Below are 72,089 nucleotides of genomic sequence, written 5' to 3'. Positions count from 1 at the left end.
CCAATTTGATTTTCAAGTTTGCTGATGACACCACCATAGGGGGATAGATCTCAAACAGCGACAAAATAGAGTACAGAAATGAGATAAAGAATCTGATGAACAGGTGCAGAAACAATAACCCCTCCCTCAATGTTAACGAAACGAAGGAGATTGTCATCAACTTCACGAAGCATAAAGGAGAACATGCCCCTGTCTACATCAATGGAGATGTAGTAGAAAGGGACGAGAGCTTCAAGCTCTGAGGTGTCCAGATCACCAACAACCTGTCCTGGTAACCCCCAAGCCGACACTATTGTTAAGAAAGCCCACCAATGCCTCTACTTTCTCAGAAGACAAAGGAAATTTGGCATGTCAGCTATGACTGTCACCAACTTTTCACATGCATCATAGGAAGCATTCTTTCTGGTTGTATCACAGCTTGGTATGGCTCCTGCTCTGCCCAAGACCGCAAGAAGCTACAAAAGGTCATGAATGTAGCCCAATCCATCACGCAAACCAGCCTCCCATCCATTGATTCTGTCTGCACTTCCTGTTGCCTCGGCAAAGCAGCCAACATAACTAAGGACCCCACACACTCTGGACATTCTCTCTTTCACCTTCTTCCTTCGGAAAAAAGATACAAAAATCTGAGGTCACGTACCAATCGACTCTTCTTCCCTGCTGCTGTCAGACTTTTGAATGGGCTTATCTTGCAATAAGTTGATCTTTCTCTCCACCCTAGCTATAACATAAGAACATAAGAACATAAGAAATAGGAGCAGGAGTAGGCCATCTAGCCCTTCGAGCCTGCCCCGCCATTCAATAAGATCATGGCTGATCTGTCGTGGCTCAGTTCCACTTTCCCGCCCTCTCCCCATAACCCTTAATCCCCTCTCTTATCAAGAACCCATCAACCCGCGTCTTAAAAATATTTAGCGAGGCAGCCTCCACCACTTCAACGGGCAGAGAATTCCAGAGATTCACCACCCTTTGAGTGAAGAAGTTCCTCCTCAACTCCGTTCTAAACCGCCCCCACTTTATCTTGAGGCTGTGCCCCCTAGTCCTACTGTCTTTTTTGAGCGGGAAGAGTCTCTCCACCTCTATCCTATCCATCCCATTCATCATCTTATACGTCTCAATGAGATCTCCCCTCATTCTTCTAAACTCTAACGAGTACAAGCCTAGTTTATTCAGCCTCTCCTCATAGCTCAACCCCCTCAACTCCGGTATCAGCCTAGTAAACCTCCTCTGCACTCCCTCCAAGGTCAAAATATCCTTGCGCAGGTGCGGCGCCCAAAACTGCACACAGTACTCCAGCTGCGGCCTCACCAATGCCCTATACAGCTGCAGCAAGACCTCCCTACTTTTATATTCAATCCCCCTCGCTATGAAGGCCAGCATCCCATTCGCCTTCCTGACCACCTGCTGCACCTGCAAGCTGGGTTTTTGCGACTCATGCACAAGGACCCCGAGGTCCCTCTGCAGATTGGTCGACCCATGTTGGATGAGGTGGGCTCGAGGAGGGGTTCTTGGAATGCTGCCGGGATAATTTCCTTGAACAGTGTGTGTTGGAGCCGACGAGGGAGCGAGCTATCTTGGATCTGGTGCTATGTAATGAGGCGGGTAGAATTAGGGACCTTGCGGTGAAGGATCCTCTTGGAGAGAGTGATCATTGTATGGTGGAGTTTCTGTTGCAGATGGAGGAGGAGAAAGTGGGTTCCCGGACACGCGTCCTTTGTTTGAATAGAGGGGAGTATGGTAGGATGAGAGAAGAATTGGCGAAAGTGGACTGGGGGAGCGCGTTGGAAGGTAGGTCTGCTGAGGAGCAGTGGAGGATCTTTAAGGAGATCTTTCTTGGTGCTCAGCAGAAATTTATTCCGATGGTCAAAAAGGACCGTAGGAGGAGAGGTAATAAGTCGTGGATAACGAAGGAGGTGAAGGAAAGTGTTAAATTAAAAGCGGAGGAATTTAGAGTAGCTAAGAGCAGTGGGCGAGAAGAGGATTGGGAAAGGTTTAAATGTCAACAAAGATTGACAAAGAAGTTGATAAAGGAGGGTAGGAGAAGCTATGAAGCTGGGCTAGCACTTAATATAAAAAAGGATAGCAAGAGTTTTTATAAATATATAAAAAGGAAGAGGCTGGCTAGGGTGAACGTTGGTCCTTTAGAGGATGAGAAAGGGGACCTAGTGGTAGGGGATGGGGATATGACTAAGGTCTTGAATAACTTTTTTGTTTCTGTCTTCATGGAGGAGGACGTGAATAATTTGCCGGGTGTTAGAGATGGAAAGGTGGTAGGACTGGAGGGTCTTAATGACATTACTGTTACTAGAGAGGTGGTGCTCGACAGACTGGAGGGGCTGATTGTGGACAAGACCCCAGGACCGGATGGAATGCATCCGAGGGTTCTGAAAGAAATGGTGGAGGTGATAGTGGATGCCTTGGTGGTTATTTTCCAGACGTCGCTGGATTCCGGGGAAGTGCCGGAAGATTGGAAAACGGCTAATGTTACGCCGTTGTTTAAGAAGGGTGCCAGGCAAAAGGCGGGGAATTATAGGCCGGTTAGTTTACCGTCTGTGGTAGGTAAAATGTTAGAATCCGTCATTAAGGAGGAAATTGCGAGGCATCTTGAAGGGAATTGCTTGATAGGGCAGACGCAACACGGTTTCATTAAAGGGAAGTCGTGTCTGACAAATTTACTGGAGTTCTATGAGGATGTGTCTAGGGCAGTGGATAGAGGAGAGCCGGTGGATGTGGTCTTTCTGGATTTTCAGAAGGCGTTTGACAAGGTACCTCACAAGAGGTTATTGCAGAAGGTCAGGGGACATGGAGTTGGGGGTAGGGTGTTAGCGTGGATAGAGGATTGGTTGTCAAATAGGAGACAGAGAGTGGGGGTCAATGGGTGCTATTCGGATTGGCGGTTGGTGACTAGTGGGGTGCCCCAGGGGTCGGTGCTGGGGCCTCAGCTATTTACCATTTATATAGATGATCTGGAGGAGGGAACCGAGTGTAGGGTGTCGAAATTTGCTGGTGACACCAAGATTGGGGGAAAGGCAAATTGTGCGGAGGGTGTGGAGAGTCTGCAGAAGGATCTAGATAGGCTGGGTGAATGGGCCAGGAAATGGCAAATGGAATTTAATGTTGGCAAGTGTGAGGTGGTCCACTTTGGTAGGAACAATGGTAGGAAGGATTATTACTTACGTGGCGAAAAACTGCAGCAGGCGACTGCAACACTACATTCTGTACTCTCTTGTTTCCTTCATTATGAATGGTATGTTTTGTCTGTATAGCACATAAGAAACAATACTTTTCATGTATGTTAATACATGTGACAATAATAAATCAAGTTTTAAAAAAAATCAAATCAAATCAATATCTTTTCGCTCCTTACGGATGCTGCCAAACCTGTTGAGATTTTCCAGCACTTTCTCTTTTGGTTTCAGATTCCAACATCCATAGTAATTTGCTTTTATCCAAAGAATGCTAACCTGAGTTAGCAATGCCTAAGACACGAGAGACACTTCTGTTGAATGGTGTGTCCACAGCCATTGGATGGTTGAAAGGACAAACTTGATGGAAGTAAGCATAAGGCGCAAGAAATCTCAGCCCAGATACAAATCTTCAAAACAGTACGCAGTTCAAGCAATTGATTATCCAAATTTTTGGTAAGTCGCTGACTTAATGGCATTTTGTGTGTAAATCTAATAGGTGTCGTCAAGTTAAAATGTTCAATTTAGAGCGTAAGCAATTGTATTCATTATCTTTATTGTAACTGACTTTAAGATAGAGCGTTGTGTTAAGATTTAAAATCGTATTAAAATCCTTTGATTTTGGTGTAGGAAAATTATTTACATTTAAATCATGAATATCCTGATTTCATTCATTTGGTAAATTCCAGGGATTTCAATTTCTAAAAATAAATTTACTGGCCTGTTTTGAAATCATAACAGATATCACATTCCCTTCTCCTTTCGATTTAGTTTTTTATCCATCCTCATATTTAAGGTTGATGCCCTGACACTTTAAGCTAACATAAAATATGTTGTTCAGACATGGTCAAAATTTTCGATCTGCAACCTAGAGACAGCACAGGGTCAGCTTCCTGATGTGACCGCCTCAAAAATACTAAACAGCTGGCTTACCAAGGATCTTTTTGAAATTATAGTGGCTACTATTCCCTCAGCTATTGACGTGGCAGCAATGATCAAATTTACTTTTAAAAAACAAAGTTACACCTTAGTTTATTTTGATGTGGGATTGATTTGTCTGCTGTTCCTTGGCCTATTTTGTCACAAAATATGGGCAATCAACCAACATGCTTCCTCCAAACCACAATCACCTATCTTCTCCATAATAGTGACCATAAATTTTGTTTGTTGCTTGTTCCCATATAAGAACATAAGAAATAGGAGCAGGAGTAGGCCATCTAGCCCTTCGAGCCTGCCCCGCCATTCAATAAGATCATGGCTGATCTGACGTGGCTCAGTTCCACTTTCCCGCCCTCTCCCCATAACCCTTAATCCCCTCGCTTATCAAAAACCCATCAACCCGCGTCTTAAAAATATTTAGCGAGGCAGCCTCCACCACTTCAACGGGCAGAGAATTCCAGAGATTCACCACCCTTTGAGTGAAGAAGTTCCTCCTCAACTCCGTTCTAAACCGCCCCCCCTTTATCTTGAGGCTGTGACCCCTAGTCCTACTGTCCTTTCTGAGCGGGAAGAGTCTCTCCACCTCTATCCTATCCATCCCATTCATCATCTTACATGTCTCAATGAGATCTCCCCTCATTCTTCTAAACTCTAACGAATACAAGCCTGGTTTATTCAGCCTCTCCTCATAGCTCAACCCCCTCAACTCTGGCATCAGCCTAGTAAACCTCCTCTGCACTCCCTTCAAGGCCAAAATATCCTTGCGTAAGTGCGGCGACCAAAACTACACACAGTACTCCAGCTGCGGCCTCACCAGTGCCCTATACAGCTGCAGCAAGACCTCCCTACTTTTATATTCAATCCCCCTCGCTATGAAGGCCAGCATCCCATTAGCCTTCCTGACCACCTGCTGCACCTGCAAGCTGGGTTTTTGCAACTCATGCACAAGGACCCCGAGGTCCCTCTGCACCGTCGCCTGCTGCAGTTTTTCGCCCCGTAAGTAATAGTCCTTCCTACCATTGTTCCTACCAAAGTGGACCACCTCGCACTTGCCAACATTAAATTCCATTTGCCAGTTCCTGGCCCATTCGCCCAGCCTGTCTAGATCCTTCTGCAGACTCTCCACACCCTCTGCGCAATTTGCCGTTCCACCAATCTTGGTGTCATCAGCAAATTTTGACATCATACACTCGGTTCCCTCCTCCAGATCATCTATATAAATGGTAAATAGCTGAGGCCCCAGCACCGACCCCTGGGGCACTCCACTAGTCACCAACCGCCAATCCGAATAGCACCCACTGACCCCCACTCTCTGCCTCCTATTTGACAGCCAATCCTCTATCCACGCTAATACCCTACCCCCAACTCCATGTCCCTCGACCTTCTGCAATAACCTCTTGTGAGGTACCTTGTCAAACGCCTTCTGAAAATCAAGAAAGACCACATCCACCGGCTCTCCTCTATCCACCGCCCTAGACACATCCTCATAGTACTCCAATAAATTTGTCAGACATGACTTCCTCTTAATGAAACCGTGCTGCGTCTGCTCTATCAAGCAATTCCCCTCAAGGTGCCTCGCTATTTCCTCCTTGATGACGGATTCTAACATTTCACCTGCAACAGACGTTAAACTAACCGGCCTATAACTCCCTGCCTTTTGCCTGCCACCCTTCTTAAACAACGGCGTAACATTAGCCGTTTTCCAATCTTCCGGCACTTCCCCGGAATCCATATCCTAGAATCCATCTGAATGGTTATAGAAGTCAGTGTATAATTAAGTTTTAAAGATTATTGTCGAAGTTTACACTGCAACAGGACAACATGCACCAAGATGGAAGGAGCAAGCAAATGGGACTTATTAGATAGCTCGACTATTTTAAATATATCTCACATGAAGGATGATCAGTAAAATACCATACTGTTGCCGTCGTACTTCAGCACTGAAGTACTGATAGACTGCTCAATTAATGAATGGGAACAGTGTTGAAAATCACATCGACTGAGCTTTCTAAGCCTACTTCATTCTAAAACAGGGCTTTATTTAGTTCCCTGAGTAGCTTACTTACTTTTAATCTGAAGCTTTTCACCAATTGACTTATCCTTCACTGCAAAAGTGTACTTAAATTGGAGTTAAAAACATGTATTATTCATAAACTCAAAGTACTTTTGAAATGACTTGACAAATTTAAAGCTGATTTGCCCACCTTCCCATTAACTCAAAGGTCACTAATCATAAATCATATCCCACTATCAAACATTTTATTGCTCACAAAATTGTTTGGCTGTGTCAGATACAAAGAGAAATAAGTGATATTTCGTAGAGTGAACAAGAGCAATACTTGAAAAAAGGAATTTAAACATACAAAACAATGAAAACAGAGCTCTTAAACCAAAAGGAGAATATAGCAACATGGAAGTATGTCATTCAGCAAATGCAATGCTGGCCCCAATATTTATGTGGAGGCAGGAAGGAACACATGTTTATGCTGAAGAGCGCCAAGAGGTCGTAATTCATCTTAATTCCATCTCCAGCCCAGCAGCTTGTCAGATTGGGAGGGTTCAGATTTCACACATTTGCTGATTGAGAACCCTCTCCTCCCCATCCTTGGTGGCTATTTTTAAAATTAACCCATTTAATGAACCAGTGCCCCTGAAAACAACGATATTGAGAAAATGAACTGAATGTAGCTGTTTGAGGTATTCTTATTGTACCAGAATGTTGCGTAGTTGCTGTCTTAAATCTGTTTAAAAATACTTCAGTGATATGATTTGAATAGGTTGACTTATCTTTCATATGGAATGAAAAAAGAATAGGTTCCTAACTGGCTCAAGATACTTAGTAAAAAGTCTGACAACACCAGGTTTTAGTCCAACCTATTTATTTGATAATATACTCACAAGCTTTCGAGGGACACCCTCTTCGTCAGGTGAATGGAGAGTTCTGGCCTCAGACAGAGCATATAAAGCACAGACAGTTTAGAGATTACTGATTAGAATGCGAATCTTTACACCTAACCTGCTGTTCAAGATCTGAAGTGTAAAGATTCGCATTCTAATCAGTAATCTCTAAACTGTCTGTGCTTTATATGCTCTGTCTGAGGCCAGAACTCTCCATTCACCTGACGAAGAGGGTGTCCCTCGAAAGCTTGTGAGTATATTATCAAATAAATAGGTTGGACTAAAACCTGGTGTTGTCAGACTTTTTACTGTGTTTACGCCAGTCCAACGCCGGCATACCCACATCAAGATACTTATGCAGTGACCAGGCATATCCCAGATTGGATTCCCATCCTGAGATGAATTAATCAATTCCAAAGTCAATGGGATATTTTTGTTTTAACATCCTTGGATTAAGAAGGGGCAATCTCATTTACCCACTGAATTGGGCATTAGGGCTAAAACTGAGACTCCCTCCCAGACGTGAGAGCTATTGGGGTTCACCTTAATGGACGGTCTACATCATCAGTAATACGATTACATGAGAGCAGCATATGCTGGGAGACAGTTCTATGTGAAGCCTTCTGCTGGCCCTGTAGTGTAGATAGTTAGCAGAATGTTTAATATAAGCTAAAGTTTGCCTCTATCAGCCTCAATCAATCCTGACCAAGGACGAAGGGATTGGCTAGATAGGTACTTGTTGGCTTTCGTCTCTACGTTAAAACTTTATGGGTGGAAATTTCCCATCCCGCCCATCGCAGGAATCATCGTGGGGCAGACCATACAAAGGTCTATTAACCTTGGATGGGATTTTCCAGTCTTGGGATGAGCGCGGCTGGAAAATCCCACCCAATGACTACGACAACTTCATCAAGGACATCCTGCAATGGTAATAACAGAGAAGTTTTCATAATGAAAGAGAAAAATTAAAGGTGTTTGAGAGAAAAAAGAGAACACAAAGAAAAATAATCATTCAGAAAAAAAATGAGAGAATTCATGTTTTTCTCTTATAAATTGATGTTACTTAGGTGTTTCTATTTTTTAACACTATTTTAGTTTATTTACCATGTCCCTTCATTAAAATGGAGTCTTTTAAAAACCTTTGGATATATTAAATTCTGGCTTCAATGTGGAATTTCAGTTGTTTAAGTCACACAATAAGGAAGAGATTCCTGAGCTGGCATTCATCTTAGGCACATGTTGCCCAACTATAGGTAATTGTTAAAGGTAAAATGCAAGATCGTTCCAGGGTTTTTGATCTGTTTTATGCTGAGGTTAAAATGAAAATGTGCTTCAGTTCTAATGTGAACAGCAGAAATAAATAAGGAAACCTATCTACATAATATCACTCAATAAATTGTTCCTGTCCAGAATGAGAGTGGTCTCAATGAATGTGTTTCTAAATCCTACAATTATTAGCAGTCCATAACTTAATGTTGCCCTTCATTTTCACTGAGGCTGTTCTGTTCTTTGAATGGCTTATTGTCCTTTACAATAAAGTGTTAATTCTTTATTATTCCCTTTCAGAGTAACAATTTTCATGGCATAAATGAATTATTACAACAGCGATCGTGGACCCAGAAATACATGTGTCATCTCTTGGAACATGGCAACAGGAGTCAGCCACTTTGTCCCTCAAGCCATCTGTGCCTTTCAGTTAGATGCTGGACGATCTGTCCATTAACTCACTTTGCCCAACTTTACTCCATATTCCTTAATACCTGAACCCAACAAAAATCCATTAGCTCAGTCATGAACAACAACAACTAGTATTATTTGGTACAGTGTCCCACCCAGAAGACAGGAAGGGAAATATCTATTAGTTAGGATACTTTCAGATTCAATACTGGATGTTAATAATGTTTGGGTCAGATTCTGTGACCTTGTCTGTGGCAGGGCTTCTCCTGTCCCGCCGCTGTGAATGAAGAGTTGGCTGAACGTCAAATTCTCCATTCTTACCGGCGACAGCAGGTTGTGAATGGTCGGAGAATTCTGGCCTTTATCTTTCTATTCCGCAAGACTGGTTTCATAATAAACTGATAAGTTTGCTGTTTATTGAAAGGAGCCTGGTTAAATTTTCTTTTAAAATGTATCTATTAGTCACAAGTAGGTTTAAATTCACACTACAATGAAGTTATTGCAAAAATCCCCTAGTCGCCACACTCTGGCACCTGTTCAGGTACACTGAGGGAGAACTTAACATGGCCAGTTCACCTAACCTGCACATCTGTGGGAGGAAACTGGAGCACCCAGAAGAAACACACACAGACACAGGGAGAAAGTGCCGGCTCTACATAGACAGTGACCTCAGCTGGAAATCGAACCCGGGTCCCTGGCACTATAAGGCAGCAGTGCTAACCATTGTGCCACTGTGCCATCCCTACTTTACCTTGAATTATATCTAATTTTATGTAGAAACTCATTACAGTTCATATAACTTGCAGATAATTAAAATAAAACTTTCCTAATGATTATAATTCAATGACTGTACAGTTTTGTCTTCCTGATTTTCTCTATTTCTCCTCTTGTGAAGGTGATGATTAGTTGTGGAATATAGCTTTATAGGCACCTGAACTTCACAGTATCTTTCCAAAAAGTCTATCCTTTACCTGTGAGCTTCGACTGTGGAATTTCATGGGGCTATTGGCAATGTGATCTGTGGTGGGCAGAGTAACTTACTGAGATGGGAGAAGATATATTGCCTTCCTGACTGCCAGTTGAGTTTAAAATCATAGAGTTCCTACAGTGCAGAAGGAGTTTATTCAGCTCACCAAGTCTGCACCAATCACAATCCCACCCAGGCCTTATTCCCACAACCCTGCTAATCCCCTTGACTCTAGGGTTAATTTAGCATGGCCAATCAACCTAACCCACACATCTTTGGACTTTGGGAGGAAACCGGAGCACCCAGAGGAAACCCACACAGACACAGGGAGATTGTTGCAAACACTGATTAAATCAGTGGCACTTCAGCTGGGGATCAGGATTCACTGCATCCAGGAGCAGGAATCTCTTTTCCCTACATTTGCATGTCATGAAAACTCATTAAAAGATAACTTCTCCAATTTAAGTCACATCTTCAGAGCTAAATCAGTGATGAATGGGAAACTTGTGCCACTTGATTTATGACTGGTTAAAGGTGGCGTACACCAAATAATGCAGCCCATTAGGTTGATAACTGAGCATTTGTCTTTGTTAAACACAGGAAAAGGGGAGGGGAACAGGGTACGTTTAGGAAGCTGGATTGTCGAGAACAGTAAGGACAAAGCGGGAGGGCTGGGGATAATGATGGGTGGGGGAGAGATGGACTGGAGCATCCCAGGAAATGATGTAGAATTATGAGGAGGTGAATGATGGGGATAAGCAATTTATTAAAGTTTTAAGTTTATTTATTAGTGTCACAGTAAGGCTTACATTAACACTGCAATGAAGTTACTGTGAAATTCCCCAAGCCACCACATGCCAGTGCCTGTTCAAGTCAATACACCTAACCAGCACGTCTTTCAGAATGTGGGAGGAAACAGGATGAAATCCATGTAGGCATGGGGAGAACGTGTAAACGTCACACAGACAGTGAACCAAGCCGGGAATCGAACCCAGGTCCCTGATGCTGTGAAGCAGCAGTGCTAACCATTGTGTTGCCAACTTAAAGCTGCAGCTACAGTTGAAGCTCTATCCTCCAGATTGTATCCTTCCAAATCTGCAAATCCTCTCCCCCAGCCGACCTGTTCCCTGCCTGTGGAGACTGTTTACTCGTCCTGGGGCTAGTTCACTGGGAGTTGCATTGCAATCACCTGATGGTGGGTTTGACCCAATGTTCCCATGTGATTGTTCACATCCCACAAGGCTGCACTGAGGCCTTTAAGATTAACAGTAAATTTAATGCATGCCAGCATCCACAAGCAGAAATGGCTCACACCTTAGTTCTACTGTCGGGATCCGCATGTCACAGATTAACTTCTGTATGTGTGCCTGCAGGCTATTCACCTATTACAACATGGTCAAAGCCTGCCCTCACCAAATGATGACAATTCCAAACAGATTGTGTAGATAATGACTATAAGAGAAACATATAAATCATCCCAGTTGTTTTCCAGCTTAAAAGGTACCCCACTGCAGTTTTGTTGGTTCATTCTGCTCCCTTGCTGATCCGGTTGATGGTCATCATCTTTGAGTGGATGGTGAGGGCAGCACTCAAGAAGGTGTTTCTTTGGATGAGTAGGTGCTAGATTTTATTTTATCCCTGAAGGAAGCTGCAGCTCGGGAGTCAGAAATCAGAGATTGGGGGAGGGTGGTTGAGGGATTGGAGATTGTAGGTGAGACAGTCAGACGGAGATGATGGGGAGGTCAGGTTGGGTCTCAGTGGTTAGGAGTGAGGGAGGGTCAGGTGTGGACCTGGGAGTTGAGTGAGGTGGGGTGTCAGAGTTTGGGGGTAGGGAGGTTGGAGGTTGGGGTTGGAGCAGTTGGAGGTCAGGTGGAATAGGGAGTCAGAGGGACAATATGGGTTGTCTGGTTGGGTCTGTGATTCAGGGGCTGGGTGTTAGGTCGGGGGACCCATGGGGCAAGGGAAAACTTGTGGGGTGAAGATAGTGGAAAATACCACCAGTGAGGAGTAGTTGGTTATGTGTGTGTCCTTTGGATGCTGATTGGATGTTTAAAATAGTTACTCAAATGTTAGAAAAGGTTTTGGTGTAATCCTGGCAGAATCATCTGAAGTTTGTGATTTAAATGGCATTTTCGGATTGGGCCCAGCACGGGCAATTGTCCAGAGGAAGTTAAAGCTTCTGGGCAACTATTATGCAAATGCTCATCAAGGAACATCCAAGATAAATTCTCCAGCTCATCTTTGGAGAACCCCTTTCCCCTCTCACCAATCTGATGCTGGAGAGTTGGAAGTTATATTTCTCAGCCTTCCAGCAAGTAATCTCCCTTTTTTCTTGAAGGATAGCCAGTAAGGCCATGCATCAGCAGACACAAATTAATGGAATGTGTTCCACTGATGCCTTTCCAATTTGTACCTTGAAACAGCAACAGAGGTCCTGTGTGCTTCACCAGACCTGGATTAGATTCACAAGACCCCCAGCTGATTTAGATAGGTAGCTAGGCCACCCTTGTAAAAGCTTCTACAAAATGGAAATTAGATTGTGAATTAAGTGGGAAATGCTCCAATTTAGGACAGCATCGAGTTAAAACCAGCCCTTTGATTTTCCCAATCTATATAGTTCAGAATTATACCAAGTGATACAGCAAAGCAATAAGGCATTGAAAAGCATGATTCTTGTTTGTTCTCATGTTAAATTCTCCTGTGTCTCTCTGAATGTGATCTAGAACTTCTGGATACCAGATCGGTGCTGTCAATCATTCACAGCTGACTTGCATCTCATTCCTACAGTTCCTTTTCCAAAGCAAGAGCATTTATTTAAAATTGATTCACAAATGTAATAAAAACAAACAGTTTCACAGTAACTCACTGGGTAATTTCTGATCACAAAACCTCAGCTCCCTTTTTCTTAGTCCCAGCACGAAAGAATGACAGATCTCAGAAAATCGGCTTCACTTTATCTGAACAATAACAGTCTTCTCATATTCTCATCATGAAACATATCCTCACATGTCTATTGGCACATCACTTCAACCTTTCAGCTTCTGAACTATTTGTTCTGTCATCTCTCCCATTCTGCAGAATGATTTGTTTTTGTTTCGAATGATAGGCATCCAGGTTTCAAACCCTATACCACAGGCCGAGGCTATCAAATGATAGGGATAGCCTTGGGGTTTGTAAAAAGGTGACTGTGCATGTAATTATGATTTACTCTTTTTTGCAACAATAAAGACATCTACCCGGAGCAACAGTGACCAACATCACAGCTGCCTTGGCTGTCTAGTTCTGTCAGTAGTTGTGGAATTGCAGCAGTATCTTTGCATGACATAGGGATGTGTGTGTGTGTGTGTGTGTGCGTGTGTGTGTACATGTGTACATGTGTGTGTGTACATGTGGTTGTGTGTATGTACGTGTGGGTGTACTTGTATATGTGTATGTGTGTGTGTATGTGTGTATGTGCATACGTGTATATGTGTGTACGTGTGTATGTATGTGTGTGTACTTGCGTGTGTGTGTGCGTGTATGTGTTTGTGTGTGTATGTGTGTGTGTCTGTCTGTCTGTCTGTGTACCTGTGTGCGTCTGGTGGAGAGAGGCTATTTTTAGGCATAAATAGTGGACATGAAAATGACAGCTGGTCAGACGTAAAAGAGGTATTTGTCACAGGATATTTCCTGTTCGTCTTGATTAATATGGGATTATTTCCAGGGACTATAAACAACAAGTTAAAGGGGTATAGAGAACAGATAGGATGTGGATTTGATTTGATTTGATTTATTATTGTCACATGTATTAACATACAGTGAAAAGTATTGTTTCTTGTGCATTATACAGACAAAACATACCGTTCATAGAGAAGTAAATGAGAGAGTGCAGAATGCAATGATACAGTCATGGCTAGGGTGTAGAAAAATTTCAGACCAGGAAGACCAGGAATTCAGACCAGGAAGAGATCAGCCATGATCTGATTGAAAGGCAAAGCAGGCTCGAAAGGCTAAATTGCCTACTTCTGCTCCTAATTCCTATGTTCCTACGTAGGTTGCTAATCGTTTTGAATAGTCTTGAAACTGTTCCACTGATCATTTTCACCTCCTCAAACAAGTCGATTTTTCCACAAAGATACCAAGAAGAAATTTTAACCACCCTCCTCATGTGCCCAACTCACCTTGAATTGCATTCCTAATATGAGAAGCGATCTATATTGCTCATTGTAATGGAAAATGAATTTTTCAATATCTTAACATTGCACATGCTGTCTTAGATAATGATAGCTAACAGATGCATATAAAGGAAATTATTCGTCTGAACTGTTACAGAATCACAAACATTAGAAAGAAAGCTTGAGTGAGCATACTGATTACTACTAAATGTTACCTTTGTTCTAAATGCCTTAAACATGCTGGTTAGCCCAAACTTTTATTAAAACACCAATGTCTCTTTTATTAAACACCAATGCTGGGGAGGGATGGATGGTGGGGTTGGGTGATTAATCATTTTTCACTGTGTGCAAGCTCCATTCTTTTATATTTTCCATATGCATCATTTATCATAGTTATTCAGAAATGAAGATAGTATACAAAAGCTGAGCATTTGCTTTTTTATTATGAGTGGTACCAGCCATCTTAATGGCTGAATGTCTATATTGAAGTAATAGAGAAAGATTTCACTTGGCAATATTATGTTTTCTTTCTACTGTGTACCCCCAAGGCCATTGCTTTAAGTGGTATGACCTTGACAGACCCATTACCACAAGAAAGAGTCATTGTGTAGAAATCGCATAGTAGTGCCTCTCCTGAGTTAGACTCCTGAGCTACCAAGTAGTGTGGGCTGTTCTTTTGGCCTCAGCATCAGCAGGCCTAAGCTACATGACAGGACAAATACTACACACACTGTCTGCTCATTTGTAATTCATTACCGCCAGAAACTGAAAACAATGTTTCAAGAATGTCTCCAATAATTACTATTACTGCACAGGATAGTTCTGGCAACTCGAGATGGTCATCATTTTGGTGTCATATTGACTCTGTTGACAGACATGTACATATAAGTCAAGCTTAAATTCAAATTTTTGAATCCAGCAATTTAACTGACAATGGAAATACCCTGATTTACAGTAATTTTGAAATCTACAGTTACACACCAGTGTCATTTACATTTTCATTTCATCATATTTACATTTTAACCGTGTACAGCCAGATCTGGGAGAAAATTGCCCTTCCACCGGTCTACTGAATCCAAACTGAATCCTGCCTGGATTCAGGTAGCTCTCAGATACCAAAACCCAACATTTTCCATCTATCTCAGATCTTCCCCATGAAGCAATCACTACATCCTGATTCCACCTTTCCCATACCCACCCACATGGCCTTAATTCCCACCCCTTGCAATCTTACGGAAAAGTCTTCCTCCTCTGCCACTCAACCACACTCCCCTCCACCCACCATCACAAGCCCCCAATATATTCCTGGATCTTGGATCGGACCCCAGAAATTCCCAGGAACTGATACCATCTCTTCCACCCTGTTCCAGTCTCCCAATTTGACTTTCCCCAATAGGTCTGGATGTAACTGGTTGTGTGGGCACTTCTGGACTGCTGTCTCATCTGACTGGAAGCCAAATCATAGAACCATAGGAAAGTTATGGCACAGAAGAAGGTCTTTTGGCCCATCACGTTTGCGCTGACCAAAAAAATGAAACAAAATAACTAGCTGCTCATTTTAATCCCAATTTTCAGCACCTGTTCTGCAGACTTACAGGTTACAGCGCTTCAGATGCAGAACCTGGTAAAAGGTACCTTTTAAATGAGTTTCAGCCTCAGCTTTCAGTTCAGGCAGTGAATTTCAGATGCCGACCATGTGTTAGGGGGGAAAGATTTTCCTTATGTCCCTCCAAGCCTTCTCCCAATCACCCTAAATCTATGCCCCCTAATAATTGACCCTTCACCTAGGGGAAACAGTTCTTTCCTATCAACCCTATTAAGGCCCTTCACAATTTTGTCCACCTCAGCTAGGTCACCCCTCAGCCTCATCTGTTCTAAGGAAATAATCTAATCTCTCCTCATAGCTGCAGTTTTCAAGTCCTGGTTGTATTTGCGTATATCTCTTCTGCACTCTCTCCAGGGCGTTGAAGATGGAGATGAATGTGCTGTTGAACAGGAAAATGGCTGCAGTAATGTTGAGGTGAACAGAGTCCTTAGATACTTGGTGTTGATGAGTGCGGATATAAATACAGAGGGGGAGAGCTTTTTCTAGCACAAATACATAAGGAAGTAGGCCGGAATTCTCCCCCCAAAAATTGAAGAGTCAAATTTGCGTGAAAAGTGGAGTAAATCATACTGTTTGTTTCTGTGGGAGTTCAGAGAAGAATTTCCCATCCTCTGTGCGCTCCATGTATATCATTATAAAGCTGTGGGCAGGGCCTATTCCAACCCGGGAGGCTGGCAGCATCGTACTAAGCGGGCCATGGAGCATTGCCGATTTGTCAGCGCCGTATTCAGCACACACGCAATAGCCCTGCACTGCCGGATTCCTAATTGCTGGCCAGCTTGATTGCTGGTCCCGAAGCCTCCTCCTTGTCCACCCTGTTCTCCAGCCTCATTTGCCCCTGCCCCCCCATCCCCCACAGTTACCCACCCATTGTCCTACGCACTGCAGAAGGCTGACTCCCCCCCTCACCTTCCCCCATTCCACCCCAATTGCTGGCCCCATACCTGATGGGCAGTGCCAAGGTGTCCCCTGGATATTGGCACTTTGCCCCTTAGGCAGTGCCAGTGGCACAGGCTGGCACTGCCAGGGTGCCAATATCCAGGGGGCACCCCCCACCACCCAACTCTCTGAGGGGCCTCAGTTGCCCCCCACTTCACTCCAACAAGATTAGGTCACTAGCTCCCTGAAAGTGAGAAGCTACTGTAGTCCCTGGTGGGCTGACGGGGAGAGAAATGCTAGCGGGCCCAGAGATTTCAGTCTAAATCTCCTAAATTGCTAAAAATTACTGCAGTGGGAGGGGAGAATCATAGCTGTTGGGTTTGGAGGGAAAGTGGGATGTGAGTGGAGGGCAATACAAGGAAATGAGCAGAGATTGCCTTAGTATTGACTGATGCTTTGGGTAAAAGGGGCACCCACATTTTCCACTGGCCTCTACAATTCCCAAAAGCAAGCCATACACAGTCGCAACTCACAATCTGCAAATGGAACACACCTTTGGCTCGAGGACACTAAAATCCCATGCAAAGGCAGTCATGATCTGGGTGCACATTTTGGAACTATAGCCAAACTCTCATTTCACAAGCACAAGAAGAAAATCTGACCCCAGTGAGTGGCTTCTGGGTTAAATACATTTTCACCACTTCCCAATAACTATTCACCTGAGCTCATTTAAATGAGACTTTTGAATTAAAATACCTTTTTGTTTCAGTGGATGAGTTTTAACTGACACTAAGACATGCCCATCGAAAACTGGGCCACATTTACAACCAACTCCTACGATTTCACATTCAATCTGAGAGTTAATACGCTATTTTCTCTGCTATTTCATTCACTAGTGAATGTTAATTCAATTCTCAGAGAATTGCTTGAACACATCATTACCATTTTGAAAAACACTTCCTTACAATCTTCATATTAACCATTTTTGAACTTCAACATTCGCAGCATGACTGTTGCTTTTCACACTGTGATTGAGAAACTTCCCTTTAAACCACATTGTGGAGCAAATTAAATTCTGATAAGACATGAAACTCAAATTAATATATTGCATGAAGAAAAGCTTTCAACATTGAAAATATTTTTAATGCTACTGACTTCCGTTAAAAATCATTGCAAATGTTTTTGCAGATAAAAATTGTTGATTTTCCTATTACCAGTTGACCTTATATTAAGTAAAAAAGAGAGAAATGTACCTATTGGAGGATAAGCAGATAGAATGTGAGGGAGGGAAATATTAAAGCAAGTCACTGGGATCAAAGGCAGTGATAAATCCAAGGAAACAGCAGGAAGGATTACATGCAAACAGGGCAAAATACCAAATTTATCTCTAAGTGAGTGAGTTACTTTTTCTTTAATTAACAGAAATAATATTTTTCACATTGCTGAACAGAATTCTTAAGTCTGAACATACTGGTGACCCTTCTGGAAAATAATCTTTAAACAAATTATGTCCCTTCTGGCAGTAACAAACTTTCATAAACAAGTGTTTTTCAGCTCATAGATTCATAGAATCCCTACCGTGCAGAAGGAGGCCATTCAGCTCATTGAGTCTGCAACAAGCACAATCCCATCCAGCCTCTATTCCAATAACCTCACATATTTTCCCTGCCAATCTCCCAACACCAGGGTCAATTCAGCATGGCCATTCAGCTTAAATGCACATCTTTGGACTGTGGGAGGAAACCCATGCGGACATGGGGAGAGTGTGCAAACTCCACACAGACAGTGATGTGAGGCTAGAACTGAACCTAGGTCCCTGGCATTGTGAGGCAGCAATGCTAACCACTGTGCCACTGTTGGATAGCCAAATTGCTGAAAGGGAAATGGAAGCTCTGCTCTCTTTTATTTGCCTGGACCATTGACAATTTACAGGCACTGTGGGTTCAATTGGCAACTTTGATGAAAGGAGAGAATTCTCCAGAGGATTAGTTATGAAGTAAGTCCTTTTCACAAATGGCTTTTGGAGTGGTAAGTGTTTGATTTATATCATTGATCTGGACTTGGATATGTTGTTTGTAATTTCAAGGCTTGCAGATGACTCAAAACTTGGAAAATCATTAAACAGCGAGGAGGAAATCAGCAAAAACAAGGAAGACATAGGCTTCTAAAAGGGACGTGTGAAGTGGTTAGTTTTGTCAGAAGAGTAAGGACAGGCAACAATTCAGATTTTCCGGTAGTAATAACATGAAAATCATTAGTGTTCATTCTCATGGCTCTACTGAAACTGATATCAAATTATGGAATACATACATGTTCAGTTAAATACAGAAATACAGAAGCTGTTGTCAGTAATTTTACAGCTTTCCATAGGGTGCCTTTTGGCAGTAATCAAGGCAAAATCATTAAACTGATGGAAAACAGGGCCAGAGGGAGGGAGGGTATGGATGGTGCCAAGTATTGGGGCCTGAGATTAGGGAGCTTGAAACAGTGTTGCTTGATGTCCTCCTGCTTGAGCAACCTGAAGCAGAGTTTCAGACCTGAATAATTGAATTAATTTAAAAAAATCAGAACTTTCAGTTTGAGCTCTTTTTTTTATATAATGTTGGTGTGTCAGGTTAGTTTTACTAGCTGCTGTGCTGCTGCTTTCAACCTTTGGGCAGCTTTGTGGTTCCAATCACTTTTGAAAGGTCCTTCAGTCAACCAAAGAGCTGCCCAAACATCATCAGCAGCAACAATTGACAGAGTTCTTTCTTGAAACATGATTAATTAAATCTCAATTTTAGAGCCAATGAGATGTAGTGTGGAGAGGAGTGCTGTTGTAGGGAAATGGTCAGGGGAGGTTTGGAGGTCTGAGTAATAGTTTGGGGGGTGGTGGATGGGTAGAGTGTATGTTGGTAGGTTGTTGGAGGGGTGCAGAATACGGTAGAGGCATGGAAGTGTTGAGGGTATTTTGAGGGCTGTTGGAAGGAGGGGGTTTTAGGTTGTGGGGCTTGCTGGGGTGGGAGAAGGTTGGGGCTGTTGGAGCAATGGGAAGCTTGGAGGTTATTGATGGGATGGGATGGGGTGATGTTTTGGGGTGGATGGATGGGGTGGCATGGGGTGGTGATTAGGGAGTGTGTGGCAAGGGTGACATGCAGTGTGGTATCGCTCTGTTTTGCTGCTGAAGTTTTTATTTATTAATTGCATTTTTCCATTTTAGGCAAGTGGCGGCAAGGTGGCATAGTGGTTAACACAGCTGCCTCAAAGCGCCAGGGACCCGAGTTCGATTCCTGGCTTGGGTCACTGTCAGTGTGGAGTTTGCACATTCTCCCCTGTCTGTGTGGGTTTCCTTCGGGTGCTCCAGTTTCCTCCCATAGTCTGGAAAATATGCTGATAAGGTGTATGACCTGAACAGGTACCAGAGTGTGGCGACTAGGGGTATTTCACAGTAACTTCATTGCAGTGTTAATGTAAGCCTTACTTGTGACTAATAAATAAGCTTTTACTTTAAGTTCACAGTGTACAACTCAATTTGTAGGACAGCTTTTGGGCAAGGGGGACCAATCCAATTCTTGGGTTAAGATCATAATGAATTAATGAGTCACTCATCCCTGGAAATTTCAGATCAGCAATTCAATTTCCTGTGCATTTTCCCAAGCTACTAGTAGATGTCTGAAAGTTAGACATTGGGGATAATGCATCAGCACAAAAACAGATGCCATTTATGGTATATTGTGGAGTGATCCAGAGATTGTATTGGCTGGAGATTTGAATTGTTCTTTGAATGTAGTGATTTCTTTGCAGCCACTGTAATTAATTTTCATTTGAGAATCAGCGCTGGGCCTCCAATTTCACCATTGCAATCATCATTCTGCCAACTGCAGGCAGTTACAATGAAAGACAAAGAGCAGGGTTCACTAGCCTCTGTACAATATCTTTCTCACAACAGGAGGCAGAGTGCCTTTGACTGTCACAGGATTTCCTGGGCCCATTGCTGTCGATAGGATTTCCCATTGACCACCCCCACCCCCTGCCCCCCCCCGCCCACCGACACACACACACACACACACACACACACACACACACACACACACACACACACACACACACACACACACACACACACACACACACACACACACACACACACACAAGAAACCCAGAGCATCTCATTTGGCATTAACAGCTGGAAAACTCCTGCCAAAATCTACATTTATCCAGAATCTTTCATAATGCTTCAAATCACTTTACAGCTAATTACACACTCTTGAGCTGCAGTCACTGGTATAACATAGGCAATGTTATCAAATGACAGAACAGGTTCAAGGGCTTGAATGGCTTACCCCTGCTCTTAATATGCATGTTACTCTGGATGGAGGAGATAAACTGGGTTAGATTACCTTTTCCAACCATAATTATCTTGCAAATAGAGAGTGAAATCAGGGCTGGAATTCTGTTTATTTTGTTATTAATGGAATTTTACTGTGAGCAGGCTTTGTGAAGTGAAATTGCTAGGACAGGAATGCATAATGGGCTGAAAGTGCCTCAGTAATCTGTTTTATCCTGCACATGATTCTCAAGAGCCTTTTCCAGTGACTTCAATCTTGTCTTTTTGTCTAGTTACTTATCATCCTGCTGCATTTTGCACTTTTATGAGATTTATTGAAATATTGTGATAAAATTGTGTTGTACAGTTGAAATTGTAAATATATTAGGAGCAATCTCACCAGAATTTGGCAGAGTGTCTGTTCCAGCAAGAAAAATGGAGTGAATTGTGTGGACTACCCCGATGAACAAAAGTTTCTATGACCGCGAGAATAATGCTTCACCTGCTGTGGCCTCCCTTTGATTCACCTTCCATGAACTATTTGATCACGGCAGTCATTGGGGAACTGCATATAAATTGCTCCCCAGCACTTGTTCCACAGTGACTGCAGGGGATGGCAGTCAGGAAGCCCACAGCGTGATTCTCAGAGGAAGTACTGAGCACACTGCTGGATGGAGTGTAGCAGAAGTGGGATGCCCTCTACCCCCTCCTCCAAGTGAAGACCTTCCACCAAGTCACCAGCCCTGCATTAGATGTAATGGCAATCCTGGGCAGTGCAAGCTCACTACAGAATAGGATGGGGTCGCAGTGCCACAAGAAGATGAAGAATTTTCTGCATTTAGGATTTCCCGAGAAATAATGGGCACCTGAGTGCTCACCTCCAATATCGCCCTTGGATGTGATGGTGCCAGATTCATGCTTATGTAAATAGTGCCAATGTGACGTCACACTGATGCCAGCTAAATACTTGGTGTGAGTTCAGTATCCAGAGTGACTGCTCGGTAATGATATGCTGATGCATTTACATTAGGTTTGCACCCTTCTCCGGTGTGTTCCACATTACTCTGCCGGCGAGGTTAGCTCAAAATCAGAAAATGCAATGTTGCCAGTGAGGATCGCGCTTTTCCGACCTTTCCTCATTTTGAGTCCACCCTGCCATTCCCATTGACTCAAGGTCCCTCCTGTAGACTTCAGACGAGTCTTCAGACTTACTGATCAATACATAGATATAAATGTGAACTATTCAGTCTTTGTCCTCTCGTCTCTTAAAAATTGTGTCAACTAGGGACACTGAGGACTCCAATGCCTCTCACTGACAGTGAAAGGCTACATTATTCAATCATTGTACTTTGTTGCTTTGGACTCATTTAATCTTTCCACACTGTGAGATTGCTGATAAAATAGAATCCAATTACATCCATTTTATGAAATACTTACATTGAATAATATAATGCAACCATGCAGTAGATAAATATCCTAATCCTTGTACAGAATGGTATAGATTTTTTTCGGTTTATCTGGGCCGCAGTAATGAATCAGACCCCCCAAATATGAACTCACTGTCAAAGTGGTGGAATATGAAGAAAATGTTAATGAGGGCTGAGAGGGCAGCCAAAATCAGTATTCATAGTTGCACCATTCTAAATAACCAGCAGGGTAGTTTCCTGTCAAATTAATTATCCTATGATGTTGATAAAGTAAATTTGTACTCTGTGGTTTGTTCAGTCGTCACAGTGTGATTATTTCTGGTGTGCACACAAACCACCAATGCATCATATTGTTACTGCTCTTAAAATTAATAACCCATGCTGCATATACATCAGATGATAGCTGTAACCAGGTGCCAACAATGGTCATCTCATTTCACCAGTACATTTTTGCGATTGGCGAATTGATTGGTGAATCTTGAAAGGTGGGAAAATATCATGCCTGATTGAGGGAGAGGTTTTTAAGAAAGGAGATGTTGGGAATAAAGGGACTGTAAAGAGGAGAAACACCCCCTCGGGCCCAGGATTTTTTTCTGTAGCCCAAATGAGAATTTGTTCATTCACACTACCCATTGCCACTAAGTTTTTAACCACATACTAAGTTTGTATATTAATGATAGAGTCGTAGAGGTTTACAGCATGAAAACAAGCCCTTCAGCCCAACTTGTCCATGCCACCCTTTTTCTTTAAGCCCCTAAGCTAGCCCCAATTGCTTGCATTTGGCCCATATTCCTCTCTATCCATCTTCCCCATGTAACCGTCTAAATGCTTTTTAAAAGACAAAATTGTACCCGCTTCTATTACTCCCTCTGGCAGCTTGTTCCAATATGAGTGATGAACCTCACTGTCCCTGAGAACTAGTTTTGGATTCGTGGAATATCAAATTTACCCATTCTGATAATAAAATTCATATTTTTTACAATAATTATTTTTGAAAGGTTTGCTTTATTTCAACTTCTGCTTTAGTCACATGTACACATTCCAATCATTTTTATAAGAACATAAGAACATAAAAATAGGAGCAGGAGTAGGCCATCTAGCCCTTCGAGCCTGCCCCGCCATTCAATAAGGTCATGGCTGATCTGAAGTGGATCAGTTCCACTTTCCTGCTTTCTCCCCATAACCCTTAATTCCCTTGTCTATCAGAAACCTATCTAACCGTGACTTAAATATATTCAGCGAGGCAGCCTCCACCACTTCAATGGGCAAAGAATTCCAGAGGTTCACCCACTTTGAGTGAAGAAGTTCCTGTTCTAAACTGCCCCTCCCCCTCTATTTTGAGGCTGTGCCCTCTAGTTCTGTTATCCTTTCTAAGCGGGAAGGATCTCTCTACCTCTACCCTATCTATCCCCCTCATTATCTTGTAAGTCTCTATAAGATCCCCCCTCAGCCTTCTAAACTCTAACGAGTACAGAGCCAGTCTATTCAATCTCTCTTCATAAGCTAACCCCCTCATCTCTGGGGTCAGCCTGGTGAACCTTCTCTGTACTCCCTCCAAGGCCAACATATCCTTTCGCAAACGCGGGGACCAAAACTGCACATAGTACTCCACTTGTCGTAAGGGGAGGGTGTTAAACTGGGGGAGGGCTAGATACAACCGGATTAGGCAGGATCTTAAAGATACGGACTGGGGTAAGCTGTTTGTTGGCAGGTCGACGCTGGGTATGTGGGAGTCTCTCAAGGGAAAACTAAAATCTTTGCAGGAAAGACATGTGCCGGTCAAGAGGAAGGATGGGAAGGGTAGGATTAGAGAGCCGTGGGTAACTAGGGATATTGAGGACCTGGTCAGGAGGAAGAGGGAGGCGTACATTAGATCTAGGCATTTGAGGACAGAGATAGCATTAGAAGAATACAGAGAATGTAGGAGAGAACTTAAAAGGGGCATCAGAAAGGCAAAAAGGGGCCACGAGATGGCTTTGGCGGGTAGGATTAAAGAAAATCCCAAGGCATTTTACTCCTATGTTAGAAACAAAAGGATGGTTAGAGGGAAGATTGGTCCTCTCAGGGACAGAGGAGGGGAACTATGCTTGGAGCCTGGGGGAATGGGGGAGATCTTGAATGAATACTTTGCGTCGGTATTCATGCAGGAGAGGGGCCTGATGTCTGGTGCTGTGCTTGAGGAGTTTGAGGATCCGTTGAGGGAAATAGTCATCACGAGGGAAGAGGTGTTGGGACTTTTAGACAGTATAAAGACGGATAAATCTCCGGGGCCTGATGGCATCTATCCCAGGCTGCTAAGGGAGGTGAGGGATGAAATTGCTGGGCCTCTGACGCAAATCTTTGTCTCTTCTTTGGACACAGGTGAGGTCCCAGAGGATTGGCGGATTGCAAATATAGTACCGTTGTTTAAAAAGGGTCAGAGGGATAACCCAGGGAATTATAGGCCGGTGAGCTTGACTTCAGTTATAGGCAAGCTAATGGAGAGGATCCTCAAGGATAGGATGTATGAACATCTGGAGCGCTGCAATCTGATCAGGGATACGCAGCATGGCTTCGTTACAGGGAGGTTGTGCCTTACGAATCTAGTGGAATTTTTTGAAGAGGTTACAAAAACGGTTGACGAAGGACAAGCCGTTGATGTCGTCTATATGGATTTCAGTAAGGCGTTTGACAAGGTCCCTCATGGTAGGCTGATAGAAAAGGTGAAGGCTCATGGGATACAAGGCCAGGTATGTAGATGGGTGGAGAACTGGCTTGGGAGGAGGAGACAGCGGGTAGTAGTAGAAGGCTCCTTTTCCAATTGGAGGTCTGTCACCAGTGGTGTGCCGCAGGGCTCGGTACTAGGACCTCTTCTATTTGTGGTATATATTAATGACTTGGAAGAGGGGGTAGGTGGTGTGATCAGCAAATTTGCTGATGACACTAAGATGGTTGGATTGGCGGGTACTGAGGAGCAGTGCCTGGCAATGCAACAGGACATAGACAGGCTGGTAGATTGGGCAGATAGATGGCAAATGGAATTTAATCCGGAGAAATGCGAGGTGATGCACTTTGGCTGGAATAATGTGGAGGGGAGTTATACAATAAAAGGTATAACTATCCGGAGTATAGATACGCAGAGAGACCTGGGGGTGCAAGTGCACAAGTCCCTGAAGGTGTCGGTGCAGGTGCAGAATGTGATGAGGAAAGCGTATGGTATGTTAGCATTCATAGGAAGGGGTATAGAATATAAGAGTAGGAGTCTGATGTTGCAGTTGTATAGAACGTTGGTTAGGCCTCACTTGGAGTACTGCGTCCAGTTCTGGTCGCCGTACTACCGGAAGGATGTAGAGATCCTGGAGAGAGTGCAGAGGAGATTTACCAGGATGCTGCCTGGTATGGAAGGGCTGTCTTACGAGGAAAGATTGAACGAACTTGGGCTGTTTTCCCTTGAGAGACGTCGGCTGAGGGGGGATCTAATAGAGGTTTATAAGATTATGAAGGGGATAGATAGAGTAAATGGTGGTAAGCTTTTTCCGCTATTAGAAATGGATAGAACGAGGGGTCACGGGCTTAGGGTGAGGGGGGCTAGGTATAAGACAAATATTAGAGGGCAGTTTTTCACGCAAAGGGTAGTGGGGGTGTGGAATGTACTGCCGAGTAAGGTGGTGGAAGCAGGCACGCTAGGGTTGTTTAAGAGTCACTTAGACAGCCACATGAGCGGGCTACATATAGGGGGATATAGCAGGCCTTACTAAACATTGTAGGCTTGGGATTACGTTTTTGCCTCAGGGATGTTACAGTCTTTGCCTGTTTAATAATGAATTTTTTGTCTCCACAGGCATTTAAGTCCAGCAAGGGGCATGCATGCGGCAGGTTGTAGTGGGCTGCTCTTGGACGTTGCTTCGGGAGTTGCCTATTGCTTCATGTCGTTAGTGTGCTTAAACTGGACCATCTCGAGGGCAACATGACAGCTCAGAGACTATCTCTGTTGCTGTGCGGACACATGGATTTGGGCCTGTGTCTGTGGGAATTTGCACGTTCTCCCCGTGGTTGCGTGGGTTTCCTCCGGGTACTCCGGTTTCCTCCCACATCCCAAAGATGTGCTTTTAGGCTGACTGATTGGGTAACAAATTGTCCCTATATTGGACCTCCCTGATCCTCGCACATTAGGCGTAGACTAAAATCATGAATAGGTCACTGAGACAGTGGGACGGCGGCGCGGGCTCGTTGGGCCGAAGGGCCTGTTTCCCGTGCTGTGTTGTTCTTTGTTCTTTGTTCTTTGTACTTGTGGTCTCACCAGTGCCCTGTACAGTTGCAGCAAGACCTCCCTGCTTTTATATTCTATCCCCCTCGCTATAAAGGCCAGCATTCCATTCACCTTCTTGATCACCTGCTGCACCTGGAGACTAGGTTTTTGCGATTCGTGCACAAGGACTCCCAGGTCCCCCTGCACAGTAGCATGCTGCAGCTTTTCACCCTTTAAATAATATTCCCTCCTACTATTATTTCTACCAAAGTGGATAACCTCACATTTGCCAATGTTATATTTCATCTGCCAGGTCCTCGCCCACTCACTCAGCCTATCCAGATCTCTCTGCAGACTTTCCGCACCCTCCACGCAATTTACTTTTCCACTCATCTTTGTGTCATCAGCAAATTTTGTTACCCTACACTCAGCCCTCTCCTCCAGATCGTCTATGTAAATGGTAAACAGTTGAGACCCCAGCACCGATCCCTGCGGCACTCCGCTAGTCACCAACTGCCAACCAGAAAAGCACCCATTGATTCCAACTCTCTGCTTCTGTTAGACAACCAATCCTCAATCCACGCTAACACCTTACCCCCAACTCTGTGCACCCTTACCTTTTGCAGCAACCTTTCGTGACGGACCTTATCAAACGCCTTCTGGAAATCTAAAAACACCACATCCACCGGTTCCTCTCTGTGTACTGCACTAGTTACATCCTCATAGAAATCCAATCCAATAAATTCGTTAAACTAAATTTTTGTCTGTAAAATTGCAATTTATGTCAAATACTTACTTTATCGTTTGTTATCTGTAACAATACTTGACGATGCAACTGCAGCTGTACACCTGGAGATCACCTTGACCAGTTGCCTGGATTCAAACTGACATTGAGAAAGTTTATGTCAAAGAGATTATTTGATCTTGTGATTAGCTTTATTTGATATAAATAGTAAACATTATCACCTCACCACTGACCAAAATATCTAGGCCAAAATATCTAGGCCTAAAGCAAGTCCAATTTGTAGTTGTAGCTGGGAAGGTCAGCTGAAATAGTAGACGGGGTGGGCAACCCCAGAATGAGTGCAGAAGCCGCCGAGTGAGGACGTGGGCTGGGCATAGGCCTGCCTCAATGCAATGGCACGATATTTAAATACATAAAGCTTGAAACAAAGAACATCCCTCTAGTACTCACCCCTCATTCAGCTCACCTTACACATTCCAATGTCCTATCCATTCCAACAAATGCCAGCCCATGCCCCGCACCTACCAGCTTTTGCCTTACCCATCTCACCTCGTATCCTTGGGCACTTCTTTGACAGTTCTTTGACAGCTGGACAGTTCCAATGAGTTTGTACATAAAAAAATTATAATCATACATAATTTTAAAAATACCAAAGGGTATCTTATCTTTCTGAATGGTGTCCCTGGACTCGATCCAAAGGGATATGTTACTTCTCCAAAGGGGAATCTTGAAAATGCAAATAAATCCATCAATTTGAGACCTTGTCTTATCTATTCTAAGCTATACGCTCCAGGTTTGACACTCCTGGCCTTCCAAGATCACACTTTAGTGAAGGCAACTGTTGATTTAAATGTCCAATTACCCTCTCAAATCATATGTGTGTGAATCTGGGTGAGATCTTCTGGTGTCCCGGTGGTAAGGGGTGCACTAAACAGGAAATCTCATTGTCAATGACAGGACCAGAAGATCCTGCTACTGGCCAATGGTGGGTTGCCTCAGCCACTGCAAAGCATGGGGTGGGTTGCAACTGAATTTCCCACCCTACATATGTGAATGCTGCTTAAAAAGCATCACTGACTTTATATACAGAACTTTAAGTACAAAAGCACAGGAACTATGTGAAACCTTTGTAAAATATTGATTCAACTCAACTGGAATATTTTAGTCAATTGGGGGTAACATCTTTTAGAAGGATGTCAAGGCTTGAGAAAGGGTACAGATTTACCCCAATGGTGCCAAGTGTACAAATTTCAGTTTCAAAAGGAATGAGTAAAACTGGCATTGGTTTCCTTAGAGCAGAGGAGGTGAATGATTTATTGGTGGTGTGTAAATTCATGTGTTGTTCCTTTAGAACCAAAGAAAGTTCAGTGCTCAGATTCAGGATCTGTATCTGGCACTATTGGAGTAAATCTGTACCCTTTCTCAGGCCTTGACATCCTTCTAAAAGATGTTACCCACAAGTGACCAAAATACTCCAGCTGAGTTGAATCAGTATTTTACAAAGGTTTCACAAATTTTCCTTGCTTTTAGACTTATACTTCTACATATGACGAACTGCAGGATGACATGAGGAAAATCAAAAATAGAACCAAGCAACTTCAAAGCAGCTAAATCCTCTCAGTTTATCATTTGTGTAAGCATTGCGGTGAGGAACAATGGGGCGGCGCGGGACAGGGAGGGGGGTGGTGGTGAGGTAATTCAAATGCATTCAACCATGAAGGGAAAGATAAACATTGCATGATGTGCAAAAAATATCAGGTTGTCAATCAAAGCCTTGTTACACTGCACCATGAAATTGAATAAAAACCAACACTCTCATGGGGAGGACCTTAAAGGATTTCCAAGGATTTGCCCTTTCTAGGAAGGCTCAGAGACTAGGCATAAATGCAGTGTTTAAAATGGGAATGAGTGAGCAGCTCTGGGAAAGGGAATTTCCACCTCCCTCCCCAGTGAAAGTGACTTCTCCTGCAGCTTAAGAGAGAAAAGAATGGGAATCACTTCTGCAGAATGAAATGCTGCGATTTGGAAGCTTGCCAGGTATCCAGGAAGTGTGGAGATTAAAATGCAATGGCACTATTTTTAAATAAATATTAAACACCTGACAAGTTGGAGAAAGCATGCTTGAAGCTGTGTAAGGGTCTGGCCAGGCCACACCTTTTCCATCCAGTTCTGATTGCTAAAACATACAAATGCTTAAATCCTTGGAATACCGTGATGAAATGCCATATGTGTCATCTTTAGCCTCTGAAAACTGTGCTGAGTACCTCAAGGTACAGAGGTGAAATCATTGCAGCAGCTAATCTTTAATCTCACTTATCGAAACAAGTCCATTTGTTAAATATATACATGGTAATTTCTTTCGGTCAACTGCAAGCATCTTTTGTTAATTTGTTCTCTCAAAAATTTTGAACACTACATAATTTTGAGTAAAATCATGAAGTCCTTGTATTTTTCATAAAATGATGGAAATTACCCATGTTTCTAATTTTATTCTGTGTAAATGAAAAATGCTTTCAGTTTCTCTTCTGGTCATAAAAATATGCATTATGATATTAAATGATTAACCATCTGGCTAGATTTTATGTTGGTATTTGAGACTTTGAGTTGGTTTTAAGATGAGGACTGGGTAGACAGGCTCGGTGTCCAGCAACACTCAAGAAACCCAGCAGTCCAGGTCAATGTGTCAGCTAGTGGCTCTTCAACTGTGCCAATTCATTATCAAAATCGTTTCCAACTTTTAATTATCAATTATCACCAGTGGGTGTGATGGCAACTCATATTACATAATTTACAATTTTCATATTTAAAGGGACAACTTGCAGCTCATGCAGGCACAGTTCCACAGGAGAGAGAAGGTTCTGTCACTGCTCCTGTTGCTGATCTGCTGCTGCTGTTCCTGCTGTGGTTTGCACTCTTGCTGCTGCTGGTTGTGTGTTGCACTGATTAAAGTTAAAACATGCTCAGCTGTAAGCAGCCATTGTTGAACCGATTGTATTTACTACTGCCCAACAGAGAGAGCAATGTAAGAATGTTCACAAATCTTGCAACATTCTACATTTCTTCCCCACTTGAAAAAGTGTTTACAATAAAATATAAAATGCTGCACGTACATAATTTCCCAGCATGAAATATGGCTAAAAAAAAATCATCGCCGCTTGAAATTTTTGGGTTGTGTTACAATCCCAGTTGTTGTTATAACTGGACGAGAAGACCCCAGAATGGAACCGTGGCTCAAGAGACCATAACTCTTACATTTTTTCAGAAAACATGGAGGAACAGAATCACAGGACCACTAATTAATTTTAACAATAAAAAAAATTACTTATGATATAATACTCTTTTAGTTACAAGGCTTTACATTTTATTTTATTTTTGTCACAAGCAGGCTTTCGTGAACACTGCAATGAAGTTACTGTGAAAAACCCCTAGTTGTCACACTCCAGTGCCTGTTCGGGTACACTGAGGGAGAATTTAGCATGGCCGATGCACCTAACTAGCACATCTTTCAGACTGTGGGATGACACCCATGCAGACATGGACATAACGTGCAGACTCCGCACGGGCAGTGACCCAAGCCAGGAATCAAACCCCTGGACTTCTGGTGCTGTGAGGCAGCAGTGCTAAAGACTGTGCCACATGCTGCCCTTTCCCTCTGAGCTTTGCAAATACACACAGATTTTAAAGTTAACACGGACTTTAAAGTTTATCTTAAGATACAATGGCCTCAGTAATATGTCATTAAATGCTCAGGTGCACTGTGGCTAAACGTACATTTTGCTCTGAAGCTATGTGAATGTTAGAATCATGGAATCCCTACAGTGCAGAAGGAGGTCATTTGGCCCATCGTGTCTGCACTGACAATAATCCCATCTATCCTTGTAACACATATTTACCCTGCTAATCCCTCTGATACTAAGAGGCAATTTAGCACAGCCAATCAACCTAACCCACATATATTTGGACTGTAGGAAGAAGCCAGATCACCTGGAGGAAACCCACACAGACACGGGGAGAATGTGCAAACCGCACTCTTGATTTCTCCTCAAAATTCTCCCGATACCGTGAGTCACCTTGCCTCACTGAATTCCAGTTTCCACATGAGTGATTTCAAATTCTACTTTCAAATGATACACATTAAAATCTTATTTTAAACTATTCCTTCTCCAGACTGCATCCATCAAGGATTCACTTGCAAGTTTTATACCTTTTCCTTTCAGGATTTATTGATTTTCACAGTTACTTTAACTATCAAGTCCCAAATTATATAAAATGGCATCAAACTTTTGATTTACCTCTGAGGTCTGGCTTCCCACTTTAAATCTGGTTACTGCAGCTGGCTCTTTGACTCAGTCTTCTTCTCAGCTTTGCCTGTCTTTGCTGAATAGTTGTCTATTCTAGTACTGTTAACCTTAGGCTTCCTTTCAATAAAGTTTTCGTCCTTTCTCTACTTCTTTATGTATATTGCCATTTATGATTGTTGTAACATTTTCATTATTATCATCACCATTCACTATTCAATAAAACATTATTTTAACATGCTATTTATCACAGGTATTCATTACTATTATGCCCTGAGTTTGGTTTTGAATCTAATTGAGACTCTTAAAGGGGCTCTCATGACTCTTTGCAACTTGACTCTGTTCTCTCAATGTCTCTGATTGTGTCAAATCTGAACTTTGACTTGGACTACCAACTCCACTTGCTGGTTGAGACTGTTGGGACTGTGAGTTAATCAAATAAACACCTTGCTCCGCTGCTGGTTTCTACGATACCAGCAAACTTTTGGTTTCTTTCTTGCTTCACTAGAGATCATAAGAAAATATTTGGACAGTAAGGGGTTTGTCATGCTCTCCTTTTGTCAGATTTCTTCTTTCAAGCAAATAACCTACAAGATGCTGATATAAGTTCTATCCAATCTTCACAAGACATGTGAATGCATCTAGACTCTTTACAACGACTCCAATCATATACTTCACCTCACCACCTCAGTGGTTTTTCACCTGTTCTGACCAGTACTGAACTCTCTAATTTTTATGCCTGGCATATTGTGACCCATCTTCACCTTGTATTTCTTTTCTTATGCTTTGCTATTAACATCAGGTTTAAGCAAACTGTAGATGGTCCTAAGAGCATGTTTAAATTCTAAGTTGTAAGGTTGTTTTTGATCTGTTGTAGACTACAAAAAAAAAGAAAATTGTCTAGTTCGGGTGAAGAGAAGCATGTAGATTACAGTTTAGTTTCTCAGCTAGAAAATACTTCTGCAAAGAACTTGGTACATTTTGTACACTTCTTCCTGCAGCAGCATTCACTGTTGGGTGATTATATTTTTTATTCATTCATGGAACATGGGTCTCACTGGCTGGCCAGCAGTTATTGCCTATCCTTGGTTGCAGATGAGAGTCAACCACATGACAGTGGCTCTGGAGTCACATGTCAGCCAGACCAGGTAAGGATGGCAGATTTCTTTCCCTAATGGGCATTAGTGAATCAGGTGGTTTTTTTCCCAACAATCAACAATGGTATCATGGTCATCAGTAGATTCTTAATTCCAGGTACTTTTTAATTGCACTCAAATTCCACCATCGACTGTGATGAGATTTGAACTTGGCTTCCCTACACATTAACTGAGTTTCTTGATTAATAGTCCAGTGACAATACTATTAGGCCATCACCTCCCTGCAAGGTTATGCTGGTATTAGAGTGTATTTGATACTATTCTTACTCAGAAGTATTTCAGACTCTTCTGACGTAATCTATGGACCATTATCTGATACCAATACCTTACCATATAGAAATACAGAAATTGCAAATACACCTCCCTAAACCTCAGTAGTTTTAACACTTGTGTTACTGGCATTGACTCAGCATTTATCCTTTTGCTGTAGCTATTAACCAAAACAAAATACTATTTCCCAACCACTTCAAATAAATCAACATTTACCTGTTCATGAGGTTTTCTTTTGTTTGATCATGAAATGGAGGAACCTCTGTTTGATCATTTCTCATTCTGAGACACATCTTACAAATTTTCATCAATTGTTCTTTACTATGCCCATCTGCCTTTCAGTCCCAAAAATATCTTCTGGCTAAAGCTTTCATCTGTTCTTTTGATGAAGTTCCTCGAACAAACTCTCTCTCTAAGCCATTACAGAATAATGACTCTTAAATCCCATTGGACTCAACTTTGATCTACATTTGGTTCATTTCTACCTGTGAAATATTCCTGTGCTTTCCCATCATCGCACTCTTTATGTCAACTATTCATGACATAATTGAACATTTTAATGAATACCACATCCCTATGAGTTTTTTTTCATGAATTCCTCAGCTAGAATTAAATCAGTACTGAAGGACAATCATGAAGGAATGTTTATATTTGCATCTTCACCCGACATACGATATTTCAATTTGTATTGATGGTCACCAAAATCAACACCCATTTCTGAAGACAAGATACTGCGAGGGATTGTACCTCCTTCTTTGAACCAAATATTATTGTAAGGTCTTGGTTGCCTGTTAGCAAAGTAAACTGCCTACAATACAATTACTTGTGGGTCTTAGTAATACCATACATAGAACCCTAGAGTGCAGATGGAGGCCATTTTACCTATCGAGCCTGTACCGACCACAATTTCACCCAGGCCCTTTCCCCATAACCCCATGTATTTATCCTAATCCCCCTGACGCTCAGGGACAATTTAGCATAGCCAATCAACCTAACTTGCACATCTTCAGACTGTAGGAGGAAACTAGGGCACCCAGAGGAAACCCACCCAGACATGGGGAGAACATGCAAACTCGACAGTCACCCAAGGCTGGAATTGAACTGGGGTCTCTGGTGCTGTGAGGCAGCAGTGCTAACTACTGTATCGCCAAGCCACCCACATACATGATTATTAATGCCACTTTCTGAATTTGTGAGTAATTTTGCTTTGACTTCATTTATTTGTGTAAAGCATATGCTGCAGGCTTCTCCACATTGTCTTCCACATGTGAGAAAACGCCACGCTGAATCACTGTGTTGAGGCTTAAACTGTAAAGCCAATTATTCTTGACACTATAATGTGGGAAAACAGCATCTGTACTCAGTACTTTCTTCACTTTGTTAAATATTTTCTGACACACCAAAGACTACTCCCAATCTATCCCATCTTTCAGCAGTTGATAAAATTGGGGCAAATGTATTAGCTAAGTCTGGGATGAACTTTGAATAATACATAATTCCTATGGATCTATTAAGTTCTTCTTTGTTCACTGGTCTCTTTGCTTACAAACTCCCTTCAGCCTTCTCCTGTGTTGGATGGGTACCTTCACCAATCGGTGACCAGGAAAATAACACTTGATGCCATGAAGCAACATTTGTGCTTTTGAGCTTTGAAGCCATGTGCGGAATTCTCCAGCCACACGTCCCAAAACCAGAGAATCCCACTCGAGGTCAATGGACCTTTGCATGGTTTTCCCCTGCCAGCTACAATTCACGTGGTGGGCAGGATGGAAGAATACCCCCCCCATATTTTTGAAATCGATGTCAGGATCCATGCAACCTTTATATGTGCTTTGTTTCTGTTTTAATGATTAGAATATCATCCATTGAGCAGCACACATCCTTCATTCCACTTACTCCCTATTCCATGACATTCTGGAATACCGCAAGAGTACTAGATATGCCAAATGATAGCCTTTCATACTGGTACAACCCTATGTGTTATTGAACAATAAGCGGTTCCTTGATCTTGTCAATTAATTGTAATTGTAAATATGCTTTTAACAATTCTATCTCATTGAACAACTTTCCATTGGCTAAATTAGAAAACATACTTTCCAAGGTAGGCAGTGGTTATATATCATTCTTGATCGCCTTTTTACTGGTTGTTTATATTGCCCACAAATCCAAACTAACTTACCTGCTTTTGAACTATCACAATGTGTGAAGCCCATTCACAGCTCTTCACCTTATTAATTGCTCCTGCTCTTTTTAAAGCGTACAGCTCCTTGCTTATTGCATCAACATGTGCATAAGGCACTGGTCTAAACTTGCAAAATATTGGCTGTACATTGTGCTTTATCTTGACTTCAGCCTTCCAAGGCCTAATTTATCATTTGGTCCTCCTTGTTCAAATATACGTTTTGGTCTCATAACATTTCCTTGAAGGCAGTGATTTTCTTACCAATTTCTACTATAGATAACTCAGCCCAGTTTAACCATAACTTCTTGAGCTAATTCATTCCCAACAGAGATACTTCTCCCTCTTACACCTACCAGTGGCAAATGATAGGAGGTATCATTGTATACTATCCTAACATTAACTTTACCTAACCCTTCAATACTGTTATTGAAATAATTGCCAGTTTCACGTCAGGAATATGACTTGGAAACTCCTTGCACTATCCTTCAGGGATAACAGACCTGGCTGCAGCTATATCAATGATTAAAAGAAATTGTGCCCCTCTGGCTTTCATTTCTATTGTGGATACTGAAATTTTACATTCAGTTCTGTGAATTTAATCTTCCATGTGCTGTTTCCCTTGCTTTTTGACTGACTACAATGCTTTATCTTTCTACTCGATAACCTGAACCTCTGTTTTCTTATTTATCTCTTTTACGTGCAATGGTTTCCAGATTCCTGAACGAGCATTATATCTACCATGACCTTGACCTGTTCATAGATATGGCCTGGACCATCACTGTTCTCTCTACTACTGATATCTGGATATGACTAACTTTCCCACTGCTTAGCACTTTGACTGGAAAATGGAGCATTTAAATGATTGGTGACTACCACGGCAATGGTTGAATCTAAATTCCTGACTCAGATACTGTGAAGTTAGCTGCATTGAATTGAATCTCACTGAAATCCAGTAAATCTTTCCTGCCAGTTCATGAAAAAAACTCCCTTTGTACCTATCATTTTTCTGCCATTTCCATGGCTGTGACTGAATCATAGACCTTCTTCCACATTGGCCTCTTGCCTTTGCTCAAAAGCCTGGCCTAGATTTGATTGTTCTTTCGGCCTCCCACAAACATGCCTCTGAGGCTGATTTCTAAATTTGCGCTCTTTCCATTGTGATGTGAGAGTTTTTTAATTGGAACAAGTAATCTACAACAATATCGCTTGGCAACTGCTTTCTTTCATGCAATGCAACCCTCAGTCCAATGTAATTCTTAGTCATGCATCCTTAACACGAGGCCAGAATTTCAATAATTTCAGAATCGTCACTTATTCTCATTTCCTATTTTATTCACTTTAGACAAATGTTTGACTTGTTTTGCAATTTCACCAGACCTCTTTGTTGGGATGAATTCCCCTGTTGTCCTAAAACATGTTTTCCACTTCCTTAAAATTACGTGCCATGTTGTCTCACTGGGCCTGATTTTACCATTGCATTGTGCCTGTTTTCAGGCGCAAAAACTTGATAAAGTCAGGCGTGAGGTGAGTAGCGCGATCTGCGCCCACCTCCACACCGGCTCCCCCTTCACCAAGGCCTGAAAATGGCCGCGATCGGGACCGTGCCTGAAACAGGCGCAACAATCATTTAAATGCATTTGCATGCATTTAAATTGACTTAATGAGCTGCACGCCCAACCTGACCAGCACTTCCCCATTTACCACCACATTCGTCCATCCAGATTCGGTGTGAAACACATATGCTCTACAAAAGTCCACTTTGAGTGCTCCAGCTACTGAGGAGGTAAGTTCTGAATATCCAATGGCTCTCTGTTACAGATCTGTGTAGGGGAGGATGGTGGGTCCGATGGCTCTCTACTTCAGATCGGTGGAGGGGAGGGGGGGTCCACAGCCACTCTGCCTGAAATCAGTGAGGGGGAAGGCGGGGGGTGGGGGGGAGGCGTCCACTGCCACTCTGCCTGTAATCAGTGAGGGGGAAGGGGGGTCCACTGCTACTCTGCCTGAGATCGGTGAGGGGGAAGGGGGAGGCTGCTGCCACTCTGCCTGTGATCAGTGGGGGGAGGGGGCCGTGATCAGTCTGGGTGGTGGTTGGGTGGGGAGATAAGGGGATTAGTAATGTTGTGGAGGTGGGGCAATGCCTGTGGGGCCAGTGGAAGGCATTATATGGCCTGGGAGCAGAATTCTGTCTTTTTTTTGCACACCACAGTTGGAGTCCCGATCGGACCTATTGGATTTCAGGTGTGTTAAGGCCCGCCCACAGCCTTCTGCAGCGTGATTCAGAATCGCTGCTATTTTTTTCAGGCACACTGCGTATGGGGACGCCTGAGAACAGGTCTAAAAATCAGATCTGAAACTCTCCCAGTTTCAAGCTCCCCCCAGCACTTAGAATCAAAATAGTAAAATAGGGGCCAATGTGTATTTGAACAAAATATGCACAAAGAGTAACCTTTCAAATTGCTCAAACGTCCACAAATTCAACTTTATGGCCAGAAATCTACCACCTCACCCGCCACGGAATAAATGCGAGTAAGGGTCCAACAACGGAAATCCCCGTTGACCTCGGGTGGGAATTTCTGGTGGGAAAATCTTACCCTCTCTAAACCCCAGACATTCTTCAATCTTTAATTTCTCAAATGAAGTGTGAAAAGAAAATTCCATTCCAGCCTCATTTTCTGATGTGTATTGTACTTAGTAAGACTAATGTATACTGAGCTGCAGGCAGTCATTATTGAATTAACTTTACCTACACCTCTGCAAAAGAAAAAAGGATGTTATAAAATGTTCAGATCTTGCAGTATTCTATGCTGCTTCCGGTGCTACTCTTTCTGCTACTGCTGCTCCTGCTGCTCTTTCTTCTGCTCCTGCTGGACAATCTGATCATCATCGGAGGTTAAGAAACACAACATATGCAGCTCGCGTGCTCCAAAGAGCACATCAGACCTTGATACCTCCAATGTGTGTAAAGTAACCTCTCACAACAGGTTTTGTGAACATTTTCTTTCACACCAGCAGACATGAGAGCAGCGGTGCACGGTGAATACTAATCTGCATATGTCCCTGTCATACCTTCAAACCCTTTGAGTTGCCACTGTCTTCTTCTCTCTGTGGTGAGTTCCTGGAATTTTGTGAAACCCATGGACCCAAAGTTAGACAGCAATACCATATCAATACTACTCTAATTGAGAAATTAACATATTAAAATCGACAATCCACCTCTCTTGAGTGGGTTTCACACAAACAAACTGCATGGACTGGAATGAAATGCAGAAGACTGGAGCTGGATTTCCAACCATTTGTACTCAAACAGCTTATATTTCAGTCAAGTATCCTGTATGAATTGCTTTTCCTTTCTGGTTATTTGTGTAAGGTCCCCACATGCATTATGAAATATCCCTTCCCTCTAAGAAAGATGGTAAATAAAGATTCATATGTGATAGTTTGTGATGGTTGGCAGGGCATGGAGGAGTGATTACCTGAATGCCTTCTTGAGCAATGCATCAGGAACTTGAAAAGTAAAATCACAATCTTCTGTATTCAGTCGTTCGTTTGGGTTGGGTGTCTGTAGCTTAGAAAGCTATCCTCATTGATAGCGTATAAGTTATGGATACACAGCAGTCCGAATCCTTTGAATTAATTCATGATATAAGTTGCACACAATTGTTTATGGAATCTAAATCTGAAGATGTTGCCTATGGAACCAATTAATATAATTTGCTTAATACTTGCAGACAATTGAAAAATAATTATTTTGCATTGGAGCTACTGTCGTATAACCATTATCCATTTTCTGGCTCACATCCCCATTGTATAGTTCGTCTTTGATATGAGGCCAGGACCTTCTGAAAATTATTATAGTAAAACGTGAGATCTTTGATGAAATTGCCAGTACTTTTCGTCAAGTCCTTGGGAATGAAGTTATGGGAGCTAGTGGATTAGTCACAGTATTTGTCAGCACCCTTTGAAATCAGGCAACCTCAATACATCTTCAGCTCATGCAGTTGTAATGCAGTATCTCAAGCTTTGCAAAAACACCTGCAATTTTTTTATTCGTAATGGCTATGGAATGTGTCCTGCAAATAAGCAATATGCTCCAACAGGTAGCAGAATTTGTAATAACAATTTGCTTCTGTGGCCTGACTGGATTGTAGTTCACATTGCCTGAGAAGCCCACATTACCAAAAGTACTGTTGTAGGGTCAAGTCATTTATGTTGGCAGAAATTTGAATGATGTGTAGATATCAGGAAGGAGAGCCAGAGATCAGGTCCAGCAACTGGATGTAAAGCACACATAAGTCTAAAAGGGCAATGGCAATGCTGGAGGATGATGCCAACCTGGCCAACAAGGGTGGCACCCAAATCAAAGGAAATGAGCAGCAAAATGTTCTGAGTCAGTTACATGACTTTGTAATGGATATACTCAGAGAGAGGGTTGGTTTATTTTAGATCAAGAGCTGGACAACTGGCAGTCATGCAGTCCGCATATTGTGGTGAGTTTCTGCAGCAGTGCAAGTCACCCTCTCAACCACAGGCGTCCTTTCGAATATGAAAGAAAGTTTAATGATCTACCAGAAATCCCTGGTTCTTCTTCCAGCCTCTGCATTTGTGTGACCACTCCCACAAAGCGCCCCAGATAGTTAGAAATGAATGTTTACTCTGATAGTGAATTGTGAAGTTCCTTGTATGTCATCACCTGGCTCTCAACCCTGCAAACTCAGACACCTGAAGATATTCGAAGAAGGATTTTAGCTGAACATCACTGGATCCTTGAGGAGGACACTGTGATGATGCAATGCCTAAGGGGTAATGCCATTTTCCATGCCAAAATCTATCACTCAGTGAGGCACTACCTGGGAAGGAAAACAATTATGGCCAAGATTCTCCCAAAAAAATTCAAAGTTCTCAATGTGTGGGAAAACGGGAGTAAATCTTGTTGGTTTTTTACTGTATTTCTAGAACGAATCTCCGACACTCTGTGCATCACAGAGTGCCCTAGCATGATTCATTCTGGAAATCTGGGGGTGGAGCTTCGTCTCACTTGAAAACTTAGTGCTGAGCAGGCCACTGTACATGTGCCGCTTTGTCAACACAGAAATCAGTGTATGCGCAGTACCCCCCACCTCCACCACCCCCATTGCCGGCTTCCAGATTGCTGGCTAGCCTGATTGCTAGCCAGCACCACAATCCCCTATGGCTGGCCTTCCAAAACACTCCATCCTCTGACCGCTGGTCTCCTGGACTTCCCCGTGCCAGCCCCAATGTTGCCCCCATGCCCTGGCATCCCCAACTTACCCCCTACGGGACGGCTCGTCCCATTGCCCTCTTCCCTCCCCCTCCCAACGCTACAAGCGCAGAGTGGCAGTGGGCCATCCCCTCACAAACGCCCCCCAATAGGCCTTGTCTCCCAGTAAGCCCCACTTCCACTGGCCCCACCCCGCCTTGGCACTGCTTGATGCCTGGTGAGCAACGCCAATTTGCCCCTTGGTCAGTGCCATGGTGCTCCTTACCCCAAATCTCCCGTGGGGCTTCAATGGCCTCTCTTCCCTCCAGCAGGCTTGAAGGAGGAGTAAATCCTGCTGGAGGCGGTGTGGGGGGGTAGACGGATAATTCAATCCCGGGCCCACTAATGTTATTGAAATAGCAATTTCAATGTGCTGAGTACATGAAAAAAATTGGTCCCGGAGACATGTGCAGACCATGACGCCCGACGGCAAGTCCGTTAAACAGCTGCCACTGGTGTTTCCCAGCCTGCTTGCTGCATTACCTGAGCAATGCAGAGGGCTGGGAGAATCGCTCCTTATATTTTCAAAGCTGCTCACTTCCAAAAAATTAGTCTGCAGTACAATCTTGTTGATTGATCTCCTATGGCATTCTTTGACAACTATGATGAAAGTAAAAGACAAACGTTTGGAGAGTTTGTCAGTGTCGAGAATTGTCACATTTGAGATTGTCACAGAAATGAGGCTACATTGTTATCATGCAGTGATTTCCCATTATTGATTCATATGCCTGCCTGCATTTGTTCAAGTGCATTCAATAAGATGAAACGCATTTGTTCCATGTCCTTTATTTTGTTAAGCGTACCTAAGTTGTCCCGATTGAACTCTGCTTATGGCTTTTTCTGTGTACAATTCAACTCATTGTGGAATAAAGCAAAAAGAAAAAACTTGCATTTATATCGTGCTTTTCATGACAACGAGATGTCTCAAAGCACTTTACAGCACTTACGGAAGTGTCACTTTTGTGATGTTGGACACACGGCTGGTACTTTGCTCTCAGTGAACCTCCATAAACAGCAGACAATGACCAGATCATCTCTTTTTTATGGTATTGACTGGGGATAAATATTAACCAGGATAAATACCTTGCTCTTATTCCAGGAAGTGTCATAAGATCTTTTATGACCACCTGAAGAGGCAGATGGGGCCTTGGTTTAAGATTCTACAATGGTTCATAGTAGAATGTTCCCTTACTATTGGATTGTCAGCCCTGATTTTTGTGCTCAAGCCATGGAATATGACTTGAACCCAAGATATTGTGATTCAGAGGCAGGTATGGTGCTAACTGAGACACAACTGCTACACATAAGCAACTACTGGTTTAACTGAAACATTGTCCCATCTAGCTTTATGATGGTTCACCTTTGAAGGGCATTTTCTTGGGAGGAACAGTGGAACAATGATTAGCACTGTTGCCTCACAGCACCAAGCACCTGGGTTCGATTCCAGCCTTGGGTGACTCCCTATGCAGAGTTTGCATACTCTCCCCGTGTCTGCGTGTGTTTTCTCCTGGTGCTCCAGTTTCCTCTCACAGTTTGAAGATGAACTGGTTAGGTGGATTGCCATGCTAAATTGCCGCGTAGTGTCCCAAGCTGTAAAGGTTAGGTGGATTTGTGGCGTAAGTACATGGCACTATGGGGGCAGGGTCTTGGTAAAATGTTCTATCGGAGAGTTGGTGCAGACTAAATGTGTGGAAAGTCAATACTGTAGGGATTCTATTCTTCTTCTATTTATTTCAGGTAGGGAGACCTGGCCCAGTTCTGAAGGTCTCAAATTGCTATGCTGCCCAATCTCTTACCATACAACTGACAAAAAGCAGTAACATCAACTTTGGCATAGGTGAGATATTCGGACTGCTTAGAGGAAGCTCTGAACCAGAGGGGGTATTTATAACAGACCTAAATTTGAAACAATGTGAAAATGGACTGCAGGGATGGCTAAATCACAAACTAAATTCTAACCAAGTCCCAAATTTCTATTGTAAAATTTTAGACCATCTTGTTTGTCCAGCTTTGCTGATGTTCTTCTGGCAGATGGGGCTCATGAACCAGCTTTTTGGATTACCATCAAAGTCCAAGGACTGCTTTACAAGTGATTGTGACATTCAAAATCCCTGTACCGACATGATTGGCTGGAGTCAGGTATTGATCTTGTTTATAAATGAAAGTTTTCCAGGTCGCAGATTTTACACACATTAGTGAACCAAAATGATTGTGTCACAGTGAGGGAGGAAAAGAACCTGGTGGAAGAAAAGAAACTGTTGAAAAGTGCTGTTTAAACAAAGTGACAGATTTAAACATTTCTGCAGGCGCTAAAATGTGCTGCTGACATGCTAAAAATGTATTGGAAATCACGTCTTGATGGAGCTGGGCCTCTGCATTCATCCTCCATTCATGCCTGCAAATGTGTCCTTCATCCCTTCATGAAATCATTTCAGTGCAATCCTATTGTAATATGCCTTTAAGAGATTGTGGCATAACATCAATAGGACTAGAATCCTTCTGCTGTGCACACCGGTGGGTGGCACGGTAGCACAGTGGTTAGCACTGCTGCTTCACAGCTCCAGGGCCCTGGGTTCGAATCCTGGCTCAGGTCACTGTCTGTGTGGAGTTTGCACGTTCTCCTCGTGTCTGTGTGAGTTTCCTCCAGGTGCTCTAGTTTCCTCCCACAGTCCAAAGATGTGTGGGTTAGGTTGATTGGCCGTGCTAAAATTGCCCCTTAGTGTCCTGGGATGTGTATGTTAGAGGGATTAGCCGGTAAATGTGTAGGGATATTGGGATAGGGCCTGGGGTGGGATTGTGATCGGTGTAGACTTGATGGGCCGAAGGGCCTCTTTCTGCACTGTAGGGCTCTATGATCTATGTATTCCCTGGTCCCACCAGCAGTTAACCCCTCCTGTAGGTTTCCCGGTGACATTGGTGGGAAATGTCATTGACAGCAGTGGGACCAGAGAATCCTGCCACCAGTGAATGGCGTCCCACCTCCCGCCATCAAGAAACAGCAGCTGCGAGGCTGGAGAATCCCATCCTAGGGATAAAATATGTTTTAATTTCACTTTTTTATTTTTAGCAGAGCACACATTCACAGCTGTGCAGCTCTGATGTCTTCAAGCTCGATGCCTCAATATAAATGTTCCCATGTGCTTGGTTTCAATAAATGAATCCACAATATGTTTGTACATTTCCTTATGAGCAATTGGTGCCTTTATATCATTTTACAACATGACAAGTTCTCACTTCCTGCCGAAGGAAAGAATGAGAGACCCAGAGTTTCAACTCTCTTGAAGTCTGTAAGCACAAGTACAACAGGTAAATTCAGTTTTTCATGGTGTGTTGCTAACACCCAACTTCTTGGAACAAGACTCCTTTCCCTTTGGGTCAGTTAGGCCACATTATTCTTGACTAACAAGATGTCTATCACTGGGGGTTTACCTTAGCCAGGGTACAGCCTTCCCAGGTCTCCTCCCGTTCCTGTGGTGGCTGTAACCCCAAAAATCTGTATCCCTTTAAGTCATTGTAACCCATGTCATGATTCCTTGAATTAAAAATCCTGCCATTGACTGACACAGCACATCATCCAGCCCACCCATTATGATTGATTGGAGAACTGGGATATGGAAGGCTAAAGCTGTGGACTCTTAGAGGAGCGCGCTTCTTAAACAAATGAGTTCCAGACTCAGGAACAACACCTTTTAAAGCTGGGTGGCATGGTAGCACAATGGTTAGCACTGCTGCCTCACAGTGCCAAGGACCCGCGTTCAATTCCCACTTTGGGTCACTGTCTGTGTGAAGTTTGCATGTTCACCCCTTGTTTGCGTCGGTTTCCTCCAGTTGCTCTGGTTTCCTCCCTCAATCTGAAAAATGTGCTAGTTGGGTGCATTGACCTGAACAGCTGCCAGGGTGTGGCAAGAGGGGAATTTCACAGTAACGTCATTGCACATTAATGTGAGCCTTAGCTGGGACTAGTAAATAAGCTTTAAACTTTATCATATGCAACTAAGTTCAGAAAATTCCATTCACTCTCTTCCTTCCACTGGCAAGTTGTTCACAAGGCAGGAGGACAAAGTTACATTGAATATGGATAGAAAGAAAGTTCTTCCCTCATATTTTATGATGGATACACACAGACGTGAGTAATAATATGGACATTGTGTTGTCTATTCAAGCAGAACAGATTTAACTGATGACAAGTTCTTAAATATTGTAACTGGAAGAGCAGTTATAATTACGACATAATGCATTATCTTTTTTTAGATTAACATTCCTTTTTACATAAAATTGCAATCATTGCTTCAGCAATCTTCAGATGACAAAGTGCAGAGAGAATTGCTTGTTATGGAGGAATATTTTTAGTCTAAAAAGGAATCAGTTGTCATTTTGTGACACCCAGACTCACATATCTTGTTTCAGTAATAATTATTTACACGACACAGTTTCCTTTTTATTGTAATTGTTACTGTTAAAATATTCATCCAATGCACTTGATGTAATTAAATATCCAGTGTTTGTTTTAAACTTTCTTCTGTCATTCAACTGCCATATTTATCAGACTGCACTTCAAATTAATTGGTCAATCAAAGTAGGAGAATTTATTAAGACAGCCAATATTACTGACTTGATTTGCTTTGGGAAGAAGTGACAAAAATAAATGACAAGCGTTTTCTGCTGGTCTTTCCAAGCTTCTGTTTCCCTATTATGTTTAGTAGCAGTTTGTCTGACAGTATCCTTAATATCCTTCACAAAAGGGCAGGACTGTGGTACAGTGTTTAGCACTGCTGCCTCACAGCACCAGGAACAAAAATGGCGGAGGTGATAGTGGATGCCTTGGTGGTTATTTTCCAGACGTCGCTGGATTCCGGGGAAGTGCCGGAAGATTGGAAAACGGCTAATGTTACGCCGTTGTTTAAGAAGGGTGCCAGGCAAAAGGCGGGGAATTACAGGCCGGTTAGTTTAACGTCTGTGGTAGGTAAAATGTTAGAATCCGTCATTAAGGAGGAAATTGCGAGGCATCTTGAAGGGAATTGCTTGATAGGGCAGACGCAACACGGTTTCATTAAAGGGAAGTCGTGTCTGACAAATTTACTGGAGTTCTATGAGGATGTGTCTAGGGCGGTGGATAGAGGAGAGCCGGTGGATGTGGTCTTTCTGGATTTTCAGAAGGCGTTTGATAAGGTACCTCACAAGAGGTTACTGCAGAAGGTCAGAGGACATGGAGTTGGGGGTAGGGTGTTAGCGTGGATAGAGGATTGGTTGTCAAATAGGAGGCAGAGAGTGGGGGTCAATGGGTGCTATTCGGATTGGCGGTTGGTGACTAGTGGGGTGCCCCAGGGGTCGGTGCTGGGGCCTCAGCTATTTACCATTTATATAGATGATCTGGAGGAGGGAACCGAGTGTAGGGTGTCGAAATTTGCTGATGACACCAAGATTGGGGGAAAGGCAAATTGTGTGGAGGGTGTGGAGAGTCTGCAGAAGGATCTAGATAGGCTGGGCGAATGGGCCAGGAAATGGCAAATGGAATTTAATGTTGGCAAGTGTGAGGTGGTCCACTTTGGTAGGAAGAATGGTAGGAAGGACTATTACTTACGTGGCGAAAAACTGCAGCAGGCGACGGTGCAGAGGGACCTCGGGGTCCTTGTGCATGAGTCGCAAAAACCCAGCCTGCAGGTGCAGCAGGTGGTCAGGAAGGCGAATGGGATGCTGGCCTTCATAGCGAGGGGGATTGAATATAAAAGTAGGGAGGTCTTGCTGCAGCTGTATAGGGCATTGGTGAGGCCGCAGCTGGAGTACTGTGTGCAGTTTTGGGCGCCGCACCTGCGCAAGGATATTTTGGCCTTGGAGGGAGTGCAGAGGAGGTTTACTAGGCTGATACCGGAGTTGAGGGGGTTGAGCTATGAGGAGAGGCTGAATAAACTAGGCTTGTACTCGTTAGAGTTTAGAAGAATGAGGGGAGATCTCATTGAGACGTATAAGATGATGAATGGGATGGATAGGATAGAGGTGGAAAGACTCTTCCCGCTCAAAAAAGACAGTAGGACTAGGGGGCACAGCCTCAAGATAAAGGGGGGGCGGTTCAGAACGGAGTTGAGGAGGAACTTCTTCACTCAAAGGGTGGTGAATCTCTGGAATTCTCTGCCCGTTGAAGTGGTGGAGGCTGCCTCGCTAAATATTTTTAAGAAGCGGGTTGATGGGTTTTTGATAAGAGAGGGGATTAAGGGTTATGGGGAGAGGGCGGGAAAGTGGAACTGAGCCACGACAGATCAGCCATGATCTTATTGAATGGCGGGGCAGGCTCGAAGGGCCAGATGGCCTACTCCTGCTCCTATTTCTTATGTTCTTATGTTCTTATGAACGAGATTCAATTCTGCCCTCGGGTCACTGTCTCCCTGTGTCTGCATGTCACTTCTTTCCAAAGCAAATCAAATATATATACAATCCAAATATATGTGGATTAGGTTGATTAGTCAGGGGACTAGCAGGGTAAATATGTAGGGTTACGGGGATAGGGCCTGGGTGGAATTGAGGTTGGTGCAAACTCGACGGGCTGAATGGCCTCCTTCTACAATGCAGGGATTCTATGATTTTATCTCTGCTATCTTGTTTGGTTGATTGTATCAAACATTGATCACCCATTACCTCTTTGAAAGTCTGATTTAATTTTAGAAAATTGATTCTATATTTTGGGTTTTCTTTGAAGGTTTGTTCCAATAGAGCCAAAACTTGCACTCTAATCATTCTGGTATATGTTGATACTCCTAACCAAATGACTGGAGGTGGTGTTTGTTGCCAGTTCTTCATTGAGAACACATTCAACCTTAAAAAAAAAGCTAATATTTAAAAGCAAACAAAAAAGAAAAGCTGTTTGTGATGGGCAATTTTCAAAACCTGACCAAATTCTGTCTCCCAGCATTCATGGGACACGGACAGCCTGAATAGACATGCGGCAAAACCTCTGACTTAATTTGCGGCTGGAATTCTCCAGTGCATTGGCAGTGAATGAGATTCTGGCTGAGCGACAGATTCTCCATTCCTGCTGGCAGCAGGGCAGGAAAGAATAAGATCGGAGAATCTCGCCCACTAGCCTTTTTAATGTATTTGTCAGCAGCCAGCGAACAAAGGGGTCAGATCATTGACAAACTGTGGAACTCAAGTTAATACTGACAGAGTTGGAGTGGAATTTTCCTGTCCTTTCCACCATGGGAATTATAGTGGGCAAGGCACAGATCATACAAAGATCCGTTGACCTAGGGCAGGATTTTCCGTCTTGGGGAAAGCACAGCCAGAAAATCCCACCACTATGTCCGAATGTGCCCCCACATTTCTTGCAAATGCTAATCCTAAAATTACTTTTTTTATTAGAGAGATACTTACTGGATATCAGAACCAGGTTCTTATTCATCAAAACACCTTCATATGGTTACAAACTGTTCATAAACCAGAGGGCAGTTTGATTAGAGTGAGACGGGTCTGATATAACCAGGAGCTTCCCAATCCAAACTCCTTCATATGTTCATAACTATTCATGAAATTGTTGCAATATGTAAGAAGACACAGCTTTGGGGAAGAGTTTTTGTTGGAGCAATCTTTGTCACGGCTATACTTTTTTAGACTGTTGAAGAGACTTGTGTTTTAGTAGTGTTGGAGGAATTGAACAAGCAGTCCATAGACATTCAACAAAAATGGCTTTATTCAACATGCATGAGGGACAGCAGCACTCAGGGCTGTAATTCCAGCTTGTTTTCGAACTACTCTGCTAATCATAGGTCCTTTCACATTCTTATCGATTTTCGTGTTACATGTGAGGTTTCAATTAGGTTATCATTTTGTTACCTTAAACTTGTTAAAGTTCCGTTTTCATTACATTCTGCTACTCCATTGTCCTGTGTGCTTTTATCTTTAATTGTTATTTTTCACATATCTTGACTACCTTATTATGAAATCAAAGCCCTGTAGTTTCCTTCTAGAATGCAAATTTCTCCTGTGTATGTCAGTTGTCCCATCTCCCTGATACTTGATTAGTTTTCAGGAGGCACAATGGAACTTACATATCTTCTCTCGACATTGTAGGGTCATGACAACTGGTATTGATTATTATTGTTGTAATCTCCGAAGAGTATCAGCTGGGGTGTGACTGTCTAGTGCAGGAGGAAGTTATTTGTAATTTGTCATGTGTCTACCTGCAGTGAGTTTTGACACTACAACTAGGCTGCTTGCTTAACTCTTTCTGCTCTTTCCTACCTTGCTGCAGCCCAAGCTCCCCTGGAGCCCTTCTGCAAGTAGTAAGAGTAGCAGATTGCAGCAGCAACTAAGGCAAACAAGAGAAAAAGCAGCAGCTGACAGCAGTGGCAGTATTACACAGCAAAGAGTTCTCAGAAAATAAGTTTAATAAGGAAATTGGTTGGATTAAAAGGGGTAACTGAAGAAACAGTAGGAACCAAACCAGCATTCTTCTAGAAATCCACGAGTTAAGCTTGGAAGTTATGGGAGTGATGTTTATGAGTAAGATACTGATTCATCTTAAAAAGGGTGCAGGGTATTATGTTTGTATGTTCATTTGTATGTACTGATCCAACTTAAAAGGAGTGCAGGCCACCAACATTTGTAAGTTAAATTATTTTATGATAAACTATTCAAAAAATAAAGAATTGTGCATCTGGGCCATTTTTTCCACCCAAACAGGTTAAGGTCAAACCTTAGAGATAGGGGAAAATGTGGATTCACCTACCTACAGGTTGGAGAATATTTGTGGAACAGGAAGGTGCAGCAGGTGGTCAGGAAGGCGAATGGGATGCTGGCCTTCATAGCGAGGGGGATTGAATATAAAAGTAGGGAGGTCTTGCTGCAGCTGTATAGGGCATTGGTGAGGCCGCAGCTGGAGTACTGTGTGCAGTTTTGGGCGCCGCACCTGCGCAAGGATATTTTGGCCCTGGAGGGAGTGCAGAGGAGGTTTACTAGGCTGATACCGGAGTTGAGGGGATTGAGCTATGAGGAGAGGCTGAATAAACTAGGCTTGTACTCGTTAGAGTTTAGAAGAATGAGGGGAGATCTCATTGAGACGTATAAGATGATGAATGGGATGGATAGAATAGAGGTGGAGAGACTCTTCCCGCTCAAAAAAGACAGTAGGACTAGGGGGCACAGCCTCAAGATAAAGGGGAGGCGGTTTAGAACGGAGTTGAGGAGGAACTTCTTCACTCAAAGGGTGGTGAATCTCTGGAATTCTCTGCCCGTTGAAGTGGTGGAGGCTGCCTCGCTAAATATTTTTAAGAAGCGGGTTGATGGGTTTTTGATAAGAGAAGGGATTAAGGGTTATGGGGAGAGGGCGGGAAAGTGGAACTGAGCCACGACAGATCAGCCATGATCTTATTGAATGGCGGGGCAGGCTCGAAGGGCTAGATGGCCTACTCCTGCTCCTATTTCTTATGTTCTTATGTTCTTAAAACATCCTTCAGCAGTCTGTTACTCAAATTTCAAGGCTTGATTACATAGAAACATTCAGAGGTCTGGTACTCAATAAAATGTAGCAGCATAGAGATTGAAGAAGGGTTGGAAGTAGTAGGTGAATGGTTCAGTTCTGGGTTCCCTAGTATTCTTGCTTTGGCTGATTAGGATTTGACATGAGAAAAATATAGGGGGTGATTCTCCCATCCAGTTGCAGGCCAGAAGAATCATGCATTGGCTGATTTGTGGGATTTCTGCAAGCGTTCATTCTGGGCTTGCATCTCCCAGGCCCAGATCTCCGTGACATCGGCGCAGCATTGGAAGTTGGCTGGGGAGGTGGGATGAGCGTTTAAGTAGTATTTTACATACTATTTAAATGAGATAAGTGGGCCTGGGACTGGGTTCTCTGGGCCCGCTAGCATCTCACTCCTTTCACTCCAGAGCGGATTACACTAGCACCCCCACTTTTGGGAAGCTAGCAGCCTGACCCCACTGGAGTGAAGGAAGGGGCAATCAGCAGGTCAGGCAGTGGTGGATGGGGGGGCATGCTCGCTGGACATGAGCAGCCTGGCAATGTCTGCCTTTTTCCCCTGCCACTGCCGCAGGAGCAAAGTGCCCATGCTTGGGGGCACCTTGGCACTGGAGATCATGGAGGTCTCCAGTGGGGCTGGAGATCGTGCCGGGCCAGGACGGGGGAGGGGATGGCCGGGGGGTGGGGGGGGGCGTTGTTTAGGGCTGGCCCGTGAATGGGTGGCGAGCCACGTTCAGGTCCTGGGCTTGTTGAGGGACAGCACAGTGGGGATCCCAGGCTTGCCAATAAACCAGAGGCTGACACTTCGGGGCCACTACACACGCAGAGAGGTCCGCTGGTTTCAGCCTCTCCAGCATGAATAGGCCCCGGTCCCTGAAATTTATTGATAATCATGCTAGTGACCTCTGCATTGCATAGTGTGTGGGAAATTCTAGTCTGAATTCTCACTGAAAAAAACCATGTGAATTACTCCAGTTTTCCCACAAATTCAACACTTAGATCTATGGGGGCGGCTCTGCCAAAAGAATTCTAAGTGTTGAATTTGTGGGAAAACTGGAGTAATTCACAGGAAATTTAGATCTATGGGGGCGGCTCTGCCAAAAGAATTCTAAATTTCCTGAGACATGAGAGTTTTGGGGTTAACAAGTTAAGGTTATGACCAGATGTGGCCGAGTGGTTTGAATCTTAGCACAGCTTCGCATATCCTTCACCTCAACTAAGAAATACTGTGAGGATTCCTTAAGCGATGAACCTCCCATTCATCTTTAGTACATTCGACACAGTAGCCATATAACTCCAGAATAAATAATGTATATTCTGTTTCCACTACTTTTCCTCAAGTTTCTGTGATCTGTCCATCAAATATGGAGTGGATGAGTGCCTTACAAATTTTCATTCCCATCACATTTAAGTTCCTTTAAAAACAATTGTACTTTGAGGAATATAAAAAATAACCATTATTCATAAAGATTTCAGAGACACGATCGAGAAAATATCTGTAATAAAAGTGTTGCAAGGACAGAGTAAGCATGCAACATTCAAAGCTGGCGGCAAGTTAAAAACAGCTGCACTGTGGAACTTCTCTTCCTGCCATGTGAAACAGATGACCAAGCGAGATGGTCAAACGCAGGGAAAATTATGTTGATGTTTGAGTAAACATTTTTGAAGCACACTTGGGACCTTTAGCGAGGCTAAATAAATAAAATGGGCACCAACACTTCAAACCGCTAAATGCAGCTAGCAGGAAATTCTGTTCCAGTAGCACATTTGGTCTCCCACCATGTAGGTATTGGAATCGAGTTTAACTGTGAGCATCTTTACAATGGGGACCATTGCAATGCCCACCCGACAGAACCAGAAAGAGCTCATGCTGATTTTAACCACCAGCATCTACAAACAATACTGCCAGACCACTTCCTGCCCAGAATGAGTGCAATTTCTGGGCAGGCTGTAATTTCCGGGTGAATCCGAAGGGCATGGCTATACTAGTGTAGTACAGAAAGAAAGTTGCTGATGCTCCTTGATTCTGGGAGGAAACCTTTAGCCTTTCCTGGCCCTATAAATTAAAGTTGTAGACAAGAACAGCCTATTCTGTCCAAACTCTATTCATCAGCTGCAGATCTGTGTCTGCCTATTAGAAAAGCCATGGTTTGGGTAGCCTGGTGGCTCACAGTAGTCATGATGTGGATATGCCGGCATTGGACTGGGGTAAACACAGTAAAAAGTCTGACAACAATCGATTGGACTTAAACCTGGTGTTGTCAGACGTTTTACTGGGCTCACAGTGCCAGGGACGTGGGTTCAATTCCAGCCTTGGGTCACTATCTGTGTGAAGTTTATATGTTCTTCCCGTGTCTGAGTGGGTTTCCTCCAGGTATTCCAGTTTCCTCCCATGTTCCAAAGATGTGCAGGTTATGTGGATTGACCATGCTAAATCACCCATTAGTATCGGGGGGACCAGCAGGATCAGAACGTAGGGTTACAGGGATTGGGTTTAGGTGGGATTCTTGTCAGAGCAGGCTTAATGGGCCAAATGGCCTCCTTCTGCAGTGTGGGGATTCTGTGATAACATGACTTCCCCACTAAAGACCCTGTTAAAACTTAACCAAGGACTAACTGGGACTCTGGCATAAATAAATAACATTCTTACCGGCTCTAGATACGTTTGCCCTTATGCATCTGTGCATCCTATATATTTACCCTACTAATCCCCCTGACACTAAGGGGCAATATAGCATGGGCAATCAACTTAATCTGCACATCTTTGGACTGTGAAAGGAAACTGGGACACCCAGAAGAAACCCACACAGACATGACGAGAACATACAACAGAAGTTGTTGAGACATGAGTAGGCAGGGAACCTACTGGTTTTAAATGCATTCCTGCCCACTTTACGCTGAGTGGGTAGGGTTAAAACTTATTCATTTATCTTTGTATTGATTCTTTTCTGCCCTTGTGTTCTTGCTTACTGTTATTGTCACCCAATTCCTGTTTTTCTTGCTAGCCTCTTTCCCCATTATCACTTCTTTAAAAAACTATCACTTGAAATTCTCTTCAAAGTTGTTCTGACTGGCCACACAAAAACCTTTAATGCACCTGCAAATGGGGTTTCTGCCAAAGATACACTACCCAATCAGAAGGATCGATGAGGAAATTCCCAATATTTGTGTGGTTATATCAAATGGTTGTTAGTTCTGCAAATTGTACTTTAGGATCAACTGTTTGTTCCGAGTTTCCTAGGAGAGCACTTGTTCAGCTGCCTCTCACACTGAATCCAATATCAGTCATGTTTCATCGACAAACTCACTGATCCTCAAGAGCACCTGAACTCCACTCTCCTCCTCTACTCTCCACTCTTTGAGCTTCTTCATTAAAACCAATGTTCACAACTACAACCTCTTTCAGAAATTCTCAACTCCAGCGTAAAGATATTACAGCGCATTGCTTTCATTTCATCCTTCAGTCCTGTGAGCCACTGAGGACCTGATCCTAACACATTTACAAATGTCTCACAAACTTTCCCTGAATATTAGTGAACTGGTTGGCTTGTAACACTATAGTAGTTTTTCCTGGTCATTTTTTCATTCTTTTGGCTTCAATGGTGCTCTTTCATTGCTAGATCTTTAATATTCCAGCTGGCTACAAAGCCGCAATTGCAGATTGGCCAACCATTCTAGAATCTTCTGATTTTCAGTCAGCCAAATTTTACTATTCACCGCAGTGGGATTTGAATTCAGAAGGTCGGATTTTCAGAGTCGCTCTGAGGTTGGAAAAGGAATTTCCAGCACCAGTCATAGAATCATAGGATCCCTGCAGCGCAAAAGGAGGTCATTCGGCCCATTGAGCCTCTACTGGCAACAACTCATGTATTTACCCTGCTAATCCCCTGACACTAAGGGGCAATTTAGCATGGCCAATCAATCTGATCTATGCATCTTTGGACTGTGAGAGGAAGCCAGGCACCCAACAGAAACCCATGCAGACATGAGGAGAACATGCAAACTCTACACAGACAGGCCGGAATTGAAACTGGGTCCCTAGTGCTGTGAGGCAGCAGTGTTAACCACTATGCCACAATGCCATCCTATGCCAATCATCATTTTACCAAGATGCTGTTCTGACTGCCAGCTATGGTGGGAGGTTGAAGCAGTAGTCTCATCTGCCCTGTGGTCAAAACACATGAACATCTCAATAAGAGTTTGATAGAGGTGCAAGCTGATATTTTAACATGAGTGCACAGTTTGCACCATGCTTTCAGTTGCTCACCAGTTAAAGGGAGGTGGGTATAGATTGGAGAACTAGTCATGGCTATTCAGCAAATTATCCCAGCTCCTTCTGTGGAGCAGAGAGGATTTTGCCACTGCACAGGAGGTGAGAGAGTTGGCACTCGGTGCTCAGGCATTAAATGGGCACAGCAAACCTTGGCACTGAGGGGGCTGGCAAACACGGAAAGTTGCTAATCACAACAGGGTGTGTTTTGATAGCCAGGGAGGATGATCAATCGATCTCCATGTGGGCCTCATTGAATATGAGTTCTCCAGATCTTGCTTTGGGCCTTGTTTCTGGTGGCTTATGAATGCCTCCTAGAACAGCTCACTGGGTCCCAGATAGCTAACACCAATGCATTGAGTCATTTGCTGTCTACTCCACCACCAGTTGTGGAAGAGGTCATGATGACCCTTAATTTTATGGACATTTTGCCAGTATCTGTGAGGCAAATCAAGAATAGGACTCAAAGGGACCCAGACCTGTCTGAAGTTAAAAAAACATAATGTATTTTGGAATTCAGAGGACAGCCCTCAGGTGAAATGAAACAATATTGGACAAAGTAAGACAAACTCAGCATTAAGGATGGCATCATTCTCTGGCATTCCTATGCAGTTGTCTGTCGCCCAAAGCGAAGATGTTTGATACTTATGGATTTACGCCATAGTCACCCTCAGGTTTCAAAGAAATAAATGCTAACCAGAAGCTATGTATGGTGGCCCAGCCTTGATGCAGACATTACTGACTTGGTAAGACAGTGTGAGTCGTGCCAAGGGAATTAAAAACTTCCCCACTCAACCTCCCTGCAGCCATGAGAGTGGCCTGGTAGACTCTGGGCGCAGGTGCATGTAGACTTTGTCAGGCCTATTTTAGGGTCAATGCTTCTGATAATGGTCAACATGCACTGCAAATGGTCGGAGATACATCGTATAGACTCCACCAGTTCCCATGTTACCATTGAGAAACTATGACAAAGTTTCTGCACGCATGGAATACCTGAGGTTGTGGTCTCTGACAATGGCAGTACCTTTCATAAAATCAGAGAATCCCTACAGTGCAGAAGGAGGTCACTCAGCCCATTGGGACTGCACCAAAACCATCCCATCTGTGACTCACATATTTACCCTTCTAATCCCCCTGATACAAAAGGGCAATTTAGCATGACTAATTCATCTAACCTGTACATCTTTGGATCATGGGAAGAAACCAGAGCACCCGGAGGAAACCCACGCAGGCATGAGGAGAACGTGCAAACTTCACATAGTCACCCAAGGCTGGCATTGAACACAGGTCTCTGGAACTGTGAGGCAACAGTGCTAACCACTGTGCCACCATGTTGCCATGTTCAGACCTTTGTGCTTTCCAATGGAATTAAACACATCAGGATAGCACCCTATCACCCTTCATCAAATGGAATGGCTAAATGAGAAGTGCAAATTTTTAATCTCGACTTGAAAAAGCAATCTGCAGCATTTTAGAGTGACCAAACTAGCACAATTTATATTCAACGACATGACTATTCCTTACACAATGACAGGAATTGCCTCAACAGAATTCTTAATGGGATGGAGGCTTCAGAGAAGATTAAACTTACTTTTGCCAAACCTAGCAGGAAGGATGGAGTTCCAACAAGAGACCCAGAAGAAGAGTCATGATTTTGTAAGGACAGACAAACCCCCCATCCAGTCCATGTGAGGAACTTCGGGAATGACCTCAATTGGAACCCCAGGGTCATAACAGAAAACAGGACTCGTGCCTTATAAAGTCCAAGTGCAGGGCAAATTTGTCAAGAAACACCTGGGGAGGGATTTTCTGACTGCGCTTGCCCCAAGACCGGAAAGTCCTGCCCGAGGTCAATGGATCTTTGCATGGTCCAAGATCCACCCGTTACGATTCCCGTGGTGAGCAGGATGAGAAAATTCCACTCCGGGACTAGTTCAGGAGTAGGGTTCCCGATTCAGTACAGGCCTTATTACTAGGCATGGGGGTCATCACTGTCAGAGTCAAATCTTGAATGGAAGTTGACTTCAGGTCAACTCCAGGTGCTGAGAACATGGGTTCTGTAATGGAAATGGAAGAGACCAGTGCCCCTTACTGAACTGAGACCTCAAGAAGAGCCAGAATTGGTGCCTTTATGGTACTTCCTTTGAAAGCGGAGGTCTCTAATCCACTTCACACTCTCGATCCGTTCCTGCCTTCCAACAAACCCAGGCCAATCACCAAGCAGCAGTGAAGGCCCCCTCCCCACTTCCCCTGCCCCAGACCCCCCCACCCCCTGACCCTTTTCAAGCCATGCTGGGAGTACTTGGGGAAGAAATAGGGGAGGAATGTTATGATGGCCACAGGGGATCAGAAATTAAGCTCCCCATGGACCTTTTTGAATATAAGTTCCCCTATTCAGAGAGTGGAGTCTTGCCCAATAGGGAAGAAGCTGTGGGAGGTTTAAAACCAGCTGCCTCTGCTCAGGTCAGTAGTCGATATGTGAAACCGGGTCAAAGGCTTTGCTGAAATCCATATGGGCTCCTCTTGCTCAATGTGGGAGGTTGGGCACATTTCCAGTGCCGGTGACTAGCGTGCGTGCAGGAAGTGTGTCCAATGGCAACTCCAGGAAGCTCGAGTTTCAAAGCTGGATCAGCAGCTAGGGACACTGTGGAGCATCCACAAGTCTGAGAGCATCATGTATAACATGTTTAGAGAAGTGATCACAGCCAGGGTACTGCTTAACTTCCAGGCCTTATCAGTCTCCCTCTGGAAACCAATGGGAAGCGGTAGCAGAGAGAAGGTAAGGGTGGATCATTGGATGGTCCCTGAGACTGGTTGATAATGGCACATGTAAGTAGCTCAGATGTTATTTAAGATTTCCATATGATTGGGGTGAGATTATGGGGAAGGGCTGAGGTAAAAGGTGGGCTGAACTTTATCTATGATACCTGGAACAACATTCTCATTCCTTTTGGTTCCACAAGGTAAGTTAAAAGCAAAGTACTTATCTGTAATGTGCCAACTTTTGTGTAGGCCCCTCATCCTGCCAAGCTTTCCTGGTGAGAATGCCATAGAGACTTCCCTGTGCAGGCCTCTAGCTACTATACAACTGGGCCCAAATGATGAAATCAGCATGTTTAAAGTACCCTGCCAATTTCTGACAGACGTCTCTCCAGTTTGTCCAAAAGAGCAGGTTAAAATCAGAATCTGTGGAAACAAGGTGGGCCCTGGATGGATAAGTCTCATGGATGGGCAAGGTTCAAGTCTTTTTTTCGTTGGTCTCCACCAAAAGCAGAGCAGAATGAATCACTCACGTATAAGTGTCTGTAAAAGTGACCAATTTTGTTCTCTCAGGTTTAATAAGCTGAATAAAGACACTTTCACATGCTTGCCCTCTGTTAGCATTTGAGATTGAAAATCCTTCAATTGTAGCTTAATGGAACACATTCTCCTGCTTCATTACACTCACACATTGAAACATCACACATCCTGTGATTCATTGTTCTGCAAACCAGAAACATCAGTCACCCAGTTTCAAAACACAATAAGTGGCTTTTGCAAATGCTTTGCAGCGATGGAGAGACAAAGGGGGCAATTATCCGACCTCACTGTGCATGGTGCCGATCGTGCTGATCTCAGAAAATAACGTGTGGGCCAAAAATCAGTTTTGTATCCAGCATGTGTGACATTAGTAAACCTTTAAGAAATGCTTTTTCTAATCATGCTCTCTAGAGGTGTAAGCAAACCTTTTAGTTTCATTGTTGCCAGGCTGTCTGTCAGAAGTTCTGCTGTTTCAATGGGTTAAATGGAGTTTTGATCATTTTTACTCGAGTCCTCAGGTATTTTCTGAGATTTGCTTTAAGACCTTGCATTGTTAGGAGGAAGATTGGTTCCAGGTTCATGTGTTTTGGAAAACTTTTTCTTTCCGAATGAATTCAAGGTTTCACTTTCAGCTTGGCTGTTGGCTGCAGTTTTGGTTCAGAAAGGGGTGGACATTGAACTGAAAACCAGTGTTTCACTCTCTCTCCCCGTTATTGGAAATTCTGCTGGCTAGCTGGAAGCAAGGTTTCTTGCCTCCCTGGGGTGAAAATTCTGCTGTGAGGTTTTTGCTAGCTAGTACCTAGAGTCTCCCTGATGAATTGGGAGCAGTTCTGACTCCACGCTTGCATGTGTGCGCTGTAAGAGAACTGTAGCATCCAACCAAAGAATCAAGTTTCAGCATCATGAGAGTATTTGTATTTTTTGTGCTAATCTTGTGGCAAGTCTTTCATATACAGAAGTTTATTTAGTTGGAACATTTCATAAACTTGTCAAGGGTTAGGCAATATGGTTGTTTTTCTTTCTTGTTTGTAATTGGTAAAAGTGATTGCTAATTTTCTTTTATTTCATACTTTATTCCTAATCAACAAAGCCAATTAAGTCCAGTCAGAGTCCCCACATGAGGGACAAACCAGCTCCAAGCTGACAAGACAAGCATGTATATCCCATCTTAGGCTAGGTCGAACAAGATCCAAGCTGACAGGATAAGGCAATATACCCCCTCTTGGGCTTGATCTGAGCTTTTAGCCAAAAGGTCAAGAAGACTTTGAAAAATTTGAATCAGATTAAGTCTTGGTTTAACCTCATTGGCTAGCCTGATCACTTGTTCTACCCTAGTACAGGCAAACCATGATCGCAGGCTTCAGCACACTCCAAGTGCAAGAAGAACATAAGAACATAAGAAATAGGAGCAGGAGTAGGCCATCTGGCCCTTCGAGCCTGCCCCGCCATTCAATAAGATCATGGCTGATCTGTCGTGGCTCAGTTCCACATTCCCGCCCTCTCCCCATAACCCTTAATCCCCTCGCTTATCAAAAACCCATCAACCCGCGTCTTAAAGATATTTAGCGAGGCAGCCTCCACCACCTCAACGGGCAGAGAATTCCAGAGATTCACCACCCTTTGAGTGGAGAAGTTCCTCCTCAACTCCGTTCTAAACCGCCCCCCCTTTATCTTGAGGCTGTGCCCCCTAGTCCTGGGTAGCATCATCCCCTGCCTGATTGTGGTTTCACTGCACCCCCCCACACCGCACCCCCCCCCCACCCCCACCCCCCCCAGGCTAACAATTAACTGTATTCGTAAATAAACTTTGCTCCCTAGTGGATCAGTGAAACATAGAAAATAGGTGCATGAGTAGGCCACTCAGCCCTTCAAACCTGCACCACCACTCAATATGATCATGTACTTCCAGCGTCCTACTCCTGCTCTCTCTCCTTACCCCTTGATCCCTTTAGTCACAAGGGCTATGTCCAGCTCCCTCTTGAATCTACTTAACAAATTAGCCCCAACAGCTTTCTGTGGTAGAGGATTCCACAGGTTCACAACTCTCTGAGTGAAGAAGTTCTTCCTCATTCAGGCTTGATTGGTTTACCCCTTATTCTTAGACTGTGATCCCTAGTTCTAGACTTCCCCAACATTGGGAACATTCTTCCCGCATCTAGCCTGTCCAGTCGCATCTGGGTTTTATATGTTTATATGAGATCCCCTCTCATTCTTCTAAATTCCAGTGAGTACTAGCCCAGCCAATCCAGTCTCTACTCATATGTCAGCCCTACCATTCCAGAAATCAATCTGTTGCACCTTTGCTGGACTCCCTTAATAGCAAGAATGTCCTTCCTCAGACGAGAAGACCAAAACTGCACACAATACTCAAGGTCTGGCCTCACTGAGCCCTGTATAACTGCAGTAAGACATCTTTTCGCATATACAAAATCCTTTTGCTATGAAGGCCAACATGCCATTGGATTTTCTTACCATCTGCTTTATCTGCATGCCAACCTTCAGCGACTATTCCGCCATGACACCCAAGTCACGTTGCACTTCCCCTTTTCCTAAACTGCCAAAATTCAGATTATAATCTTCCTTCCTGTTTTTGCCACCAAAGTGAACAACCTCACATTTATCCACATCATATTAAATTTGCCAACTACTTGCCCACTCAGACAGCCTGTCACCCTGCAGCCTCTTTGCACCCTCTGCACAGCACACACTGCCACACAGCTTAGTGTCGTCTGCAAATTTGGAGATATTGCATTCAACTCTTTCGTCCAAATCATTAATGTATATTGTGAATAGCTGGGGTGCAAGCACTGAAACCTGCATAACTCATTCGTCACTGCCTGCCAGTCTGAAAAGCACAGTAAGAAGTCTCACAACACCAAGTTAAAGTCCAATAGGTTTATTTGGTAGCAAAGGCCACTAGCATTCGGAGCACTGCCCCTTCGTCAGGTGTGTGGGAGCTCTGTTCATAAACAGGGCATACAAAGACACAAAGTCAATTTACAAAATAATGATTGGAATGCGAGTCTTTACAGGTAATCAAGTATTAAAGGTACAGACAATGTGAATGGAGGGAGCGTTAAGCACAGATTGAAGAGATGTGTATTGCTTCGCCATGGGAATGTGAGACAATACATATCTCAGAAACTCGGCACAAATGGAGCAGTTGAACACTCCTCGTCACAACGGATGTCTCAGCACTCTACACCACAACTGCCACGACAATGGTATTGCTGGAACTGCCTCAGTAGTCAACGCTGACAACTGCCAGTTTCCAGATACAATTTTATGACTCATCCGCTTCATCCTGGACTACAATGTCTTCACCTTCAACAACCAGTTGTTCATCCAGACACATAGAACAGCCATGGGGGCCAAATTCGCACCTCATGGTGCCAATATCTTCGTGCACAGGTTCGAACAAGACCTCTTCACCACACAGGACCTTCAACTGATGCTATACACTAGATACATCGATGACATTTTCTTCCTTTGGACTCATGGTAAACAATCACTGAAACAACTATATGATAACATCAACAAGTTCCATCCCACCATCAGACTCACCGGAATCAGATGCATTCTTGGACACACACATCACCATTAAGAACGGTCACCTCAGCACCTCACTGTACTGAAAGCCCATGGATAATCTCATGATGCTCCACTTCTAAACACCCTAAACACGTTAAAGAAGCCATCCCCTATGGACAAGCCCTCCGTATACACAGGATCTGCTCAGATAAGAAGGATTGCAACAGATACTTCCAAACACTGAAAGATGCCCTCATAAGAACAGGATATGGCGCTCGACTCAGCCACAGCGAAAAACCGCACCAACCTCCTCAGAAGACAAACATGGGACATGGTGGACAGAGTACCCTTCGTCATCCAGTATTTCCCCAGAGCGGAGAAGCTATGACATCTTCTCCAGAGCTTTCAACATGTCATTGATGAAGACGAGCATCTCGCCAAGGCCATCCCCACACCCCCACTTCTTGCCTTCAAACAACCTCACAACCTCAAGCAGACCATTGTCCGCAGCAAACTACCCAGCCTTCAGGAGAACACCACACAACCCTGCCACCTCTGCGAGATGTGCCGGATCATTGACCCGGATGCCACCATCTCATGTGAGAACATCATCCACCAGGTACACGGTACCTACTCTCGCAACTTGGCCAATGTTGTCGACCTGATAAGCTGCAGGAAAGGATGTCCCAAGGCATGGTACATTGGGGAGACAATGCAGACGCTATGACGATGGATGAATGAATACCGCTCGACAATCACCAGACAAGAGTGTTCTCTTCTTGTTGGGAACACTTCAGCAGTCATGGGCATTCGGCCTCTGATCTTCGGGTAAGCGTTCTCCAAGGCAGCCTTCACGACACATGACAGTGCAGAGTCACTGAGCAGAGACTGATAGCCAAGTTCTACACACATGAGGACGGCCTCAATCGGGATCTTGGGTTCATGTCACACTATCTATAACACCCATGACTTGCCTGGGCTTGCAAAATCTCACTAACTGGCCTGTCTGGAGACAATACATATCTCTTTAACCTGTGCTTAATGGTCTCTCCACTCACATTGTCTGTACCTTTAAGACTTGACTACCTGTAAAGAATCACATTCCAATCATTATTTTGTAAATTTATATGCCTTGTTTGTGAACAGAACTCCCACTCACCTGACGAAGGGGCAACACTCTGAAAGCTAGTGGTTTTTGCTACCAAATAAACCTTTTGGACTTTAACCTGGTGTTGTGAGACTTCTTACTGTGTTTACCCCAGTCCAACGCCGGCATCTCCACGTCATGACTTTGAAAAGGACACATTATTGCCACTCTTTACTTCCCGTCTGCCAATCAGTTCTCTATTCATGTCAATACATTACCCCAACACATGAGCTTTAATTTTGCTCACTAATCTTTTGTGTGGTTACTTGTCAAAAGCCTCTTGAAAGTCCAGATACACAACATCCAATGGTTCACCCTTGTCTACTCTACTGGCCACATCCTCAAAAAATGTTTAATCTCATGCTCACCCTAGCCAAATACAAAGTGCAAAATTTATGATCCAGGTGGACTTCATAAAACACTTTGGAGTTTCTGACCTGAATTATAACATGCCAAATAGTTTGCAATTGTCCCAGTTCCTTCCTAATGGTGCAAACTAGATTGCACCCAGAAAGGGCATAAGGTGGATTAATATATTTAAAGTAGCATTTGAATCTGCACAGCATGTTCAACATTGGATTCGCTCAGCTTCTGGGATTTTCCAACCTTTGGGCACGGCTCAAGACTGGTGAGAATCACTATTGGTCTTCACTAATGGAGACAAGGTGCACTGGCAATGCCAAGGAGCTCAGAGGCCTTTGAAGGCCCTAGATAGTCAGAGACATGGCTATTTAGTGTCCATCTGGCATTGCCCACCTTGCAGTGTCTACCTGGGCACAATATGGGGGTGCACAATGTGGGGTGGGGAGGTCATTAAATGGGTCATGAAAGGGTTCATTCAGGGAGTATCATGTGGGAAGGGTCAAGCAGGGGGGTCATGCACAAGGATCTTGCTGGGGTGGAACATGAAGGGGGCATGTCAGAGGTCATGAAAGGGGATTCATGGGGTGGGCCCCAATGTCCTAATGCCAGTGATATGTGTTGGGACGGGGTGAGGAAACATGCTATCAATGGGGCTAGAACATCCTGATGTCCGTGGGGCAATGAAGGGAGTCTCCCAGTGCACTATGAGATCACAGCACCCTTCCAAAATGGCACCTGATCACTTTATGGCCAGGCTCACTACGTGTTTAGGCCATACTCCCCAGAATGGATACTCAACTCACCACTCTTAAAAGAAATGACAGTGTGAGACAGTTGCTGTACGGACCACATCGGACAACTGGCAAAGATCAATCCGATGTTCTCACCATCACAACATTTACATTCGACTTCCCGCCTCTCGCCCACCACAGGTATTGTGGAAAACGGGACCGAAAATTCAGCAGATCCATGGTCCGTTGAGCTCGGCCAGGCAGGAATTTCCGATCTTGGATCACGTGTAGTTGGAAAATTAGCCCCTAAGTTCTTTTTTTAGGAAAATCATGGCTAATGTGTAAATCATTTGTTTTTGCATCATAGTTTTTGTTAAATTTATTTGTTAGTTGTAAGTAGGCTTACGTTGACACTGCAATGAAGTTACTGAGGAAATCCCCTCATCGCCACAGTCTGGTGCCTGTTTGGGTACACTGAGGGAGAATTTAGTGCGGCCAATGCACCTAGCCAGCACATCTTTGGACTATGGAAGGAAACTGGAGTACCTAGAGGAAACACATGCAGACATGGGGAGAACATACAAAGTCCACACAGACAGTGACCGAAGCCAGGAATCCAACCAGGGTACCTGGAACTGTGAGGCAGCAGTTCTAATACTGTGCCACTGTCCCAGCTGCGAACCAATATTTTACTGTTTATCTATTTACCATTAGGAAAGAAATTGCCAAAGAATGTTCACCATAAAAGATGAATCTCTGCCGAAATGGTTTGATGATCGTCACAACGTCAGCTATCCTTACCACAGAATTGTGGATCTCTTCAAGTGTTGTTTCAATACCATTATTGACACCAAATAATTAGGAAATATACATTTAACTCAATACATATTAATGTTCTTTTTAGATATCATCATTTCTCATTTTAGCACATGAAGTGAAAGTTGCTTGTTTTGGACATCAGTGATAGGAAACATTTAGGCTACAATAAAAACAAGTCTTGCTGAAATTTAGTCAACTGACATGTAATAATTTTCAAGCAACTGTGTGCATTCAATTTCTAGAGGATGTCAGCATTACTTACACAATGCCAAATTATGTTAAGCGTGGCTCAGTGATCTCTCAGTTGCATATTCCTTTATCCTCCTGTAAGTATACTCGGCTTTACCAAGAGTCAGGAAGAAGACGAATTTCCTCATTCTCCTTCATTATTTGTCGTAGTGGGACGGCAGTGGACATCCTGAAAATACTATAAATTCACCCCCAATATGGCTCACGAATATAATATCCGTTCATCATGGCTGATATAAATGCTTTGACTCGATTGGCAGCGAAATCGTGCAAGGAGTCCTGATTCCTTGGCTCCCGCCAATGGATGAGAGGCTGAATAAGTTATTCAAATTTATTGAAATTTTTTGTTTATTGAGTCTGGCCATCAGTTGTCCAGGCTCACTAAAGCCAGAAGAGCCAGGAGATCATGCCCATAACTTGAAGATTAGGAGGGATAAAGTCAAGGAATTTTCTCAAAGAATATAATTCTGCTATTGCAGGAGCTTCCCTGGGGTTTTCTGTCTGCTTGTTTATGAGGATAACGGCAATAATGCGCATTCAATGTCCAAAATTCCGGCTTTCGTGAAATGGGGCAAACAGCTGTGCTTCGTGCAAATTCTGCATTTAAGTGGGGCAGCACAGTGACACAATGGTTAGCACTGCTGCCTCACAGTGCCAGGGACCTGGGTTCAATTCTGCCCTCAGGTTACTGTCTGCATAGAGTTTGCACATTCTCCCCGTGTCTGCGTGGGTTTTCTCTGGGTGCTCCAGTTTTCCCCACTGTCCAAAGATGTGCGTATTAGGTTGAGCAGTCATGCTAAATTGCCCCACAATGTCAGGGGGATAAGCAGGGTAAATATATGGGGTTATGGGAATTGGACAATGGTGGGATTATGGTCGGTGCAGCCTTGATGAGCCAAATGTCCTCTTTCTGAACTATAGGGATGCTATGATTCTGTGGTAAGTTTTCCTGGACAGGAAATCAGTGCTTTGTTGGAGATGGATGCAGCACAGCTTTGTGATGTGAGGGAGATGATGGTTGAATCAGCATGGAAATCTGCCTGAGTTCATGCTCTAAAACAATTCTGGTGTTCACTTTTCACAAAAGCCTTTTAAGAAATGCCTTATCAATTTCTCTATCACAAAATATGAATCAACAGAAAACTTATGTTTGTTGTTGTCATGAGACAATCTTTTTGAATCATGGAATCATAGGTGGCAACCTGGTGGGCAAGGGTGCATTTTTCTCTCTCTTCCATGAAAAAATAGCTATCTCTCATCCTTTTCTAGACTTTCATCTTTGTCTGTGCACTTGTCCAGTTCTTCATTTCTCCCTTATGTAGGTGAAATGGCAGGATGGACGTGGCAGCAACTTTGGGCAAGGAAGTGCCCAAAAAAGCTGGCTGCATTTTCCAAAGACCATGCAGACGCTACGACAACGGATGAATGAACATCGCTTGACAATCACCAGGCAAGACTGTTCCCTTCCTGTTGGCGAACACTTCAGTGGTCATGGGCATTCAGCCTCTGACCTTCGGGTAAGCATTCTCCAAGGCGGCCTTTATGACACACGACAGCGCAGAGTCGCTGAGCAGAGACTGATAGCCAAGTTCCACACACAAGAGGACGGTCTCAACAGGGATCTTGGGTTCATGTCGCACTATCTGTAACCACCGTGACTTGCCTGGGTTTGCAAAACCTCACTCACTGTGCTGTCTGGAGACAATACATATCTCTTTAACCTGTGATCAGTGCTCCTTCCACTCACATTGTCAGCCACTTTAGGACTTGAACAGCAGGTTAGGTGTAAAGATTCACATTCTAATCAGTAATCTCTAAACTGTCTGTGCTTTATATGCTCTGTCTGAGGCCAGAACTCTCCATTCACCTGACGAAGAGGGTAACCTTGAAAGCTAGTGAATTTACTATCAAATAAATCAGTTGGACTTAAACCTGGTGTTGTCAGACTTTTTACTGCATTTTCCAAGGCAGCCTTACACTGTGGAACAGAGAGGAGCTTTCTTAGTTGTACATGCAGTGACATTTTCCTTGAAGAAACAGCACATATATGCAAAAGCCCATTGCAAGAATATAAGAAAGCATATGAAGCTGAAATAAGTCTTGCCCAACCAACCCTTGCCAGCTTTCGATTACCAGCTTGACTCCAACCTTCACCTCACATACAGTCGGTCTGCTCATCTGCCTCATAAATCAAACGCCTCATTATCTTACAGATGTAGGGTTTTCAGTAATGATGAATTTTCCGGTTGTTCTCTGAAGCTAGCTGTATGCTCTTTTTTTTCAAGTAAAAGGAGGAAAGAAATCAATTCTGCTGGTCTATGACTTCCTCTAATGAGGGCATGCATGGCTCAATGACAAAAGTTAAAGGGCCTTGCTCGTCGAACAAAGTATCCTTGAATACTAACGAAAGCTTCAAGAGCCAAGGTAATGAAGTGAGAGATGGGACTGAACTATACACTGAAGGCGCGGTCCCTGCATCCCAGCATACATTTCAGGATAAGCTAACCTTGATTTGGCCAGTTTGCCCCTCAGTTAATGTTTCAGATGACGGCCCTTTAACTTGTACGATGCAGGATTTCTGTCCATCTCCAGGAGGAAGACCGGCCACATCAAGCTGCTGATCAGCTGGAGGACAGCAGTTCTGTGTTACACCAGGATGAGCAGCCACTGTTGGTATTTCAGGAGGCACAAGATAAAGAGCCATGGATGGCCTCAAACCCAATTAGGTTTGGAATCTCACTACGGTCAAGTTGGCAGGCCCTACTGGGTCGGGGGTGTTAGTGTGGGATGAAAGGGCACACCAGGCCAATATGTCTGCCTCTTGAATCTTCTTGAGGTAGATGACAACAGCAGACTTCATTGAGGTAAACTGAAAAAATATTTACTTCCAGGTTGTGAATTTGACTTTATTATTCCTTAACTTCTCTCCTATTTCTCAGTTTCCCATTGATACCATATGAAATTGGTTTTCATACGTATGCTAATGACACTCAGATCTACCTCGCCACCACCTCTCTTGATTCCTACACTCTTGATAAATTATCAGATATTTTCATCGAACATCTGGTACAGAATGAGTAGAAATTTCCTACTGTTGTGAAAACTAATCCCATTGTTTTTTATCCCCATTACAGACTCCATCCCTGAGTCGCTGACAGTAGGTACGCATCCGCAGAGGGAAAAACAACCCACTGTTACTGGGAAAGGACAGAGAAGGTAACTCCATCTTGAGGCACCCTTTCAGCCGCTCCAAAAACTTTGGAGTAAAAAAATGGCAATCATTGCCAGGGGACCACTGTCGGGCAGAAGGAGAAATCTTTCGCAGGGTGGCCTGCAGCCGCTAACAAGGCCAGGCAGGTTGGGAAGGTTCCAAAATCTTTCCAGAATATTGGTTGCAATTTTCCATCAGGTTGCTGTTGCCAGGCAACTGGCATATTCCAGGTATCGTGAGAAGCCCACAGGTTGACCGTTAAATTCTAACTCGCCTAATGAACAACGGCCCTAATTAGTCAAATTTTGTTCATGCTGTTCACCCATCACCTCTGTGTTCATGAGTCTACATTTGTTCAAAATTAAACAATGTTTCAATCTTAAAATTCTCATTGTTGCTTTCAAATCCTTCCACGGTCTCTTCTCTCCTTATCTTTGTAATCGACTCCACTCCCCAATCCTGTAAGATATCTGTTGTCCTCTCATACTAGCCTCCCCATTTTTAATTACCATTGGTGGTGGTGCCTTCAGCTGCCCAGGTAATAAGCCCTGGAATGCCCTCTCTAAAACTCTCCACCACTTTGCATAACTTTGCTTTTTGAGACGCTCCTTAAAACTTATTCCTTCACTCAGGTTTTGATCATCTGACTTAATATCTCCTCATGGGGCTTGGTGTCAAATTGAGCATCAGCCGTATCTCAGTTTATAGCACTTTCACCTCTGAGTCAGAAGGTTCAAGTCCCGTTTCAGGACTTAAGCACAAAACTCAAGGCTGACTCTCCAGTGTAGTATTTGGAGATGTTGCCTTTCAGATGAGACATCAAGTCAAGCCTCTCTAAAGTGGATACAATAGATTCCATGGCACTATTTCAAAGAAGACCAGGCAAGATAACAATGTTTTTTTTCTCAACATTTATTGTTGAATCGATGTCACAAAAATAGACGATCTGCACGTTATCCCATTGCTGTGTGGGTAAGCTTGCTGTCATGTTCCCTAGATTACAATAGTGACTACACTTCAGAAGTGCTTCATTGGTTTACTGCCTGTTAAAACCACTATAGAAATGCAAGTGTTTCTTTTTTCATATAACACTCCTGTGAAGTACTTCAGAGCATGTTAAAGGTGCTTTATAAATGCAAATTGTTATATTTTCTCTTGTGCATATTCAATGAACTGCCTTTAGCAGCAATTTTTTTATTTTTATTGATTCATGGGACATGAGCATCTCTGGCTGACCAACAATTATTGCCCATCCTTAGCCCTTGAAACAAATGGCTCGCTAGGCCATTTCAGAAAGCAGTTGAGAATTAATTACATTGCTGTGTGGCTCTGGAGTCACATGTAGGCCCCAACCAGGTATGAACAGCAGATTTCTTGCTTAAACTAAGCCAGCTGTTTTTTTCTGACAGCGACAATGATTTCATGGTCATCAGTAGATCCTTAACTCCAGATATTTTTATTGAATTCAAATTCCACCATCTACTGCGGTGGGATTCGAACCCAGGTCCCCAGAACATTAGCTGAGTTTCTAGATTAATATTTTAACAATAGTATCACTAGGGCATTGCCTCCCCTTTGAGAGGTGTCATTGTACCACTTTGCTCAGCTGTAAGTTGGTTTCTGTTTCATTTTGATGTGTTCTCAAAGCAGCTGAACTGTTTTCAAAGGAATATTTACCCTCTTTCAGCTGTCCTTTCACCAACCATAAATATCAGGCAGCAACATGGTCACCATGTTAATAATGGCAGTTCTACTCTTAACAGTTTTGACTGGAAATTACTTTGTTTCATGTTTTCTACTTGCTTATTCAGCCCAGCACAAAGCACAAATTGCTGTGTTTTAGCATAAGAAAGATGATATATATCTGAGGAAGGGACATGCATGAACAATATAAAAGGAAAGGATAAAGTGAGTAGAGGGGAGTGTTAAATTGTTTAGGGTTAGGAAGTCAAGGCAATAGTAATCACAGTACAATCAGGTTTAAGGTTAAGATTAAGAAGGACATAAGCAAAACAAAAGTGGAGGTAATAAATGAGGAAATGGATGATGATAACACAATTAGGGAGAGTACACTGGAAATATTTACTGACAAATAAATTGAACAGCAGCAGGAAATATTTACCATGGTGAAAATTGACTCCAGGAGGAACATCTGCCCCTTAAAAAGCAAGAACAAACTACCCAGTAATGTCACACCACACACTGGTAAGGAAATAAGAGCAAAACTAGCATTAAAGAACAGGGAGGGTATACAGCAAGTAAAGAACTTGGATGATAAAAGAGAACGCAAATGATTAGGAAAGAAGACAAAATAAAGGAAGGCAAAGGGAAATTTCATAATTAAGTTATCAAGAAACATAAAAATAAATAATAAGGCATTCAACAGACACAATTTTTTAAAAAATCAGGATAGGTACTGGATTGCAAGGGGCACATGACAAACTCACAGGGAAACTAATCTGGTGGACATAGAAATAAGAAAAAAATAAGATAGAAAGGATGAGATAATTGATGCAATAAACTTAAAAAAGATAACATTCCTGGTGTAATTTACACCTATATATCAATAGAAATAAGAATAATGCCAGAGGCGTGGTAGACAGCCAAACAAGCATACTGGGGAGAAAGGAGTAGAAGGATATATTGGGGGTTGTTGAAGAAGGCTGGGTGGAGATCTATCCACAATGATCCATCTGTTAGACTGAATGGTCAGTTTCTATGCTGGCGATAATATTTTACGTTATGTCTTATGATGTATGAGGCTATAAACTAATAACTGAGATGCCTTTGGTAAAACTGAAAAGCCGGGAGCAGGAAAATCATGACTGTAATGAAGAGGGGCATGTAACATCAACTTGTTCGGAAAGAAAAAATTAAGAGGGTCTGAAAGAGATTGCTGGGATTTTGAGAGTGAAGCTGCTTGTGCATTAAATGAAGTACACATCTGCAATAAAATACTGACAACTGAGGCTTGTGAGTCATCCAAGTATAAAATGTATATGTAAATGAGGCTAGCATAGCTCTTGCATAATATAGTGGTCTGTCATTCTATGATTCTAATCTCAAGCTCCAATTTTAATCCTTGCACCCAGGAAGAATGAGGAGTGTGGGAATTAAAATTGAGGCAGTATGGTATCCGTCCTGTTGATGGCACCCTCTCACTCTTTGCTACGATGTACATTTTGGCCAGCGTGCAAAGATATCTCCCGAGGCAGGCAAGGGATTAGTTAAAATGCAAAAAGTTTAAAGTTTAAAACTAGACACACAGGAAAGGATTCAAGGCCAGAAGAGACCCAGGTAAGTGAACCTCTCATGAGTCCTTGAAGTCAGCATCTGAACCTTCTGCAGCAGAGTGATTACGTGCTGAAGTTCTTGGATGAGCTTCCCCTGTGACTTCCTAACCCTCAGCTTAGCTCCTGCACATTTGCAGTCAGTGATTCATTTCATGAAGAATCCTTCTCCTGGATATTATTTGGGGTAACTGTAGTACCATTCTCTGAGTTGGTAGGATCAGATTGCGTGAAAGAGACCAAAATTGGTCTCTTTCTCCTGTGGAAGGACGGCATCATATTTTCAGTATTTTCAGTACCTGACATGAAAGAGTGAATGACAAATGTCAGCTTTTAGTTTGAAAGGAGAACACAGAGATACGTACCTCCTGAAATAAAGCTGCACTTGGTCACACAGGGTCATCTTGGTCAAGATGAGATGAAAGTAAATAAATAAAAGAAGATATAAGGTTTTTAAAAGTCCTGAACAACGGTCCCACTAGCATTGACATTGTCACCAACCAAGTTCTCACTCTATCTACGTTGTCTGGAAAGGTTTCCTCCACAGGGGGAGAAGGTACAGGCTGGTTTACTCCCCTCGGCTTGTTGCCTCCTGCTGTAAGTTGTGCATGTGGTCTTTTCCTGAAAGAAAGTGTGTTAATGAATCTCTTTTGTGACATATTTAGAGAATATGCTTGACATGGCCAAATAGTTTGCACACTGTGTACAAGTGAGGTGTATGGAAGAAAGAGTGGAAATACTGGTGAGAATAGGATGTGCAGAGTTTGTGAATGTGAGTGAGTGATGAAAGTGGAGTGAGGTGTGGCACAAATATCATCGAAGAGAAAGAGAAAAGGGGATGGAGAGAATTGTAGGTTGTGAATCTGTGGGTACCAGATATATGAGGAAAGTAGTTGAAGTAGAAGTAATGTTCTTACCTTAAGATCTCTGTTGAGTTCTGTGAACATTTTGAAAATGCAGCCATGCACTTGGAGTCAAGTTCCTCAAATATGAATAAATACGGCACTGAGAATTGAACTGACTCTGTATAGAAGGAAACAAGATTGCTTGGTTTGTTTTCACTGGTTGGTTTCTTTTGTTAGATGCTGCCATTTGGACATTTTTGATACTTTCTATAATATCTTCTTAAAATTTTAAAAGTCCACAACAAGTTGTCTTTTAAGTTCTGAAGTACTTTTCCGCAGACAACAAGGCTTCTGCACAAATCACCCATGGATGGAGAAGTATGTCTTCCTCTTGGCATTGGAAATGACAGAGAATGAGAAGAGTCTGCAAGCTGTTAGAAGAGGAGGAGGAGCAGGAGAAGGAGACTCAGCACAAGTCCACAGAGGCACCAATATCCACAAAGCACGTTTCAGGAACAATTCGTGTACCTGAACCTTTGGGACCAAAAAAATGCTTTAGATATTTTTGTTTCATCCTCAAAGAAATGGGAACTGGAATATGTCCACTGATGCTATCACAACTCCTTCTCCGAGCAGAGCAAGAGTCTCTTTGCTAATGAGTGCTGAGGTGA

Source organism: Carcharhinus amblyrhynchos, chromosome 4 (genome assembly GCF_965287045.1).
Source record: "Carcharhinus amblyrhynchos chromosome 4, sCarAmb.v2.hapA, whole genome shotgun sequence".
Lineage (NCBI taxonomy): Eukaryota > Metazoa > Chordata > Chondrichthyes > Carcharhiniformes > Carcharhinidae > Carcharhinus > Carcharhinus amblyrhynchos.
Note: the sequence above shows the minus strand (reverse complement) of the source record.